Source organism: Oryza brachyantha, chromosome 1 (genome assembly GCF_000231095.2).
Source record: "Oryza brachyantha chromosome 1, ObraRS2, whole genome shotgun sequence".
Lineage (NCBI taxonomy): Eukaryota > Viridiplantae > Streptophyta > Magnoliopsida > Poales > Poaceae > Oryza > Oryza brachyantha.
Genome location: NC_023163.2, coordinates 22,343,577 through 22,413,117, shown reverse-complemented (window position 1 = coordinate 22,413,117; position 69,541 = coordinate 22,343,577). Strand labels below are relative to the sequence as shown.

At 41.3% G+C, this 69,541-nt stretch overlaps 9 protein-coding genes across 19 annotated transcripts in view; 6 read left to right on the top strand and 3 right to left on the bottom strand.

The window, feature by feature from the left end:
- LOC102716470 (alpha-amylase 3, chloroplastic) overlaps positions 1-1,291 on the bottom strand; it is an 8,000-nt gene extending 6,709 nt beyond the window's left edge. The window contains exons 1-2 of the mRNA XM_015834251.2: positions 975-1,291; positions 747-880 (exon numbers count right to left, since the gene is read on the bottom strand). Of these exons, the coding sequence (XP_015689737.2) occupies positions 747-880; positions 975-1,226 (386 nt within the window). The 5' untranslated portion in view covers positions 1,227-1,291. The remainder of the gene's footprint in view (positions 1-746; positions 881-974) is intronic.
- A 3,994-nt stretch (positions 1,292-5,285) lies between these two features.
- On the top strand, positions 5,286-8,374 carry LOC102716185 (branchpoint-bridging protein). The gene is made up of 8 exons (XM_040520092.1): positions 5,286-5,793; positions 5,876-5,937; positions 6,458-6,626; positions 6,751-6,839; positions 7,124-7,256; positions 7,406-7,498; positions 7,595-7,697; positions 7,833-8,374. The coding sequence occupies exons 1-8, from the start codon at positions 5,632-5,634 to the stop codon at positions 8,216-8,218; spliced, it is 1,197 nt and encodes a 398-aa protein (XP_040376026.1). The 5' UTR covers positions 5,286-5,631; the 3' UTR covers positions 8,219-8,374.
- Positions 8,375-10,149: 1,775 nt separating this feature from the next.
- Positions 10,150-14,627, top strand: LOC102711749 (ras-related protein Rab7). Its single transcript, XM_006644553.3, has 7 exons — positions 10,150-10,334; positions 10,506-10,532; positions 10,959-11,058; positions 11,150-11,296; positions 12,939-13,019; positions 13,094-13,239; positions 14,134-14,627. The coding sequence occupies exons 1-7, from the start codon at positions 10,279-10,281 to the stop codon at positions 14,198-14,200; spliced, it is 624 nt and encodes a 207-aa protein (XP_006644616.1). The 5' UTR covers positions 10,150-10,278; the 3' UTR covers positions 14,201-14,627.
- Positions 14,628-20,631: 6,004 nt separating this feature from the next.
- On the top strand, positions 20,632-22,941 carry LOC102715910 (probable WRKY transcription factor 50). Its single transcript, XM_015834241.2, has 3 exons — positions 20,632-20,687; positions 20,790-20,939; positions 22,470-22,941. Exons 1-3 carry the CDS (start codon positions 20,635-20,637, stop codon positions 22,666-22,668), a joined length of 402 nt encoding a protein of 133 aa, XP_015689727.2. The 5' UTR covers positions 20,632-20,634; the 3' UTR covers positions 22,669-22,941.
- A 7,828-nt stretch (positions 22,942-30,769) lies between these two features.
- Positions 30,770-39,408, bottom strand: LOC102711478. 7 transcript variants are annotated; one of them, XM_040521203.1, is made up of 6 exons: positions 38,714-39,408; positions 37,814-38,065; positions 37,450-37,709; positions 37,156-37,246; positions 34,149-34,311; positions 30,770-34,062 (listed from the first exon to the last, which is right to left on the bottom strand). In XM_040521203.1, the coding sequence occupies exon 6, from the start codon at positions 33,976-33,978 to the stop codon at positions 31,240-31,242; it is 2,739 nt and encodes a 912-aa protein (XP_040377137.1). In that variant the 5' UTR covers positions 33,979-34,062; positions 34,149-34,311; positions 37,156-37,246; positions 37,450-37,709; positions 37,814-38,065; positions 38,714-39,408; the 3' UTR covers positions 30,770-31,239. The 7 variants fall into 7 exon arrangements, with proteins under 7 accessions (XP_040377137.1, XP_040377133.1, XP_006644615.1 ...); XM_040521199.1 differs by having other exon boundaries at positions 37,488-37,709; XM_006644552.3 differs by having other exon boundaries at positions 37,506-37,709.
- On the top strand, positions 34,976-38,055 carry LOC102715636 (putative disease resistance protein RGA1). The gene is made up of 3 exons (XM_040527152.1): positions 34,976-35,648; positions 35,988-37,865; positions 37,949-38,055. The coding sequence occupies exons 1-3, from the start codon at positions 34,976-34,978 to the stop codon at positions 38,053-38,055; spliced, it is 2,658 nt and encodes an 885-aa protein (XP_040383086.1).
- Positions 39,409-45,699: 6,291 nt separating the features above from the next.
- On the bottom strand, positions 45,700-46,442 carry LOC102710920. Its single transcript, XM_006644550.2, has one exon. The coding sequence runs from the start codon at positions 46,440-46,442 to the stop codon at positions 45,921-45,923; it is 522 nt and encodes a 173-aa protein (XP_006644613.1). The 3' UTR covers positions 45,700-45,920.
- A 9,784-nt stretch (positions 46,443-56,226) lies between these two features.
- LOC102710635 (protein PLASTID MOVEMENT IMPAIRED 1-RELATED 1) lies at positions 56,227-60,623 on the top strand. The gene is made up of 2 exons (XM_040522887.1): positions 56,227-58,912; positions 58,998-60,623. Exons 1-2 carry the CDS (start codon positions 56,586-56,588, stop codon positions 60,130-60,132), a joined length of 3,462 nt encoding a protein of 1,153 aa, XP_040378821.1. The 5' UTR covers positions 56,227-56,585; the 3' UTR covers positions 60,133-60,623.
- A 3,636-nt stretch (positions 60,624-64,259) lies between these two features.
- LOC102710346 (myosin-17-like) overlaps positions 64,260-69,541 on the top strand; it is a 21,368-nt gene continuing 16,086 nt past the window's right edge. For 2 of the 5 annotated variants that reach the window (XM_040519978.1, XM_040519976.1), the window contains exons 1-12: positions 65,858-65,992; positions 66,552-66,695; positions 66,785-66,930; positions 67,038-67,194; positions 67,347-67,405; positions 68,100-68,259; positions 68,358-68,507; positions 68,606-68,742; positions 68,851-68,997; positions 69,083-69,184; positions 69,281-69,338; positions 69,421-69,522. In XM_040519978.1, the coding sequence (XP_040375912.1) occupies positions 65,858-65,992; positions 66,552-66,695; positions 66,785-66,930; positions 67,038-67,194; positions 67,347-67,405; positions 68,100-68,259; positions 68,358-68,507; positions 68,606-68,742; positions 68,851-68,997; positions 69,083-69,184; positions 69,281-69,338; positions 69,421-69,522 (1,497 nt within the window). Of the gene's footprint in view, positions 64,615-65,857; positions 65,993-66,551; positions 66,696-66,784; positions 66,931-67,030; positions 67,195-67,346; positions 67,406-68,099; positions 68,260-68,357; positions 68,508-68,605; positions 68,743-68,850; positions 68,998-69,082; positions 69,185-69,280; positions 69,339-69,420; positions 69,523-69,541 lie in introns of those variants that run through there. The other 3 variants (XM_040519977.1, XM_040519979.1, XM_040519981.1) reach the window with 3 other exon arrangements.

Below are 69,541 nucleotides of genomic sequence, written 5' to 3'. Positions count from 1 at the left end.
AAGATAAAATGGTCATTATTATTATTTTGCATCCAAGAAGGAAGGGCATGACAGAAACCGTTACAACTGAAAGACGACAATTAACAATTTTTTGCCTTTTTTCGGGAAAAGTATGTACGTTGAAGCTCGAAAACATACAAAACAAAGATACGCTGGATCATAATTCTAAAAATTCCTTGCAAAACCATCGTGTCTTTAAACAAGGAAAGAAGATTGGAATATCAAACAACTCTAAAGGAACCGAGGAGACATAACACCACTGATCAGCAATCAATATTTATGAATTTATCCTTTCTATTTTGTAGATTTATGCCACCTCTAATTGGCTCACGTTCAGTCCTGTTCCAAATTCTAAATAAAAAGAAAAACAGAATAAGAACCTACCAACATGATTACAACACTACCCCTATCAGCCAATAAAAATTATCTTTTTGCGCGCATTTTCCAAGGGTAGCACAAAAACAAGGGTACCCCCAAAACAATGATGCACATCTTGTAAGAATCTTCAAAATGAATTTGTTTACATGGCCAATAATTTCGCTATTACCCCGTTGCTTAACCTGGATAATTGAAGTTAGATGGATATCGAAAGCAGCCTACCAGTTGAGCATACCTGCCAGTCTGACCACATTTTTGATCCAACATGCGCTCTTAAGAATGCACAGATAACTCCCCGCGGGTGATCAACAGAAGGATGTACTCACAAAACACGCACATATATATAGAGAGAGAGAGTCAGCAAGTACCTTCCATGCTCACCGTCGTAGGATACACCCCAGTGCAGCACCCACTTCCCTTCTACATCGCACCCGATCACGACCTTGCACTTCCCTTCCCCATCCGGTTCCGCATCGACCCTCACCCACGCCTTCCCTTCCACCTGAACACCACAAACCAATCCCCAACCGGTTAGGAAAAAAAAACACGAGGCATAGCTTCCGCAGAAATCACACAGCAGAGCGGAACAAAGTTACAGTTTGGGATCGGCGCAAGGGGAACTTCTCGGAGAACAGCACCCCGGCCTCCCCGGAGCCAGCCACCGGCGTCTCCGCCGCACCGGCGCGGGCCACCAGAACGCCGCCGAGCCCCACTCTCCTAGGTGCGGTCGCTCGGCACCGCCACGCCAGCGGCCGCGCGGCCGTCAGGAAGGCGCCGCCGAGCAGAACACCCCTCGCTGGCGGGCCCGCCCGCGGGATCGCCGGAATGCTCCAGCTCGCCACCGCCATGCCGCCGACCCAGCTCCTCCCCTCTCCCTCCCTCCCTCCCTCTCCCTGTGTGCGCGCGAGCGGGCGTGGCTGCGTGTGTGTGTGTGTGTGTGTGTGTGTGTGTGTGAAGGAGCGTGAGCTGTGGGGGGAGGAGGGAAGGCAACGGAAGAAAAATGGGGGAGGGGGGTAACGCCGAAACGGAAGGGAAGGAAGGGGAAAAGCACAACGGGTTGAGTACAAAATAAAAATAAGAAAAGAAAAAAGACTAGGAAAAGTGGGAGATATCCCACGGGTCGGTTTACGTGGCAGGAAAGCGGAAAGGCCGGCCGGCTAGATTGTTTCCCGGGCCCACCCGTCATCGACGACAGGCAAGGCCGGTGACGCAGCGTGCGATGGATCGGGAAGCGGGGACAGTAAAAAGTTAATACCTATTTTGGGATCCCGAAGAGGACGCGGCTCCCGATTGGTGGTGGAAAGGTAATTAGTTAATTAATGGCGCGGGGGAAGCTTGGTTAAGACAAAAAGGACGCGCCCGGAAGCGTGGGGATGGAAGCATGGGGCCACATGTCTCCGGCTCGTCCTGAATAGGCGGGTTTGCACGGGCGTTGCCCGAATAATGATTGGGGAGGCGCTGTCTCCTCGTTTCTCCGGTTAAATGAGCGGTTAGCTTGTGTAGTTTGTGTAGCCCCACGACGAATGCGAAAATGGCCCACAGCGATCGTCGTACTCCCCGGTGAAGATCAACACGACGTAGCAATCAAACCCCTTCTCAAGGTGAACTGAAGGCCGCACCTGAAACTGACAAAATGTTGTGAAAAGAGCAAACGCAGCAATCACAAGGAACACATATAATGACATATACGAGCATCAGATGACCATGGCTGGTGGAGGCGTCCAGCGTCCTGTGCTGATATTCTTTTCATAAGATCACCATGGATCCATGATAGCACCTAGCGCTGACAGCCAATAGTAGATACACTTGGCGATCACATCCATAAATAAAGGAAAAGGTACGAATTACCTTCTGAACTATTGCGGTCGGCCGAATTACTCCTTGAACCCGAGAACCAGACATTCTTTGCCCTGAACTTTCAATACTGGGTAAATTACTCCCTCAACCCAATTCAAAGCGGTTTTGTCATACGTGACGTACACGTGGCAGCCCAGTCAGCATTTTCTCCTTTTTTAATGGCGAGGCCCCACATGTCATAACCCTCTCCCTCCCTCTCTCTCTCAGGCGAACAGGGCGAGGGCGGCGAGCGCTTGGTGGCTCAGCGCCGCGCGGGGACGGCCAGACGACGGGCGGGCGCGGGCGTGCGAGTGGACGGCAGCGCCGCAACGATGAGGTGGAGCAACAGGATGGCGGCGGCGGCGAAGCGAAGGAAGCCAGGCGAGCGACAGGCAGGCGGTCGGTGGGCGGACGGCCACGCCGCAACGACGAGGTGGCGAAGCGGAGGTGCCACCGTCCACCGTCCTCGGCCCCGCGCGCCCTGGTCCTCGTTCCCGCGTGCCAAGATCGATGGCGCCGCCCGCCACTGCCGTCCTCCACTTCACCGCCGCCGCCGGTGAGTCCTCCGCTTCGTCGCTGCTGGCATCCTTCGCCCGCTGTCCGGTCGTCCCCGCTTGTTTTGACCGCCTTCCCCCGCTCCGTCACCGCTGCCATCCTGCCGCTCATCGCGGCTCGAGCGTCTATCCGTCGGCCCGCCGTCCGGTCATCCCCACGCGGCCTAGCGCCCGCCGCCCTTGCGGCCTTGCCCTGTTCGCCCGAGGGAGAGGGAGAGGGAGAGAGAGGGGTTATGACATGTGGGCCCCACCATTAAAAAATAGAAAATGATGACTGGGCTGCCACGTGTACGTCACGTATGACAAAACTGCTTTGAATTGGGCCAGGGGGGTAATTTTCTCAGTATTGAAAGTTCAGGGTAAATGATGTCTAGTTTTTGGGTTTAGGGGGGTAATTCGGCCGACCGCGATAGTAAGGGGGTAATTCCTACTTTTTGCATAAATAAAATGCTACGAGGTAATCCGTAACTACGGAGAGATCCATACTAGGAATAATAGATTAAGAGTTAGGATTTAACGTGAAAAACTCCTTTAAGGTGGAGATAAAAAAATGCACAGGAGACAAATTCACTAATAACAATACATGTTTACTCTTTTGCAGTTTCTTTCAGACTTTGGTGTGTTGTCCTGTAGAATGTTTTTAGGCCCTTGCTATGTTTTGGCCTTGTTTTGTTGCAGCTTGTAAGCCGGTGTCCCCGACAAAATTACCCTTTTCCGCTTTAATGAAAAGTGGGGTTACGACCTTTTTTTTCTAAAAAAACAATATAGATTTACATGTACAAGGGTGACATATATCTATAGGCATTGTATAGGACTAGTACTAACGTTGTTTATTGTGATAGACATAGTGCTATTTGTTTGACAAAGAAAATGTATTTCATGCTAAGACCAAACATACCGGTATTAAACATCATTTTATTCGTGATACTGTTGCTCAAGGGCAAGTTACCGCGGAAAAGATCCACAGACAATCCTATAGATATGTTCTTAGCTACCCTTCGGGGTTTTAGAGATATTTTCTTCTAGTTCGTATTTATAAGGATTTTGATTTAAGAAGAGATTTGTTAGATTATGTCTTAAATATATTAGAAAAAATGAATAAAGTTGATGTCAGCACTACTATTCATTGAGGCCTATGTTTGGCCCAATATTATTAGTATAATGAGCAGTATAGCATTTTTACCTTTTCTTATTATGTTATAGTACGTGAATGAATTTTAAATATCAATTATGCTGTATATATGGTTTCACGTATCGTTTGATGAGCCGAAACCACGCACTAGCGATATAATGATTATCATGGTAATCATGCGAAAACTGCACAAATTTGAATTAATTTTTTGAATAAAATCGTCAGGGTTTCAGGGGTCAAATGGCGCAGCAGGAAGTGATTATCACGCGGTGGGCAATGATTATTGCCAAAGTTTTGGTGGGAACGATAATTGTCATATTTGGGACGATAATCATGATGGTTTTCGTGCTATCGATAATCATTATTTTTTTTTGAAAACCACATAATATGCTACGATTATCACAATATATGTCATGATATATCACCATGATTTTTTTTGGATTTTTCTTTTAAAATTTTATATTCTTGAAATATGTATCACACAAAGTTATGGTTTATCTTTATTGTGTCCTAGCAGTATGTCCGACGATAATCATTTTATGATTTTTTATTTATATTGTGCTTGAACTGAAGTTACCATTGTTTTTATAGCAAAACGTGTGAAACCGCACAGTTTTATCAATGAAGCCACGGAGTCTGCAAAAATCGAATTCAAAATTTTTCTGAACACATTTTTAGTAGTTTGTGGTGATAGCTTCGTCGGCGTTTTGGGAAACCCTGCAAAGTACCGTGGTTCCTCCAAGCCATGACGACCTAGCAAGAACGAGCACCACGACCATAAAATGAAAGATAATAGACCCAACACTCGGATGGCACGAATAAAAGCCCACCTCACTGCATCAGCTCCTAACGTTCGCTGTCTAGACGATATATCTGATGCGGTAAATGTGCACTGTATATGAGTGTCTATGATAATCCGTAAACTGTTAAAAAGATAGAGTTGTTAATTTTACTGGTGACCCCCTTATCACCATACTAGCGGGTATTTCATAAACATTCGTATAGCTACTTGTAAAATCGTTCCTATCTCCTCTGCTCATAAGAGAGAAACATTTTACAAGCAACCCCTTAAACTATCAATAGTGGGCCGGCCATGATAGTTAGCTGCCTGTTCAACGACCGCTAACAATATTTGCCACGTCGGTTATATCCCCAGCCAGGAGAAGTTTTATATGTATCACCCGCTAAATAAGCGTTGGTAGTATAGTTTTGTAATTGTTTTTACACCAAAATCTATTTTTAGTTATTAATAAAAATATTTCTATTATCACCCCTTTGTTATCCGTACTCCTCTCTCTCTCTCTCTCAGTCTCTCTCTCTTCTCCTCTCCTCCTTTTCAAAGCTTTCTTTTTCCTCCCTCCCGTGCTCTCTCTTATCTCTGTCATACGGGGGAGGAGGCGGCACTGCGGCAGGGCGCAGGCCGGGGCGGGCATCGGCAGGGGGTGCGGCCGGGGTAGGCGGTGACGGGACAGGGCGCGCCAGGCGGGCGAGCGACGCAGGGAGGTGCCGGGAGGGTGCGCGGTCAGGCGCACCGGGCGGCGGCAGCCGTGGGGGCCGGGCAGAGGGGGCGGCGCGGGGTTGGCCGGCGCCGGGGAAGGAAGGCGCCAGGTCGAGCTCCGCTGCTGTCTCATCCGGTTGCTGCATCTTTCCCGTTGATGTATATAAATATAAAAAACATTCTCAGCTCCTCTCCTTCCGCTCCACGACCACAAGCACGGCGCCGCGCTAAGGATGCTGCGCCTGCGACTTCCGTGCGCGGGTGGCCCCGCACCGGCCGCCGGCCGGTGGAGACCCCCGGGGCAGGCGCGGGGCCCGGCGCGGACGGCTCCACGGCTCGGCCGAGGGCACGCCGCCGCTTCCTCCGCCGACGGCAGCGGCGCTCCGAGCTCTCCGGTACGTATACCCTTCCGGCGATTCGTTCGCTTCGATGTTTCTGTCGCATTTCCAACCTCTTACTCTAGTGTTGCCGCCGCAGCCCCTCCACTACGATCCTTTGGCCGACCTCCTTGGACCAGACGTCGACCCAATCTCATCCGAGTACGGTTTTACGCATTTCGCACGCGCGGGTTTGTGTGTCTGGAACTGTTCGTATGCGTGTTGCGTGAGATGATCATCAGATAATTCGTGTCGTACATGAAGCACTGATTTGAGCTACTCTGCAATTTTATGCGTGTTGTGAAAAACCACTTGATTTCACAGCTACGAAATGGTGAATTGGGTAGAGTTGAGGTAGTTAAGTACGGCGGTCAGGCCTGTCTTAGAAAGTGTTCCTACTTGATCACTCCTTAGAATGTATTACTATGTAATAGATTAATTTGTGGAAAAACATCACACTTCGAATTAGCAGACGTGGTAAATTTCTATCCTCTTGAATGGTACTGCTAACTTGCCAAGGTATGGCGACTTTGGGAAATCAAAAAATTGTCCATAGCAAATAACATACTAATAGAGTTAAGCATTTCGTAGCCCATAACATTAAAGCTTCTGAGAATTGATGAGTGATGACTCTGGTTGTTTCTTGTTAATGTGTGTTGAAAGGGGTAACATTTTGGTGCAGGAATACTGCTCCAGTTGCAGAGAAGGGGAAGCTGAGGTCCTGGGTTGGTCCAAATGGGCAATACTATCGTGAGCTGCCTTGCCTGAGCTGTCGAGGTAGAGGGTACACTCCTTGCAAAGAATGCGGGATAGATAGATCCAGTTTGGACTGCCCTATGTGCAATGGCAAGGTGAGCCTGCCAGATATGCTATATAACCTTTAAGGCTGTAAGTCAGCATCAAGAGAATGATATTCCTAAATACATGAGTTTTATTTCACAATTTTAGCCATATATTGTTATGCATTTCTATCAGGGCATTAGGATGTGTGTGCAATGTGCTGGAGAGTGTGTTATATGGCAAGAATCTATTGATGAGCAACCATGGGAGAAAGTTCGTTCTAGGTAATTCCGGCATCTTTTACTTACTCTTATACCACCTTGCATGTTATTGGCTTATAGCCAGACCTTCTTTCCACAATAGTAACTGCAGAAAAAATGTTGTTGACAAACTTCTTTGAAGGCTCGTAAAATGGTCATTGTGACTTGAATTGTTTATGTCCAATCAGCATTTAATTGTACAAAAATTGTGACTAACGAAGTAATTATGCATGGCTCTTTAACATAGTTAGAGAAAAATCCGTTAGGATTCCTGTAAATAATGCTACCTGCCCTACTTCAATTTGCAGTTCTCCCTTGAAAGTAAAAGAGGATGATGAAGTCGACAAGCTGGAGATAAAGATCAACACACCAAAAAGGTCAAAGCGCACTTACGCATCTCCATCCCGCGAAGTTGCAATGAAGATTAGCCGATCTTTGAGAGTAAGTGATGATGCTTTCTTACATGCTGAACACTTGCTATAACCTTCTTAATACGACTCCCTGCCAAAAAAAAAAAAATCCTTCTGAATGTCATTGCAGACTACCAGACTATACTTACAACTTTTTAAAAAGCTTAATAATAATTGCAGAGTTTGAATGCTACAACAGGACTGTTCACTAAGCATATGAAGATTATACACCAAGACCCCAAATTGCATGCGCAAAGGGTCGCTGCAATCAAGGCAAGATTTATGAGAATTGTCTCAACCATGTGTTCTTGTTAAATATCATCTGGCTGACACTGATTATCTTCTTTTTCATTTGTACTGAACTTGAAGAAAACCAAAGGAACTGCTGCTGCAAGAAAGCATGCATCTGAAACTCAAAAGGCATTCTTCAGTAATCCTGAGAATCGTCTTAAGAGAAGCATTGCCATGAAAGGTAAATCTTGAGTTCAAGTGGTAGCATTAGAATTGGCATAGTGTTACTTCATTGTCCACTTTTTCCTGGACCATTATGCTTGTTACCGAAACGATACTTTTTATCTACTTGAACATTTGACACGATGCTTTGCAGGGGTGAAGTTTTTCTGCAGCAAATGTGGGCAAGAAGGTCATAGAAGCTTCTACTGCCCAACAGTGAGACAAAATTCAGGCAGAGTGAATTTCAGATGCCGGTTATGTGGGGGAAAGGGTCATAATAGCCGAACATGTGGAAAGCCAAAGTCAGAGAATGAGCATCAACGACAACCTCGGCACTGCAGCCAATGTGGTGAAAGGGGACACAACCGCCGTAACTGTCCCAGATCCACCACTATTGACGTTGGTGCTTCTGGCTATATAGTTAAACAAGTTAATGATCGTAATTCGGTTATGTATTCATGTAGTTTGTGCTCAGCAAAGGGGCATAATAGGCGGACATGCCCGAAAAGAAAGGCTAACATAGGACAAAAGAAAGAGTAAGGTATAATACACGTTTAGGTGTTTGCTGAGAAGTTCGTGATGGTTACTTTCATTTCCTTATATAATACACGTTGGTGCACGAAACCAAGTTGGTTTCTGTTGCATTTGTGTATTTTCCCCACTACCTTTGCATTGTATAGTTGCATAGTTGCATTACTGCTTGTTTGTATGGCGTCAGCTCTGGTAGATTAGTATACATAGCCAAAGGTTTCAGATTTTCAGTACATCACTGAGGCATGACACAGGATGGAATTCTGACGCGATGCTATTGTAAAGATTCACCTTCCTTCGTTTATTTCACTCCAAAAATCTGATAAAAATAAGGCACTCATGCGGTATATCAAGATTTACTCGGTAAGATCCTCTATAGTTTGGCCTTGATTAGTTACCAAAAATTTTCCCAAAAACATCATATCGAATATTTGGACATCTAAATAAAGCATTAAACATAGATGAACCAAAAAATAATTGCATAGTTATGTGAGAAATCGTGAGACAAATTTTTTGAGACTAATTAATCCATGATTAGCCATAAGTGCTACAGTAACTAATATGTGCTAATGATGGCATAATTAGGCTTAAAAGATTTATCTCGTGGTTTCCAGTCGAGCTATGAAATTTGTTTTTTCATCCGTGTCCGAAAACCCTTTTAACATCCGATCAAATATCCGATATGACATTCATGCCAAAAATTTTTGCCATCTAAACACCCTTTTTTGGACGCGAATGATTATACTGACTCCTGGAAGTGATCGCCACTTCTTCTACAATTCGTCCGTCAGAGAATGTCTTTTGTTTGTTCATGCTAAGAGCAAGTTCAATAGTATAGCTAACTACTAACTCCAATTTATCTATAGTCAATCTAATAGCCAATTCATACAATAGTTATCTACAAAACATCAATGCATGATCCCACATGTCATACACACATTTTATCTTAGAGGCCGTGTGTAGCTGGCTATAAATTAGTAGCCCATCTCTCTTCTCTTGTCTCTTTAAAATATATTTATAATTGGTTTATAGGCTGCTGTTGTAACCGCTCTAATGTCATAGCCCAATACCATGGATTGTTTCAGGCCTTCAGCTCAACCTGGAGAGGTCTCCTACTCCGAAGATTCCATTCCAACTCATCATTGCTCTCGAACTGTACCGAATAGGCTAGGCTGGCTGGACGGCTGGATCAGCAATGAGCGATGCTTTTCGATGTTGCTTTTGGACTTTTGGTTGCTGGCCGGGGATCTTGGGGCAGCGTATTGCGATGTCCGCCGGACTGGAGTGACAACCCATCCATCAGGAACGCAAGAATTTTTGCGAGATCTTTACATGAATCTTCTCAAAGCGACCTGGTTGTCACTGTGGGGCCGTGGCAGCGGCACACAGAGATGGGCCTACCGAGTCTCTCCGGCAAATCGCTCTCTTGTAGAATTTACATATTTTTAGAATTTATTAAGTTTTATACCAAAATATGAGTACTGCTAAACAATATATAAATATTTAATTTATATATTATATCTCCTATCTATCACTTTTATTTAAATTATTACTATTTTATCTTTCTCATCGTACCCTTATTCATTACTCATTATCATTATTAAAGAACAATACTCCCTCTTTTTCATAGTGTAAAACGTTTTAGCGATGTTTAGATTTATCTATTAATTAATATATATTGTTTATATATATATGTCTAGATTTATTGGCATCTATATGAATCTAGGAAACGCTAGAAAGTCTTATATTATGAAACGAATGTATTATTTTTTTATTTTTAATTCCTGCTAAATAATTTACAATTACATGAAACCTGCTACATACTAGTAATTTAGAATTACATGGGAGCAGCAATATTTTTCAGACACCACCCTGCCATGTTCAAATCGAAAGGCCGCACCGCACCCAGATCGCACGTCAAATCCTCCACCGCCGCCTCCCCACCCTTGCTCTTTTTAATTCTTTTTCTTCGCTCCCCTAAACTCCTCGTGCGCCTCGCGAGGAGGAGACGACGACGACGACAGGGCCCCGAGGAGATCGATCGCGATCGCCGCCTCCCGCCGTCATCCATGTCGACGTCGCGCAGGAGAACCCTCCTCAAGGTCATCGTCCTCGGCGACAGCGGGTCAGCGCCCATTCCCCTTCCTTAGTCCCCTCGAATCCGCTCGGCGACGGTGGATTCCGTGCTTTTTGTGTGTGTGTGTGTGTGTTAGTGGCTTGATTTGGATGCAAATAGTATAAGCTGTGAGTGACTCTGGTTGTGCTGCGTTGATTTGCTCCGGTTTGATCTGTGCAGGGTCGGGAAGACGTCGCTTATGAACCAGTATCCTTGGCTTGACCTCGTGGTGCACCGCATTTCAGCTTTCTCTCACTTATGCTGCGGGATTGACCCGTTTCCAAACCCATTGGCTAATTTGCTCGGAAAATAATGTGCTATACCTGATGGTGTTTGATTGGGGGAGTTTGATGTGTTTGATTGAGGTAGTTTGATGCGTTGCGCAGTTTAAAGCATTTGTGAGCGACCCCATTCTGGGATTTGGATTTCTCTATGCTGACTGTCAATCTGTGTTTAGATGCATTTCTACCATGCTAATATCATTTATTCCGGTGCACATTACACAGGATTTGTGTGTGCAATTAAGTATCTGGTGGCATTTTTAGGCAATGAGGAAAGTATATTAATGTGCCTGCTCTGAAATGCTAGATTCACGTCAGTACTTGGCGCTTTGATATGCTTGACTTTAGTTAGATATGTTCACAAGAAGTTCAGCCAGCAGTACAAAGCTACAATTGGTGCAGATTTCGTCACCAAGGAGGTCCTCATTGAAGACAGGCTCGTGACTCTGCAGGTGACTATCACCGTTACCTGCAGCTCTTTCGCAGTGAGAAAATACACTGACTGTTGTAATGTTGTCACTGTCATGTTTGCTTCAATTGTAGATCTGGGACACTGCAGGGCAGGAGAGATTCCAGAGTCTTGGTGTTGCGTTTTACAGAGGGGCAGATTGTTGTGTGCTCGTCTATGATGTTAATGCTAATAGGTCATTTGACACACTCAACACATGGCATGATGAGTTCCTCAACCAAGTAAGCTTTTTTCTGTTTTTCTTTATCTTGTGTCATTGTAATGGTTAACCATGGTTGTAGATAGTGACTGCATAGCTATTTATCATTCATTTTCCTGGCATGGCTTTCATTTGCTGACAGTTTGACTTGTGTAGTTGGCGAGAAAGATAACTTGATGTGATGTTGCCGCTAACTTTATGAGAGTCACTCATGCTTAGCCGCTTAACATCTATTTCCCCACTGTGTTTTTTCTGGCAAAACTTTACATGATAATCCTATTAGCCAAGATTATCTTATTTGTGGACAGTTTATGCTACAACAACATATTTGCATAGTTCTATTAGGTGTCAGGGTGCTGTTTAGCCCAAACGGCTAGCTAAACCGTACACTGCCCATGTGTCCCTGTGCTTTGTCGACCCCTCACTTGTAAATTAGCCATGAAAACAGTAAACAAATCCTGTGACAGTAAATGAATCGCCATACCCATAAATGGACCATTACGCCGAAATGTAACCAAACAACAGCAATGTAAACAAACCTCGTAAATCAAGACTATTGTTGCCCTGGAGGGGGTGGGCAGTTCATTTATCCACATTTAAAATCCCCATCCCTTGACCCCGCGTCCCTGCCCTGCCTTCTCCCTCTCAATGGCAATTTCTGTAAGTGACAGGAGATTCGGCTTCATAGTGTGCCTATGTGTTCTCTTCCTGGTTATATGTAGGTGCTTGGTGTAGTTGATGTGTGTCTTGGGGTGCTTAAACACCATGCTGGTCTTGTGGCATTGTATCTCTTCTTTCTCTTAATATAATGACAGGCAGCTCTACTACCAGTTCAATAAAAAAATATTAATTACTGTCAGCCTGTGCAACCTTAATGCACCACTACCAAATGTTTGAAGGTTCCAAAGTAGAAAACTACTGATATAGTTAGGTCCTTACCTCTACTTACCCTTTCATGGCATCATTGAACAGTAGTATTATATTGATAGTTATATGTTTGATGAATTCAAGCCCTGCATATTTCGTTTTAGATTTATATAGAAGGATTTGTTTATAAAAGGGCTGCTATGATGATACTGTAAGAACTTTTTGCTATCCAGTCAAACCTTATCAGTAAATGAATGGTATCAGTACAAAAACAACTACATTTGTCAGGAGATAATTATTTTGGATGGACTCCTTGCTTTCAGCTATGTATTTCTCTCAAATTATGTAACTGAATAAGTGTGCTTGTTGCCATTTGGAGGTGCAAACCTGTAGTTGCATGTCTCCATATGGAGGTATAAATGGGCTTGAGAGCTAAGAGTCTTCATAAATCATAGTTTCATAATTCTACAGTCCTTGCAGAGCTTATTGAGTCTGCAATCACTAATGTTTGACTGTGGAATGTGTATTACACTATGTAGCAACGGCATAGGTACTATCCATTATCCATACGATCTGGTTGTTACAAACTTCTGCTGGAATAATACTTTTTATCATTTTTGTTTTCAATGGAGATGTTGGTTAACAATATAGTAAATTGACTAATGCTTAATTATTTCTTTTGATCTGGATATCTAATTAGCTACAATATTGCAATATTATAACATTACCATTTCATTCAACGTCCTGTAAAATATTAACTAATTAAATTGCTATGGTGCTTTTCCATTTCCTTTTAGGCTAGCCCGTCAGATCCCAAAACTTTTCCATTCATCTTACTTGGGAACAAGATTGATGTAGATGGAGGGAAAAGCAGAGTGGTGAGTTTCTTTTGTACTATTAACTTTCAACTTTTGCCTCTGTATACACGATCTAATACTTACTGTTCACACAGGTTTCTGAGAAGAAAGCAATGGAGTGGTGTGCTTCCAAAGGCAATATTCCTTATTTTGAAACTTCTGCAAAAGAGGACCGCAATGTCGACAGTGCGTTCTTGTCTGTTGCTAAGCTTGCCTTAGAGCATGAGCGTGACCAGGACATGTGAGTAGAATCATCCTCCTTCGTTTTCTTTTTGAAAGAATTTACTTAGCAAGCTTATGTTGTGCATATATGAATTCCCTTGAATATTTTGTTAAAAAAATTTACTATAGTTGACTCTTAGATGCATTTCATTTATTTATATGTTTTCAACCAAGCATTAAGGCCCTTTCTTAATTAGAATGATTTTGCATATAATTGTTGACTTCAGTTTATTAGTTTTTACTGCTCATCCACCAACCGGCTACTATTTTATGGTGTAATGTTTGTTTTTAGCTGCTTGTGTAGATGTTCTTTATTAATATTTCTGGTGGTTTCAGTTCTTAAATATCATTGCATGTGCAGTTTGTTCACAGTTCCCCATCATTTCTAGTATTTTTTGTATGTCATATGTTCTTAAATTATTAAGGTTCTCTTTGTGTATGGCTGTTATTAAATGAAACAATATTTTGTTGGTACCCTTGTGTGTGTTTCTGTTGCTGTTGAACTTCTGTACAAAAAAATGCTGCTTAATTGAAAATAAGTAAAGAATGGTCTGTGTTAATATATGAGAATTAAGAGTGAATGCAGTCCACCATGTTGGTTGTGTTCTGTGTAGACAGCTTGACGTAGAGATATCTAGACTTCTATCAATTGATAAACTTCCGCAAGTTAATCCATTTCATGGCATTTCACATAACTCCATTGCTGGTTTGAATAATGAGATTTGTCAAATTCTGTTGTTGGTTTCAATAAAATGCTGGTTTGAATAATGAGATTTGTCAAATTCTGTTGTTGGTTTCAATAAAATGATATTGTCACCTATTGATGTTCTTTTCGTTCTTATTTCATTACATTGTTTCAACAGATTTAGCTTGATCTTTTTGGTTACTCACCATTATTTTTCCTGGCCTTCAGCTACTTCCAGACAGTTGTTGCAGATCCTGTTCCAGAGGCAGAACAGAGAAGTGGATGTGCATGCTAGCAGTTAGTCATTGCCGTTGCAGGTCTTGCTAACTGATTGTGATATTCTTTTGAAGTGATGATGTACACTAAGGTCCTACGCAGCCACTCAATTCGCTTTCGTAGCCATTGTATGATAGTTAGCTACTAAGTACTGTTTTGGCCCAAGAATACTGATGCAGAGTTTTTTTTTCTCCAATTGGGCAATAAAAATGTAGAGGCTGATAAATTGGGATAATGCCCCTATGTGCTGTCTATCACATGGCCTCAACTATGTCCTGGCCGTTATAACTTGTCCTCCGAGGCATTGAATTTTTGTTTGAGGCAGTCATATTTGATTTTCCCTGCCATTGTTTTGAGGGTGTTTTTTCTAGAGTCAGCGCATTGGATTGCTGTAATTCTGGTTGAAAAATTCAAACGTTACGAATCTTCTGATGACTTATTGTTAACTGTTCAGCTTTGTGTTATGACTCATTATGATGCCATGATTTGGCCTTTGCAATCCCAAGAATGCAACCTACCAGAGCACCTACAAGAGTATACTATAGGCTTACTAGGCCACCTCCGATGGATATGTATAAACTATGTATAAGATATACTATATAATTTTTTTAATAAAAGAAAGATAAAAACTATCTCTTAATTAAGAGATTAGTTTTTGCACATATTTTAATGTCAAGTGAGAATGAATTGTAGGGTCATTTGTACTATAAGTTATTTGCTAATAACTAGACTATTGAAGACATTGTCTTTTAGAATGCTTAGAGAGAGAGGTAGTCTTAAAGCAAGTTTAATAGTATAGCCAACTACTAGTTCTAATTTATCTGTAGTTAATCTAATAGTCAATTCATACAATAGTTACTTACAAAACAGTAATATATGGTTTCACATGTCATACACACACAACATCTTAGAGCACGTGTTAGCTACAAATTAGTAGCCCACTGCTCTTCTCTCTCGTCTTTTATCTTTTTAAAATATGTTTTTCGATGGCTTATAGTATACTATTGTACCTGCTCTTATATACATGAGGCAATAAAAAATAAAATGTGTTGGCTTTTTTATAAAGGCTAGCTCTACGCATGCTTAGATATAAATACATTAAATATATAAGTGGGAGAGGAAGAGATATGAGATAAAATATTATAGCCAACATTTTAGGTAACTTGTTGCACGTGTTAGCTCTAATATAAATTTATAGCTATTAGTTAGCTCTATTGTTAAATTTGTTCTTATATTTTGTTTCGCACCATTTTACGCTTTTTAGCTCTTACTGATGGTAGGTTTTTAAACACCTTAATTCTTAAGGGCACGTGCTCCAGCCATGAGAATCATCCTAATTATCATGAAATTTCTGAAAAAATATTTGACAACTACTTTTTCCCTATACATGTAGGGTAAATGCAAATCCGTGCTTGTTTCTTTGACATTCTAATGGTCCGTAAATACTAAACTAAATAGGAGGATGGCAAGAGAGAGAACTGCAGTATAGCAAGGTTTGCGATTGGTCGCCGTTTCGCTTGTTTGCGACTGGCTGGCTGTTGAAATCCTAGGACGGAACAAACTTTCTTGCTGACAAACCATGGCCTCTTCCAGAACACTTCGTGTTGCAACAAATCTCTGCAGTTATGTCTCTGAACATCTGTTTCGAGCAAACACCTTTGACGACGTGGATGGGCAGTGGCCACAAAACCCAAATGCTGTTTAATGTTTCTTCCGGGATTAGGAGCTTGGACGCTCGACCTTCTTCCCGGATCTTGTCCGGTCAGCGGTGAGAAAGTTCAAACAGGTTAGTGGCCGGCCAGAAAGGAAGGGTAATCTTTCCATGCGAATTTTCGTTTGTGATGAATCCATCTTGGGTCAACTTCAGCATGTTTCATGTTGTATTGTTCACTACGCAGTGGCTATTTGAATCCAAAGACTTTTTTTTCTTATCACATCGGATATTTAGATATTAATTAGGAGTATTAAATATAGACTGATAATAAAACTAATTGCATAAATAAATTCTATTTTATTAGATAATTTTTTAAGCCTAATTAAGTCATGATTATCAAATATTTACTGTAGCATCATGTTTGCTAATCATGGACTAATTAGACTCAATAAATTCGTCTCCCAAAATAGTTCAGAGGGTGAAGTGAATTTTATTAATAATCTATATTTAATACTTCTAATTAATATCCAAACATTCGATGTGAGAGAGACTATGGAAAAGTCCGTGTCATCCAGCAGGGTCTTAATCACGTACTCCAGAATAGTATGCCGGCATGCATCTTCATTATTTGCCACGTGTAACGAGTACGCAGCAGTGTAAGGATTTGTGGTATGTAGATAAAACAATCTACTCTTTATCCTTTGCTCGACGCTTTTGTGGCCACCAGATTACAATGTTACTAAATATATGTGGATAGGGACGGAAAAATATTTTCTGAAAGCTACTGATACATTGAGACACTAGCTGCAGGTTGAAAATACAATGTATTGAGCTGGAGTGTTGGCTAGCCCTCCCTCCCAAAACGCCCACGTGCTTGGATCACCACGAAAGACTATTCCTCGACAACGTTCATCCCACCTTTTTCAGATTATTCCAAGACCTTATTTTTATACTTACAAATCAAAATTTAAATTTTTAACTTTAAATTTAAAGTTGATTTTGGATTTTTTACTGAAGTTTATTTTTCAGCATTGACTTTTAGATTGTTAATAATACATATATAAAATTTTTATTTACAAATTATTTTTTATTTATAAATATGTCGTTTGGATTTTTTCTAAAACATCGAAACAATCACCCCTTGACCAGGAGATGGTTGCTATCTTATTTTTAGGTCTCAATGCTTAATAAATAAAGAATGATAGAAGTGAGGTAGGTGGAAATAACATGAAAATAATTTAAATGATAAGTAATTGATTTGACATATAGTTTTATAGATAGTACTAGAAATATTTATATTTTAGTATCAAATTTAAATATTTTAAATTTGGAACAAGGAGTAACTTGTAAACAAGATACAATATCAGATCAAGTGAAAGCGGTATCGTGCTCAATTGTATTCTAGAAACATGATCTGGCCGGTAGTTGCAAACAACATTACGCATGCACTGTGATTGCGAAATACAGGTATAGACAGGCACCTGCTAAACCTAGCAAACTCGTCGAAGCGAATCTTTGGGCCAGAGGAGCTTCTCCCAGCTGCAGCTTTTCGCAGAAGCTGCTTTTGTCAGAAGCTGCCTTAAACGGTCCACAGTTTCTGAGAATCTGTAGGTACAGATTCTGGAAAATAAACTAAGAATCCAGAATCTGGAGAAGCTGAGTTTAGAAGCTTTTCCAGATTCTCAGAAGCTGGCTACCAAGCAGCTGCTTCTCAGAATCTAAAGGTCCCAAACAGGCCCTTTGTTTGTCTTTTGTTTGTCTAGTCTGTGTTCCTGGCTGGTTCCAGGGGACAGTGATATTAACTTGTTTGGTTTTAAACCTACAATGAATGGTGGCTTTACTGCTCTCTACATGCTTTGTTAGTGTTTTTGTTTAACATCGTTAACTTTTAAATATGTTTGATCATGTGTCTTATTTATTATTTTAAATACATAAAAATATGTCCTTCTTAAAGCTCTTTTTAGCGGTTAATAAAATCATAACATAATAATTATATATTTTTAATAAGACAAATGATCAATGATAGACTTAAAAATCAACTAGGTCAAACAAAAAAGGTAGATATATAGCAGCATAGCGAACTAGACAAGGGGTCTGTTTGGAGGAGCTTCTCCCAGCTGTAGCTTTTTTCAGAAGCTACTTGTGCCAGAAGCTGCCCCAAACGGTCCACAGCTTCTGAGAATCTATAGTTACAGATTCTGAAAAATGAACTAAGAATCCAGAATCTGGAGAAGCTGTGTTTAGGAGCTTTTCCAATTTCTCAGAAGCTAGCTACCAAGCAGCTGCTTCTCATAATGTAAAGTTCCCCTAAACAGACCCAAGGACGGGACCTAAAGTGGCGCGTCACTTGAAGCCCTAGTGGCTACGTTCTTTTTATTATAGAAAGATAAAAAATTATTCATTTTTAATAGCTATTTTATTGAAAATAATAAATTTACTAGTAAAAGTTAAAATTTTATTTTAAAAATACGACATGATTAACTTGAAACTTTTGACCATAATATATCATTTAGCAATTTAAAAGATAAGTACACAAAAGGCAATAAATAATTTTACGACAACGACACTAAGAAGTCAGAACTGAAAAGGATGTGCTGATTCGGTGATTCCCACCGTTAAGTCGTGCGTGCATGCCTACCCAGTAACAACCGGTGAATAGTACACATCAAGTTTGTAGATAAACTCTTTTAACCCTCAAGAGGATATCTCTCATTTCAGGGACCTTTCCGGAAGATTGGAGACTAGCAAGCTGCGGACTGACACTCTATAATTTTTTTATACGACGCCGTTGACTTTTAGGTCCACGTCACGTTTGATTATTTGTCTTATTTAAAAAATTATATAATTATTAATTATTTTGTTATAATATGATTTAATATTATAGAAACTTTAATTATGCATTATAATTTTACATATTTGGATATAAATTTTAAATAAAATGAATGGTCAAACATGATTCTAAAAGTTAACGGTCTCATATATAAAATACATAAAATGGAGGGAGCAGCAGCCTAGCAGGTTGCCCTGGCGATCATATGGGCATCAGTTGTTTTTTGGACGAGCACGCGGGCAAAAGCTACGGAAGAGGCGGCATTGCCGGCCGACGGCGAGCTCTGCGCCGCCGCCCATGCGGCTAGCGCCTAGCGGAGCCGGAGTGTAGAGTACGGAATACTTGTCCTAGAGGATCACTATACGTTAGGTATCGTCGACATAAACATATGACGGCGACGTGTCCTGTGGCAAGTATGGGATCAGGAGCGGCTTAGCTGCAGGCAGGTCGGGATTTTTGATGCTCTGCCGACTGTCGATGCAACTACCAGGCTCGATCCAGCTAGCCGTGCTGCAAGAGGAACACAGTGAAGTGAGTGGTGTTAGGGATTGCAAAACCACATGGTAAGTGATCAGCCGACATTAGTGGTAAAACTGTCGTAGCTGTCCTAATTAAACAGAATTTAAAATATTTAGAACTTTGATCAAATTTAGTATTGTTTTACATTGTTTAACCACCGTGGTTAATCACACGGTTTTTAGGCATCGTACCTTTGTCACTGACATATAGTCCACATGTCACTCCACATGTTAGTGACTTGACAAAGTCACGTGACTTCGACGGTAGACGAACTTGATCTGTTTTTATATGTATTGCTAGTATGGTAACCGCTCCTCTATGGTTTTTTAAACATTGGTTAGGATAAGTTCTTCACTGTTTGAGCTACTAAAAACTTTATTTTTAGCTTCCCTCTGCTAGAAAGATTTTTATTTCTCGAACAATTATATTGTATTTGAGTTTAGTACGTAAGTGGGAGGACTAATGCATTGTAATTTGAAAAGATACGTGCAAAATGCATTAAAATTTTAAAAAAGTGAAGAGCATTCTATTTTTGAGACGTTAATGTAACAATAAATTAGAGAGATACAACGGAGTTTGAGCAGTTCCAAAGTTTAGAGAGCTCCACTCTCTAACACCCCCTCCCCGAGAAATTGGAGTTGTACCAAAAGAACACAGAATTACGTACACTCCTCATAGGATTTACTGCAACTTGATCGCTCCAGTGGCGGCTGAACAGCGCCTGAACGTAGACATCATGCACCGCTCTCCCCACGCCGGCCTCCCCCGGCAAAGTCCAAACATGCACCTTGCCACACGAGGGCAAATCAAAGAGGCACAAAAGGTGACGTCCACTAGTCCATTCCGCGACTCGTCCACGCAAACGGCAAACCCAACGCACCCGCCCAGTTGCTGTACATGTAAGCGACAGGCCAGACCGTGCGCGCGGGCGGCAACAAGTTTAAAGCAATTAGCTAGGCTACAATTCGGAACGAGGCGGCTCCCGCACGGTCGCTCTCGCGCGCCGAAGCTTCCATCCAACGACCCGATCGAGCCTGCACCTGCAGGAAGCTCGGTGCGAAGCCCACCGACGTCTCGTCACGTCGCGGCCGGCGCCGCTCGCTCTATAAAGTAGGCGACGCTTCGGCGCGTGTCACGTAGAGCTCGTCCACGCCCACGCAGCCAGCCCATGCACATGTACATGGCGGCGGCTGCGGGAGCCAGCACGCCGTTTGCTTTCCGTTGCCACGACCCGCGCGCGCACGCCGCCAGCAGCTGGATGGCGGCGCGCGCCCCCTGGCCGCACGGTGGCGCCTCCGCCTCCGCCTCCTTCGCTCCGCCTACCTTCGGCGCGGCCTTGAGGCAGCAGCACCTCGACCTCTTCGACTACCTGCCCGTCGGCGAGCAGGGCGTGCCGCCACCGCCAGCAGCCGTGCCAGGCGCGTCGTTCGTGCCGCCGCCGCAGCCGGCGATGGCGGCGGCTGCACCGGTCGTGCCGGATGTTGCTGCAACCGGCTATACAAGGTGCTCGATCTCGCCGTATTTATGAATCAAGACCGACCACATGCATGTGCTGTGCGGTGCGCATCTAAAATCTAAATTTTGATCCGAGGGTGAACATTTCAGGACGGCGGTCGCGGCGTTGGCCGACGAGGGTAGAGCGAGGACGACTGACAGGATCGCGTTCCGGACGAGGTCGGACGACGAGGTTCTCGACGACGGGTACAAGTGGAGGAAGTACGGCAAAAAGACCGTCAAGAACAGCCCTAATCCGAGGTACACATTACTGTCATCTTATCTTTTCGTTTCTGCGTATGCTTATAAACTAAAATTTAAAATTTTAACTTTAAATTTAGAGTTGATTTTATGATCTTTTTTTACCAAAGCTTATTTTTCAGCCTTAACTCTTGATTTTATGATCTTTTTTACCATAGCTTATTTTTCAGCCTTAACTCTTGAATCACTAAGAATATTATATAAAAATTTTATTCACGAATTATTTTTTTTATAAATATGCCGTCATCGCCTATCGTTATATTTACTGGCCGGTAGCTTATACGTGCATACATGTGCACGACAAGCCGATGATTTCACTTCAGTCTAGTGGTATTAGTAAGAGTGAAACAAATGATGATCGGTCCTTAAACTTCGACGAGAATATTATCTAAATCCAAACTTACAAAATTCACATTTAAATATCTAATCTTGATTTAAGATGTTCCCCAAAGTACATGTACATATCTCAAACACCAATATGTCTATCCACTATGACGGAGATTTTACATTAATTTATATACTACCTACATTCCAAGAAGATTTTATTTTTTTAGTCTTGTTTATCCCAAAAACTTCAATTTTAATTACTCATTTCATTGGAGCTCGGTAAAATAGGAGATAAAGACATCCTGATTTGAAAAGGCAGTAGCACCTTATCTTTTTGCTTCTGTTTCTGCTTATAAGTTAAAATTTAAATATTTGATTGTAAATTTGGAGTAGATGTTGAGATCTTTTCATCGAAGTTTATTTTTTCTGTTTTGTCTTTTACATCGCTAAGAATCCACATGTAAAAGAACGACATATTTACAAATGAAACATAATTCGTGAATAAAATTTTTTATATACGTATTCTTAGTGATCTAAAAACTAATGGTGAAAAAACAAACTTTGATGAAAAAGTCTAAAATCAACTCTAAATTTAGAGTTAAAAAATTCAAAAGTTAGCTTATAAGCATAAACATAAGCAAAAATATGGGGGTGAAAGCTAAATTAGGGAATACCGCTGCGTAAAGATCTAAATACAAAATTCCCACCATCTTGACAATCATGTCAGCGTCATAAGCTACATCATTTGTACTTTAGTTATCGGTTCATACATTAATCCAATATTAGAGACCTAGATGTATGTTTTGTCTATGGACCTAGATGATACTCCCTCCGTTTCATAACATAAGATGTTTGACGTTTTTGGTTGCAATGTTTGACTATTTGTTTTATTAAAAAATATAGAAATATCATTTGTTTTGCTTGTGACTTACTTTATTATCAAAAGAACTTTAAGCACGACTTATCATTTTCTATATTTATACTAAATTTTTAAATAAGATGAATGATCAAATGTTGCAACAAAAAAATCAAACATCTGATGTTATAAAATGGAGGTAGTATATAATTTAAGGATCAACTATGTATTTTTCACTCCATGCCTAATACTCTGCTGCTAAACTAAAAACGCAGCTCTAGGCAATGTGCATAATACTGATTAATTTTGTGGCGATTTGAATCGATTCGCGCGCGCGTGCCATGCAGGAACTACTACCGGTGCTCGACGGAGGGGTGCACCGTGAAGAAGAGGGTGGAGAGGGACAGGAACGACCCGCGGTACGTGGTGACGATGTACGAGGGGAGACACAGCCACGTGTGCCCCGGCACGGTGTACTACGCCGCGCAGGACGCCGCCTCCGGCCGCTTTTTCGTCGCCGGGATGCATCACCCGGACCTTAATTAAATTAATTAATTAGAGCATATGCATGCTTTGCTGGGCCAGCAGCTGGATAGCTAGCTTGATGTGCAGCTCTAGTTTGTTGTACGGGCTGTACCACTGTTCGATTCGAAGTGGGCTCTATGCTCCTAATGTTTGCCTACCAACTGATTTTGATTAATTTCTTAGAGTTGACTCAATTTGGATTAGAGGCTGATATTAGCTAGGTTTGTCATCAAACTTCAGACCTTTCTTTTGAGTGGGGATCTTCCAAAAGATTTTCTCGAGAACTGAAATGCTTATGCGGTAAATATTTTGTAAAATTCCTAACTTTCAAAGACAATGTACTCTTAGTAGAGTATACTCTCTGTCCCTACTCCCTAGCTAGTACGATGGTTGACAAAATCCCTAAACTATCTGATGCCAATTAGATGACCGTGTATTTTAATTTACATGCCAAAGTTCGCAAAGTTTCGTCGTAGGTAGGAACTAGGGAGAACTTAATTGGCATCTCACCAAACAACCGTGCATTTCTTCTTCTTGTGCTCTTGTTAACTGCATTTGAAGCATTTCTGATGCCAAAACATTGTGTGTGTTGCATTTTGAAACGGTCATACAGGTTACCAGCTGCAATTTCCTTCATAAGAAGTGCATGCTTCGTTTAGTTTCCGTCCATATGATGGAAGATGAACATATAGGTTCTTATTACTATTGGGGTCGGAACTCTCTTTGTACTACTGGGGTTAGCCCTTGGCAACGCCCATTGTTAGAGTAACTGGGCAGTCCTATAAAATTCAAGGGTTTTGTGCGAATCCAAATATCTTAAAATAGATATTTCAAGCTGAAAAATATCAGCGTTTACACTAGGTTAATTGTCCATTGGAATCATTGTCAACATTGAAACTTGTAATATCTATCTATCTATTATATATATAAAGTAACAGAAAAAGAAGGGTCCACGTTATCTCTAACGGGTTAGAAATTATGAGATTAATTGAAAAAATAAGAGAAAAAGAAAAGGAAAAGAACATATTTTTTAGTCGGACTACTACAAGAGAAAAAAAAGAAAATATCTTTTTTTTTGAGTCGGACACGACGTAATGTAGTGTAAAAAAAGAAAGAAGAAACGCGGTCGTAGGGCCATGGATGCCACCGGCCTATTAGGACTGTGATCTAATTGAAAAAAAAAAAGGAAAGAAAGGTTCGGACGTAGGTCTCATGGTGACCAAATTTTGAGGCCTACACATTGGACCTCCAAATTAAAGAAAAGAAAAAGGCCAACACAAAATTAAAGAAAAATCCAGACTCAATGTAAAATATATCCACATGAGCATTGATATATCTTTTCCACGTCAATGCATCGATAAAATCAGGCCATGATCCGTTCTTTTTTAGAGAATGATCCAAATAAAAATAATTTATGAATAAAATTTTTATATATGTTCTCTTAATGATCAAAAAGCCAAGGATACAAATAAACTATTATGAAAAATATCAATATCAACCAAAGCTAAACTCAAAATTTCAAATTTTGTCTTATAAGCAAAAATACGAGGGTGTCAATTTATACGAGGAGAATGTAACAACCGGCAACAAAGGTATTATTTATTTCAACTTTATGTTTGCCTTTGAGGCTTAGAATCTATTATATTTTATAACGTAGAAAACGAAGCCACTACGTATGCTTTCATGCCCTAAAAAATCCCACACTGAACTTAGGAAAACAGAACCGAATTAAATTAGAAATACATTTTTAAAAAGGAAAAGTAAAAAAAGATTTCATGTAGAAACAATTTAGAAACGTCTAAAATTCATATTTAAAATAAGTAATGTTAACAGAAAAAGCATCCGCGTGGAATTACAATTTAGAAGTATCTAAAGTTGGATTAAAAAATAAAGTTATGGATAAAAGAGCTTATGAAGGAGTACAATATAGAAATATTGTTAATATTATAAAAAAGTTCATGTGGAAATGTAATTTATAAATATCTTAAATTGAGGTTACAACTAATTATTAATGAGAAAGGAGTTTATGCATGAGTAAAGATTAGAAATATTTAAATCTAGATAAAAAGTATATTGACTGATGACTTTTTTAGGAGCCACATGTTAATCCAATAAGATAAAAATAAGTAGATATTCTCGGGGGCGGATCTAGCCCAAAAATCGAGTGGAGGCACCTTATTAGAATGGTTAGTGTGCTCAAACCTTTTTTACTTAATTACACATTAGTAATACACTAAGTATTAAATTTAAGTGGGGTCATAGGACCCCACTCAATATATTGTGCATCCGCCCTGGATGTTCTCACGTCAATTAAAAATTCTTAGAATTCTCACATTAAAAAAAGAAAAATAAAATAGCTAGATCCTCTTATCTACATAAAAGTTACAGCTAACGGATTAAATTAGATCCTCAAACCTATACTAATGTGATAAAAGAAATTCTAGGTAGGTGGAATAATAGCATTGACAATACTGAGGTAATACCACTAACTTAAAGATAAAAATAGAGACAAGAAGAGAAACAAATATACCATAAAATTTCTATATCTTTGACTTATTGTATTATTAAGAGAATACTAAAGCATCCACAATATGAATTACCATATTATATTTAGAATAGTATACGTATAAATTTGATCAATTTAGATCAGAGTTTAAAATACATTAATGTTTAATATTTTTCACAATAAAATATTAAATATGCTACGATGTAAAGTGATTTTATAATAACGCGAGCCGCGCAATCTGTGCGGGCTACCATGTTTTTAATAATATACAAAGGCATAGCTCCTTTTTTAGATTGAGTTAAATGTTCTATTCTTCCGCTTCTTATTGTTGGATGACAAACCCAATTTTCAGACTGGTTCATCAGGCATACTATTGTATATTTCACAGCCCAAGTCATAAATTTTAATCTGACTTATAGAAGACATAGCTTGGAAGTTTAAATACTAGACAAACCTATAAAAATATGCATACGAGATGCAAAGAACAAAACCTAATTTAATGTACATACTAGATAAACATATGCACCAAAATTGGGAAACATTAGGTCACAACCCAGGGCTTGGATCCCCTGTCATTATGTTACCATCATTATGATCACTTATATGCGGGCCATATCTTTCTATGAGCTCATCTGCTTATATATCAATCACTTGTACTTTGTCATAATGACAGAGGATGTGAATTTCACAACTCAGCCGTCACCGAAAGCGTGCAGGTATAACCACAATAATCTGTGTAGATAGTGCTGCGGTTATGGCTTTGCCGCTGTGTTGTTCCTCGATAGTCAGGGACCATTGGGCACCGTAAAGCACTAAAGGGCCAAGGCTGTTAGCGCCAGTGGTAGGGGCAGCAGTCGGTGGGTGGCATGGCAGGGCATCGTATGGAGCAGAAGGTGCTGGCGAGACAACGAGATTGGCAAGATGTGACGGAGCCAGGATAAAAATATGAGGGACACTTACATTCGAAGCGACATTGTTAGAGTTGGATGGGGCAACTTAACCAGGTGCTTAACATAAGTATGTGCTTGTGTAGTAGGTTTTATTAGGGTTGAAAATTGGACAGGAAAATCCTGTCCTGACCAGCACCATATATATCGTTTTGACATGAAAAACAGGAAACCAGTGAAAATACAGGAAAAACTGGAAGCGAAATCGATTGAGGTGGTTTCCTGACCATTTTAACGGTTCCTGCATTTTCCCAGGATAATTTTCATGGTCATTCCCGTACATGGGCTGCCCAAATTCCATTTCAGCCCAGCGCAACGCCGATCCCCACAGCCCACCTCACACCCTAGCAGTCGACAACTCCTAGACCTCTCCGCATCGACGCCCTAGCATAGTCGGCATTGGCGCATCGCATCCCCCACCTCTCCGCATCAAATCTAGTCGGCATCGGCGCGACGATGCCTCTTTTCCGCCTACTCAGCGCCGCCGCTTCGCCTGTAGGCCGCCAGCACCACCCGAAGCTCCCCCACCACCTGACCAAATCAGCATCGCCCCCTCTCCCTGCTCCACTCTACCTCTCCTCCGCCTCTAGGCCACTAGTGCCCAGCACCGCCACCCGCCATCGAAGCTGCCCCACCGCCTCCTCCCAAGCCTAGGCAACCTCACACCCTCACCGGCTCACGGCCCTTGTGTGTCGCGTGGCTGTGGCTGCGCCCAGGCAGTAGGGGCGCGCACCAACGAGTCAACGACCAAGGTGTAGGTAGTCAGGGCTTAAGGACAGCTGAAGATGAGTGGATGTGTCATGTGTTATGAGTCGTTGACACTTTGAACTCTAGCATGATCTTATGAGTATGTGTTGATCAACTAATTTATATGTTGTTGTATGTTTTCATCAATTGTTTTATGTATTGTGCTAGTATCACATTTGCACTAGTTTTGCTGCGTCAAATATTTGAAGTGGTTACATAGTTTGTTATTCCTGTTTTGAAATATTGATTCCCGATTGTTATCGGCATGTTCTTGATCAAAATGGATCGTTTTCGATATACCGTGTAACCGATTTTGTTTTTCCGACAAGCATTCCCTCTGCCGCTCCTATTCCCGAGACAACAATGTAGGAACAAAAGTGGTTAGGTAGTTTTCCCGACCGTTTTCAACCCTAGATTTTATGAAAAATGTTGGGCATGGCTAGGCCTCCACTTGTTCTCCCTTGTCTCCACATTCTCTCTGGCATGTGGGTCTAGGGGCCTTGGATTTTATTTTTTTTGGGGAGGGGGGTGGGGGGCTCATTTGCTGCACGCCCATATGGATGACCCTAACATTGGCATAGCGGTGTATGGTTTGTTCTTTATTTCTTTGCTGATTAAGTATTGTTTCCATTTCTAGTTTGTGATTGTACTATAAATATCTTTGGTACTTGTCCGGGTACATAGCCAGAAATCCTTATATTTATGGGTTGAAGTAGTAGTTATTATTAAGCTTGATTTCATACAGTTACATCAAAACAAAAGCCAAAAGGTGCCATGCTTGAATAGCTTTTAAGATATCATGTTTAAAATTGTTTAACCAACCAAAGAAAAAGCTTCCTGGTTATTTGGTATGATGGCTATGGATATGATAACAAAATTGAGGGTTTTGTAGTTAAGACTTGGGAGGGGTCATGTGTACTAGGTTGTTAATATGGATAAGGTCATATTTGTTTCCACTTAGAATTCTATAATCTAAATTATTGAGTCATATTACTACAAGCCGGATTATTATAAGCTGAAGTATGTAATGAATGACAAGGTGGGTAATTAGTTTAAAATACCCAGGGTAGTGGGTATTTAGCCACCCAACAATTTAAAAATCACCATGGAGGAGGTTACCATATTATTGTAATCATGCCTATAGATTATAATAAGTTATCACAACAATCTAATTGTTTGTTTTAGATTATTTCTATGATTCAGATACAATAATCCTAAACTGAAATAGACAGAGCCTAAAATAAATAGAAGTAATAATTGAATAAGACATCACTTGCCAATTCGTTTTTCCTAATCTTACTAAGTAGTTAGTGATGTGCCCATATTGAAAACTTCATCAGAAAAGGCATGTGTGTTTACTTATGTTTGTATAGTTAAAGTCCCAAAGAAGTTGCCTAGAAGGGATGAATAGGCATTCCTAAAAAATACCAAAAATAACAGTGGTTAAAAACTATAAGATGTCCGGTCAGGGAGGTCGGACCGTCCGGTTGGCTTCCTCGGGTGAACCCGAGCGAGCTGGTCGGACCGTCCGGTCTAGAACGTCAAACCGTCTAGTTTGGATCGAACGCTGGACCATCTATCTTTGAAAAAAAAGGATTCAAATAATCCTCTTTTCATGAGAAAGAACTGTGTAGGTGCAGAGAGGATATATGCAATAACAGAGTTAGGCCATGTTCATTTGGAGTGGTGTTGGGGTAAGTTATTCGGTGCGGAAAACACATCAATATATTAGTATATGATTAATTAATTATTAATTATAAAAAGTTTAAAAATAGATTAATATAATATTTTAAAGCAATTTTTCTATAATTTTTTTGAAAAAAATACACCGTTTAGCGGCTTAGGAAACGTGCGCACGGAAAATGAAGGAATCTAGATATCTAGCTGAGCTAGCCGAACGCGGCCTTAGTGCAAGCAAGAAACAGAGAAAAAATAGAATCACAAAAGGAGACACACGAATGTTTTCCCGAAGTTCGGATTCAAGAATCTCACTCTCCGTTGAGGAGCTCCTAAGAGCCAGATCCATTTCGAACCTCTTCCTCACATAGCTCTCAATCTAAAAGTCAAAAATGGTCTCCAAATCCACACTTCTAAATGATTGATTCTAAACCGACCACTAAGATCGAGGTCGAGGTCAAGCAATCAATCCAATCCCAAGTGTGATTTACTCTGCCCTGCAACTTCTTAGGAGAGAGCAAGCAATTCCACTATCACAAGGTTACCTCTTTTTCTTTCGGAGGCAAGGTGAAGCATTCACAAACTTCCTGAGTCAGCCACAACGAATTTGGAAACTACCAAGCGACGCCTAACCATATAAGAGGAGAACCTCCAAGAGTAATAATCTCCAAACATCAGCCCAATGGAATCCATAATTTGCTTAAGACCTTCCTAAGATTCACATGAAAAAGTCAACCCCAAAATCCCTAGATCCACTAAAGAATCACTTCTAGGTTTAAAGAATTAGGTGGAAGGAGCAAAAATGTCTTAGCAAAGCCCTAAAATAACTCTGGTTTGGAGTGAGTGGCCAACCAACAACTAGAGACAAAGATGTATTTAAGTAGATGTTGTCAGAGCAGCCCCAATGTATAAGCTAAAAAGGTGCATAGATAAGAGAGAAATGTATGAGATGGAGGCTATACATTGGAGAAAGAGTGTTAAGCTAAATTTTCTAAGTACCCATTGCTTATTTATGCAACTAGTGCTAAGATTAAAAAAATATTTTAGCTAAATATTTAATGTTGCATGGTGGATAAAGGTGAGAAGAATAATATCTTTTTATCTTAGTGGGTCCTACCTTAGTCTAAGCTATATGAGTCTAAACATTGGAGCATACTTAACCAAGCTAACACCTCGTGACATATCCATCCTTAGCACTTGCTAAGAAAATATACACTAAAAATGCCCTCATACGTCCATTGAAAGCCACGACATCCGAACGGTCTGCCCAGGTCAGCCAGATTTTCCAGTCAGCACTTAGTGCCTCCGGAGACATATTACCAAACTGTCCGACCAGCGCTTGGTGCCTCCTGGGACATAGGATGTTTTATTTAATATGAAGGCTGTATTAGGGAGGGGGACCATCTCCTAGCGACATGCAAAGCAGATTGCCGCATGATCAATTAAGTACTTCATCCATTTCATGCTATATGATTTTTTTGTTCTATCTAGATTTATGTATGGATCAACTAGATTTGTGTGGATCAATGTATATGTTATATATATAAATCTAGATTCATTACCATCCATATGAATCCAAGTAGGGTTAGAAAAATATTATGTACTCATATAACTCAAAAATGTACTCATATAACTTTTTAAGTAACTTTTCTATATTTATTTTGTAAAAAATGTTTAGCAGTTTGAGAACATACACAAGGAAAATATAGAAGTATAAGTTATGAGAAGTGACAATCAAACGCAACCTTTAAGTCATGAATTTTTTTATTTTTAATTTTATTTAATAAATAATTTATAAAAATATATTTTTGTTTCTAAATTTACAAATCTTACCTCCTGCAGCCCTCCTAGAGAGTGAAAAGATGACGTGACAGACGACCGGGAGGGAGCCGGGGACGGACGATGACGACACGGTGGCAAATTTACAGTTTGGCCTCTTGCCGCTCTCTGTATGGGCGGTAAGGGGGCAAATGCAAAATTGCCGCGTGCGCCCGAGAACTTTTCGACTAAACCGCGGTTTGATACATATATGTATAACATATGTAATCGTTTAATCACAAGTATTATCTTGGCTTAGTGGTCATTGTTCCTCCCTTCTATCCTGGAGACCAAAGGTCATTGGAGCATATTGAGAGTTGTGGTGACCACTAAACCAAGCCAATGTAATACTTATGATTAAATAATTACATATATTATACATATATGTATCAAACCGTGCCAACCAAAAAGCCCAAACAAAAATATATGGTAAAGTGGGAAAGTCTTAAATTGAGAATAGAGAAAGTACATTATACGAGTGAGATTTATATAGCCAGTTACAAGAAAGAAAAGAGGATTTGTCAGTGTGCCTGATACACTCCCACGCATGATTGCATTACAGGAACACCTTTTCTTTACCATGATTTATTAATATAATGGGTAGTTCTCGTGTCTGTTATTAGAGTAAGGGCTGCTGGGATTTCTCGCAAAAGAAGAAACAACATCAAGCTGTATTAAACTCCGGGCAAAAAACTAGCATGTTGCCCAATAAGTAGGATTTGTGCTTAGATATGTAGCATGATTACAAGTTTATATCTTTATATATGCTGCAGGACAATTTCCATCTTACCAGACAATGATCGCCGAGGTCTTCAGATATACTTCTGATGAAATATATCCTTCAATCTTCGTATTTTCAGCCAGCAATTCGATACCCAACTGGACCAGATCCATATTTCAGGTCAACACAGATGCAATCGTTCCATTCGGTTCTTTCTTCCATAATCCTTTTTCACAAGGCCAGTGCTGTAGATTTTCACACTCATATACCTCCAAAACATCGAGTTTCCTGAATGAGTCATGCAGGGCAGTCCATGAATAGTTTATATGTTTGAGGAACCTTAGCCGAAGTACGGTCACCTCCCAGCACTTCAAATCGCCCAGGCCACTGATATTACCCCCCCTGATGTAGAGCCTCTTCAATTTTGTCAACTTTTGAGGACTAACCCAACGAGGAAATTCTACAAGGGGATGACAACAGAGCTCCAGCTTCTCAAGACCTAAGGGGAGAACACAAGGCATCGCGTGAGCAGCAGCATGACTTGGAGAGCTCCCATGTATAGGTATTGAGGGTGCCCCCCAGGTAAGTGTAAGTGACTGGAGAGCACAGAACTCAACAAAGTTCGCAAACTGACCGCTATCTACGCTATAACCAATTCTAATGCTCAGCTTTCGTAACTTTTTCAGCATGACAAGTTCGTTGAGATGGCACGGATCTTTGCTTTTGGTGTTTGATAGGACAAATCCCTTCAGAACTTCAAGTTGAGCAAGCTTACCTAGTCCTTTAGGCATGCCTGAGAGCAAGTAGCAATCAGAAACGTCCAGGTACTCCAGATTCACTAGTTTTATCATTTCCTTAGGTAGATCCTCTAGATTATGGCACGCTTTGAGATCAAGGATGACAAGTTTTGAGAGCTTTCCGATTGAGTTTGGAAGAGCCTCAATTCTTGATATGCCTCTCAAACTCAGGTACTTCAACTGCTTGCAGGAGTTGAGCTGCTTTAGGAACTTAGCACTGTTGATCTCAATGTGATGAGCCCGAGGGTCATAATTTGCATCCTGCCATTGTCCTAACTGCAAAGTGCTCAAACAGTTCTTCTCGGAAAACCATGCCTTGTCTAACTCTACATACTGTTGCTTGATATTGTAAATCGTCAAAACATTAGGATGGAAGTTGGTTAGGATCTTTCCAGCATGCAAGCATGCACGCCGGGTCCTGGTAAAGTCATTCTTGGAGCTTCCATCAGAACTGAGCTCAACAAATGCTTTGCTCTTTGCAGCTTCAATCAATAGCCCACGGATCCAAGGTTGCACCTTGCATCGGTGGACTTTGTCACAGTGGCGTTTCTTTACTGGCTTAATGAACCCATTGGAGAGCAGCAATTCATCAAAGAAATTCTTGCCTTCAGAAACTGAAGATACAAAACTTTCTCCAATCCACCAGTGAATTAGCAGTCTCTTCTTGATGATGGCATCCTCTGGGAACACAGCAAGGCATAAAAGGCATTGTCTCAGTCTTGTCTCTAGTCCATCAATCATAACTTTGAGCTGCAACATATGCTTGCTTTCCATGGTAATGCAGGTGTCTGATGCTGACGACTGATGCGAAGATGAAGCTTCATGTGATGCAGCCATGACACGGGGTGCGACCTGGACCTTGAAAGAGTCATTCACATTTCCCCTTGTATTTGTGATCTCTTCATGAATCAACTGGAGCTTGTCTCGCAGACCACCCATGTGGTTAAGTTTTAAGGAACCTTCAACATTCATATGTCCATCATAAATATCATCAATATGTTCTTCAATTGCATCAAAATTGCTGTATATCCCATTCTCTTTCTCTTGAACCATCTGAAGTACGTCTTTTAGCTGTGACAATTCATCTCTGATCCTTTCCAACAGAATTAAAGCATCTGATTTATCTTCATGAGCTAAGGCTTCCAACGAGATGCGCCTGAAGGTGCGCAGGCATGTCAACAATGGTGAGAAGGCCGCTGTGACAATGTGGAAATTATCATTTCCATCCTGCTGCTTCTGCTCAATCTTGTCAAGTACACCTTCCAAGTTGTTCACTCCATGTTTGACTGCATCTAGGAAGCTCAAAGATTCTGATTGATCGTTGTATATGGCCTTAAGACATGTCAATAATGGTAATATGAGATCTTCTATTAATCTGAAGTTCTCATCAACCTCATCCATATTTCTATCAATCAAATCTAGTGCACCTTGTAAGCAGTTGACTTCATCGTCAATCTTGACAAGGATCTTATAGTTCCCAGACTTGTTGTTGCGGGCAATAGCTTCTGATACTAGACGATCGATCGTTTTCAAAAGTTTCAGTAGCGGGGAGAAGACATGTTCCACAACGCACCAGCTGCTGTTGTCTGCTTCCTTTCTTGATCGAATGGTGATTAACACATTCTTTATGCATTGCATCCCACTCTTGATACTTTCCAGTAGATGAGCTTCTGAACCACCTCGTGCAGTCTTAAGAAATCTAAGTGATTCAAAAAGCTCATGTTCATCAAAATCCAATACCTCATCATTGGCTCCTATTCTATTATCTTCAACCCACATCTCATGATGCTCCACTGCCCATTTCATTCCCTCAAAAGGAGGAGGAGCTCTAGATGCATTTAGGTATGCTGTTTTCAATCTTCTTTGCCACTCGGAGATTGCCAGGCTAACAGACTTAAAATCCTCATAGACCTCCTCCTTGTCTTCCTTGATGCCCTCAAACAATTCTTCAAGGTGTTGAACTTCCCATTTGATCTTCTCTGAAAATCCATGAACTGTAGAATCCTTTTCACCAGTTTCCGATGAACCGATTGTCCCAAAAAAGCGTTGCCCAATTTCAGAAATACGCCCCACAAGTGGCTCAAAGACATCTTTCTCTATGTTTCTATGGACAAGCATACTGAACAACGACACAAACACCGAATATCTAAATATGGATCAAGCCAATATGACAGAGAAATAAGAGTCCACCTGAAAACCTTTCTGTTTGAAAATTAAAACTGTTTAGTGACATAACGATTATGTATATTGGAAACTGATGAACACTGAAACCTTAAATCTTACAGTACCTCTGTTATTTTTCAGCGCTCCAGACCGTTCAGGTTTATTGTTCTCCAAACCATATAGAAGCTGAGCATGCAGTGCCATCTGTTCCTAAAGAACAAGCTAGCCGGTCATACTGAATTTGCATGAGGGGAAGTTCCCTGCAAGTTACGATAACCTCAAAATGACCTGCCAATAATACAACGCGTTTTTAGCTCCGTATTGTGAGATGTGACAGGTGGCCCTGTTTAGTTCCTAAAAATTTTCCCAAAAAACATTATATTCAATCTTTGGACACCTCAATGGAGCATTAAACACAGATGAAACAAAAAACTAATTACACAATTATGAGAGGAAAAATGAGATGAATCTTTTGAGTCTAATTAGTTCATGATTAGCCATAAGTGCTACAGAAATCCATATGTGCTAATGACGGATTAATTTGGCTTAAAAGAACCGTCTTGGTTTCCAGGTAAGCTGTAAAATTTGTTTTTTCATTATGTCCAAAACCTCATTTTCAACATATGGCCAAATGTCCGATGTGACACAAAAAAATTTCTTTTCCCCAACTAAACATTCTCCAGGAAAGTGTGATACAATTGTGAAGGAAGAAAAGTCACAGCACACCCCTCGGACTTTTTCTTCACTAAGAAGTTTCCTATGTAATGTAATGCACCTAATCAAGGCAAAGACAACAGTTTGGCAGATAGAAAACCAAGTCCGCGTGAAGGGAAACTAGATGAAGTTCCCAACAAATGATGTTCTTCATTCTTCAACATGAATAAAACCCCCTTCAAGTCTAGGTATAATCCATGGTGATTATATTTCTCAAAGGAAAAGGAAGAAAAAACCCATGGCGGTGGAACATCAACTGCAAGCAATAGTGGAAAAGTTGTATAGTGAATCTGTGCAGGAGCAGGGTAAGCTGCTTGGCATTGGAAACCTGCTTCAAGACCTGCATACGCATTTTAGGATGGTCCATGGGAGGATCTGTGGCATCAACAACAGTGCAATTCTCATGATCAATGCCAACGACGAGCAACACCACCAGCTTGTTCAGAAGCTCTGGTCTCTCACACTTGACATTGATGACATGCTCAACAAGGTCTCTTGCTATCTAACAAAAACAAGGGTCCTCCCAATTCAGGTACACAGATTGTTCATCCTTAAACGTCTCCCTTTTCGACGCCTCATTGTCCGTAAGATCGAACAATCAATAGTTGCGTTGCAAGAATGCTATGCACAGACATATAGAATACGACTCCCAGCTAGGCATAGAGACACCAGCGCACCTATGGCTTGCCAACGAGCACATAGCATAGGACCAGAGGGCATCCTAGGAAGGGAAAAGGAAGTGAGTGATGTTCTAAGAATGATGCAAGCTGATCACGGCGAAGCTGGCCTGTCAGTGATTCCCATAACTGGAATGGCTGGAATTGGGAAGACAGCCCTTGCTCAGTTAGTGTTCTCACATCCATGGGTTATCAAGACATTTGGTGATGACCGAATTTGGGTTTTGGTATCGAGTAGTTTTGATGCTATGATGATATTGAGCAGAATAGCACAAATCACTAGGCAACATAACACAGAGGACTCTAAGAGCCTCGAGTGCCTTGTCAAGGAGAAATTAAGTGGGCGGAGGTTTCTTATTGTCTTGGATGATGTTTGGGATCAGAACCTGCAGAAATGGAAGCTATTGATTGAGGTCCTTGAGAGTGCCGGAAAGCCAGGAAGCAAGATGATTGTCACTAGTCGTGTTCCAGATGCCATAACAATGACCAACTTTCTCAGACCATACACTTTGAAGCCTCTCTCACCAATTGAATCTTCGAAGCTTCTCACAAAATGGATGCAGAATTCTGCAGAGTTGCCACCACGGCTAGTTCCAATCAGAAAGATGATCGCTGACGCATGTTGTGGCGTGCCCTCGCTACTACTCAGTGCATCAAACAAGCTCAAGAGCATACGGAAGACTGAAGTTGCTTGGCAGCATGTCCTGAGCAGATTTGACCTAGTCTTCTACAAAGATGCACTTCTGTTGGATGCAACTTTCGTCAGTTATCAACAAGTACCTTCCAATATCCAGCAATGCTTTCTTTATTGTTCATTGTTCCCAATTCATAGCTTTACTCCTGAACAGTTGACTGAAATGTTTGTTGCTGATGACCTCACTAAACTTTCAAGAAGCAAATCTGACCTGCATATGTACTTCTCCAAGATAATGATAGAACACTACTATATTGTAGTGCAGAAACCTCGACAAAGAGAAAACGCTATTTATAAGATGCACCCTGGGATACAACTTCTTGCGCAAAGGATTAGCAGGGGATTTCACTCTGCAATAGATGCACGGAAGGAATTAGTTTGGCCTGCGGAAAATGCAGGCAATGCTCGGTGCCTCTCCTTACTTGTTGACTCCAAGACAAGCAAGCTTCCAACAGAATTGTTTGAAATGGGAAATTTGAGGACACTAATCTTGCTCGGAGATGAAAATATGCTTTTGTCTGACAATAAATGCTCAATCACAGACATCCCAGAAGAATTCTGCAAATGTCTGACAGCTATGCGTGTACTGCATATGCAATCTTGCAGGATCAAGAGAGTACCTAAGGCAATTGATATGCTTAAAAAATTAACTTATCTTAATCTCTCTCACAGTGAAATTGAGACAATACCAGATTCGATTTGCAACCTTCAGCTTTTGACGCACTTCAACCTTGCACGCACTGAGATTGCTGAAATGCCAGAATCAGTTGGAAAGATGCAAACTTTGCAGGTGTTGGATCTATCTCATTGTGAAAAACTACTTAGTTTGCCCGAATCTATAAGCAAACTTGTGAATCTTCAAATTCTAAACCTTGAAGGCTGTCATTACCTCACTATTTTACCAAGAAGCATGAAAAACTTGGGAAGTCTTGCCTACCTAAACGTTCTTGAATGCCCTTTACTAACTCAAATGCCCTGTCAGATGAACCAACTCACAAACCTCAAGATATTGCCAAGGTACATTGCAGTGGAAAATCACGAGCATACCATCTCAGAGTTGTGCCCCTTAGCTGGTTTGAAGGAACTCGGTATATGCAACATGGAAAATGCTTCTTATGGTGATGCAAGGAATGTAATCCTGCATAATAAACACAAGCTCGAGTCATTGACATTAAGTTGGACCAGAAGCTGTGGAGATCATACGACTAGTTCAAAAGCACAGCAAATACTTGAACTTCTCAAGCCAAACTGTGGTTTGAAAGTGCTATGCATTTTCTCATATCCAGCAAAGAAGCTTCCATCATGGATAACAAACATGCGACCGTACTTAAAATCACTTACTGAGATCAAGCTAGTTAATTTGGCATGTGAATGCCTACCTCCATTGGGGCAATTACCTCTTCTCAAGATTGTTGAATTATGTGGAATAGATGCTGTCACGTGTGTAGGTGACGAATTCTATGGGGATGATGGCACATTCACCTCACTTGAGAAACTCTCATTCATTCACATGCACAACCTAGAAGTATGGCTTCCATCAGAGAGAGAAGCACTTTTCCCAAACCTTCAAGAAATTACTATCACCCAATGCCCAAAATTCACTGCAGTACATGTGAAATTCCCAGTTGTCAAAAGCTTAATCTTGTTGATGAACAATGAGAAATTGATTGGATCTAGAGGAGCACTAGAAGGTTTCTCTCAGAACCTGAAATATCTGTCGGTTTCCCTATATGACGGGTTATCAGAGTGTTCAGAATGTGAAGGGCTGCGAGAACTTCATATTGAGGAACTTCATATTTCAAGGTGCACTGAACTGATCTCTTTACCCCATGGTATGCAGCATTTGTCATTCCTCCGAACCTTGACAATAACAGCATGCAGAAATTTGGAAACTTTGCCAGAATGGCTGAAGAATATCACCTCTCTCAGATTCTTGTGCATATCTGATTATCCAAAGCTGTGCATACACAAGAGTTTGAATAATTTGTCAAATATCCAAATTAGTCTAGAGTGAAGACCCTAAGTTCAACTTTGGGACAAAAATGCTTATGCAACAAAAGTAGAAAAATGTATACACATTGAATAAATGAAACTTTCGCTACTAGTCATCATTTCGGTATTTTTGCAGATAAGTTTCATCGAGGTATCATGATTCTGTCTGGTTCTAATCGATCGTGTTCCTAATTTATGGGATGTGTCCAAATATGTCCATATCTATACACCTCATTACATTCCAAGCAAAACAAAGTGTGTTCCTCCCTCCATATGCCTGAGGCCCTAATAAGAACCTATCTTTACTTTACACACACAAATGCATGCATTTAATATAGCCCTTGGATCTTTTTAGATTTTTTTTCTTAAGCAAAATATAGATTTTCTAGTATATAATAATTAGGGGATAATGTAATCATCTTCAACGCTTCCTTGTCCTATTTACAGCTAAAACAGACTTAGAGTTTAGATGGAGAGTGGTTTTTCAGATATTAGAATCGCATGATACCTCATACTTAAAAGGATTTTTTTAAGTCAATTTAGTAAGTAAGAACGAAGGAGAAAGTGGTACAAACAAAATGCAATCAGAACTTCTAAACAAAAAACATATAACCTGCTGGGTGTATATACAAACATACAGAGCACTAATGTACTCCCAGTCCCAGGCTCCCAGCTGAACGCCACTCATAGAGTTCTTCCAGGATAATTTTGCACACTCTAGACAAAGGAGAGGATAGAATCAGCAATAGCCTGTAACGAAAGAAAAGCCAGCCCCCTCTCTCGGTTCTGTCTTTAGGCGTAAAATCAAAGAGTAGAACTTCAAGGTAATTCTGCTATAAATTAAAAAAAAAAGTAATTCTGCTATGGCCGTTGGAGTTACTGACATACTAACCGCAAAATTTAGGCTTTGCAAGTCTGAAAGAGATTACGAGGTCAGTTAGGTACTTAGCTTGGGGAAACTTTAGTCTTCATCAGATCTATAGCGCGGGCATTTCCTCAAACGCCAAGCGCGCGTGGCGAATTGCCCCCCGTGCTCGAGACAACTCACCTCGTACGCTCTCACACTGTCGTACACAGAAGTCACAAAAGGGGCACGCATCCTCATCCGCCGTCTTGCCCGGATCAGTTGCCGTCTCGCCATTTCACCACCGCATGAAGGAGAGAGAGAGAGGTGTTATGGGACAGTGGTAGTGATATGCCATGGACGCTCTCGGCTCTAGTGCACCTCGCGGAAATTTGGATCTTCAAGACATGGCAGGGGTTGCCAGCGCCGGCGTCGGAGCCGGCCGGGCTCTCTCTTCTCTTTTCCATTTGTGTACTGTCTCTCTACTTGATCTGTCGACAAAGGGTATTTTAGGCCATATTTAGTTTCAAAATTTTTTCCAAAAAACATCACATCGAATCTTTGAACATTTAAATAAAGCATTAAATATATATGAACATTAAAATTAATTACGCGGTTATAGAGAAAATTACGAGACGAATCTTTTGAGCCTAATTAGGACGTGATTAGCCATAAATGATACAGTAACCAACATAACCAACATATGCTAATAACAAATTAATTAGACTCAAAAGATTTGTCTCGCGGTTTTCAGACGGAATCTGAAATTTGTTTTGTAATTAGACTACGTTTAATACTTCAAATATATGTTCAAAAGTTTGATGTGATATTTTTGCAAAAAGATTTTGCAAACTAAACTAGGCCTTAGTTATTCTACAAGGCAGTTAGATGCAAAACTAATAAAATAATACTTGATGGTATTTTGGTAAGAAGTTAAACTAATAGGTGGTATTTTTTAGTTGTAGTGTATTGGGTGACATTTTGTTAAAGCCATACGTATTGAGTGATATATAGTTAATTTTCTCATGCCATGTAGATGAAAATATTTCTAAAAATGTTCCTTCTCTAGTGCAGGCCATTTTAAACGGACCCATCTAAATTTATATTTCAGCCCCCACCGTCCACTCTCCCACCCTATCCGCCCTCTCTCCTCACCCTGTCGGTCGCGCCCGCGCCTCTCCCATCCTCCTCTATCGGCAGCCGGCAACGTCCCCTCCCATGCTCGACAGAGGCGGCGGCGCTTCGGGGCGGCAGCGGGCGGGGCGCCGCGGATCGACTTCAGGCCAGCGCGGATCGATGACGCGGTGGCCGACGGCAGTCAGGGCGATGCAGGTTGACGACGTGGCAGTTGTTAACGGTTGACGGCGCTCCACGGTAGTCAGTGCCGCTCGGGAACGGCAAAGGGGCTGAGGCTAGGGGGGCACCACACGAGCGTTGCTTGAGTCGTGCCTCTGACGAGAAATGTGCTTTTCACATGTCGCGAGCGGCTTCGGAGGGACAATATGTATAAATTAAGAATCAAGGTACATGTTTTATAAATTAAGGTAAATCATAATAAATTTACTAATAATTAAGCATTTGTTTTCTTGTATAATATGCTACCAAAAGTTTTTTTTACCCTTATTAAGTGGTAAGTGATCTCATCTTACTTGTTACATGGTAAGAGTCATACTAACCATTTGATCTTCTAAAATGGATGATCTATAATTACTTGGGAGTACTTTAAAAAGGCCTATAAGTGATAGGTATTTTGAATTTCTTCAACCTTTATTATCAACATGGCCACATGAGTAATTTTATCATAGTAACTTCCATATTGAAAGGAGTGATATAATATTTGTATGTTTCTTCGGGACCTACTATAGATCCCTTAGCTTTAACATTCTAGTTTAGTTTTCTACCATTCAACTTCACAGATCACATGTTTTTCTGGTTCAAATAGTGCACTTAATTTCTATGGCTTTTCTATTCCAAAGTTTCAAATATCTGTTTTTCAGTTCATAACTGTATATAGGCAGATCACATGTTTGGGGTTTTGGAACTTATTGAGGGCAGGGCCACTTATGGTTCTTAGGAGAAGCTTGTGGAAAATATTGAATTAGAAGAAATCCTATGATCTATTATGTATTTATGTCTCTCGTAGGTGTACATATATCGTACATAAGAGATAGATGCTTGGAGTACAAATCAAATATTATATTTTATCTATCTAGAATGCTATTTTTGTGTCTAGATATTCTATTGGGCTATGTTATCTCAAGCTATAGATATATTATCTTTACCATTCCCTATCAGTCATAATGGAAGTAAAGCGAACGATTATAGCTGAATTTGAAATATTGTGTTTTCATCATCTTTTCTTCTATGTTTTGTCATCATCAACTACATCTATGATGGATAATCATTCATCTTAGCGACTGAGTCTTCTTCTTCTTCTGTGTTGTCCTGAACTATACATACACACCTGTTTGGATTCCTCGGACGTGTCCTAGATGTATGGTACGTCCATATTATGAGAACTATATATACAACTGCTTTATGGTTTTAGTTTGCAATTAATAGCTACTACTCTTCAGGTTTGGTCCATGTTTAGATATTTGTTTTGCTTGTCTTTAAGGGGCCCTTTCATGTTAGGTGAACGAGAAAATACCGTAGAGAGTTCATCCTTGCTTCTTGGGAATGGAATAAGGGGTTACAAGGGAATGAAAACCGAGTCTCCAAATCCATTCTTCGGGTCAATCAAATATGTAGACACCTAAAGGGTTTCACTTACGGTGCGAGCCGCCAAAACCGTAGCGCCGCACAGCCGCGGATCCCCACGGTAACCGTGAACACCGCGAAAACCACAATAAATTTGAAAACAAAAAATTTTAATTTAAAACCATGCGGTAAACGTGGTTACCGCGTGGTTTCGCGCGGTAACCACGGTAACTACTTGCTAGAACAGCGTATGAGAACGACGGAAACCGTGGTTTCTCGCACGATTTTTGCGGCCGAAACCACGGTTACCGCGACGAAACCGCGGTTGCCGCGAGGAGACCGCGGGTGTGATGTAAAATGCAAAAAAACTTTAAAAAATCTAAAAATATGCATGAAAAATAGGAAAATATTTTGTGAATATTTGGGACATAGGAAAAATAGGACAGGTTATAGGGAAAACAAGAAAATTTTCACATGACCTTTTCTAAATTCTTAATATTGCAACATACAAACATACACTATCATATCACCCTTCGTCAAATAATTCACACCAATAAGTAACAACAACTTCATTTTGATTGTTGCGTCACAACTATACCTACTACCCATTATTACTAACATGACATATAATTTTTCTCCATACCTATTTTTCATATATCTATCATGTATTTGTATTTCAACATTATGTACCCTAGTGTCTAGTGCAAATTAATAATGTCTCAACAACAAAATATTCTTATCCATCTTCCTATGAAATATTATTTGCAATAGGCTATTTTTTAATTTTGTTTTCCGAAATTCTTGTTTATGATTTTTAATTACGCCGGAAAATACACTTTTCATGAATTTCTTTGACAAAACTACGCTACATATCAACCTATAGAACATATATTTTTTCATTAAATTTCCTGAAATTTCAAAAACGATGAATGGTCTAAATGAGAAGGTACTAACAGGCTAAAAGTCATCGTGGAGGGGTAATTTCGTGTTCGAGGTAGTTACTCGATCGTCTCTGTCTGCAAGTCACACCCAAACATTCGATCGATCTCCTTCGACTGTCACCTCTTTCTCATCCGCAGCGTGCTGCCGTGTCTCGTTGATCATCCCCGTCGTGCCCTACCTCGTCCGCCTCCTATCAATTTTCTTGGCATGCTTCTAATGTCAGCCCATCTCACGTATTTGATTTGGAAAGCTTCGATATTGCAATTAACAACCTGAGTAAAAATGTCAGCAACCTGCAAACAACGCATTTAGGTGCACGGCAGACAAGTTGCAGCAACCCTGCAATAGAAGAGAACGCGTTGTTCTGGTTGGGATGCCTTTTGTTTTCATTGCCGTCGTTGCTCTTGCGATCGAGTCGGCGAGGGGCGGCGTTGGTGGAGGAATCACATATTTTACAAACGAAATGTAATTTATGAATAAAATTTTTATTCTCAGCGAGTGAAAAATAAATTATAACTAGAAAACTCCAAAATTCAGACTCATGAAAACTTACTTCTGCTCTATGTGGCTAGCACACAGAGAGAGCGTTGTCTCACCACTCACAACCTAGTGAAAAGGTGTTGGCAAAACCAGTGACCCTGCCCTCGTGCTCCGTCGAGCCGGAGGCCTGTCGGAATCTCTTTGTCACATATTGTTACACCTCTACGGTGTGGAGAATGATCAAGTTCTGGGTGGGGCTAAGAGCAAGGCTATAAGGGCACGTATAATGATGCCTATTAGCTGACTCTCTCAATCGCCACGTAAATAAATTTGGTGATGGGTAGGAAGAGAGGAAAGGAAAGAGAAAAGCTGTTGTCATGCATGGCAACGGCTTAGAGTCGACTCTTAGCATTTATTAAAGGAAACTTTCTTGCATGAGAATGTATAAAAAGGAAACTAGCTTAATAAAAAATATTTTATTGCACTAATGAAGAGACCACACCTGACTTTACCTTTGTATATATCATTTTAAAATAGATTCTTGTTGCTGACGTGGCTTGAGATAGAGCCCACAATAGGCTCTACTGTTGAACATGCTCTAAGCTGGCTAAATGCTTATGTGGAGGAGAGAGGGGATGAGAGAGATGTAAGCAGGTTGTAAGCTTGCTGCCAGCTCAAGCACAAGAACCAAGAAACTCTACGAGAGTGGTACGTGGATCCTACATTAATGATGAAGAGCTAACTAGTATATGGGTGGGCTAAGAGCTGGCTATAAGAAGTCTTGGCTATATTATTAGCCTTGCTCTAAGCTTTAGCTTAACTTCGGAAGCATGGAAGGCACTTGGCGAGTGGTGGACTAACGAGAGGTTGCTTTGACGAACGCGCTACAGGGACAACTTTGATTGTCTGGTTTAGCTAGTGTGTTGGTTGCTGCCAAGAAGAGGAATGGTCGTGTTTTCAACCAGTCCAGTCGCCCTGCAGCTCAACTAGTCCAAGATATGGTTTTTTGAACTGTTGCCACAACGAACGCCCATGTCGCCCAAGCCCTAGGGCAACCCAGGTAGCAAAACAGGTTGGCTGCCGCCACCACCCCTCCCTCCTCTTGCCTCGTCGCCGCCTTAGCGGCTCGCCGACCAAATCGTGTGGCAGCAAGGACGGCAGCGGCGGGGCCTCCCTAGTGAGGCTGCGACCCCTAAGGACAGGGGAGGCACGGAAGGAGGTCAGGGGGTCAGCCGGGGTTATTGGCGGCATACACATCCTACAAGCCAGCGAAGAGCACACAACAACTTGGTTGGTGGCAACGGGCTTTATGGAGCTATGTAGATGACTGACGAATCCATTGTTTATACGAGTTGGTACCAGAAGGGTGAAAGGGTAATTGTGGGTGAAAACCTAGCCTGGCCGTTGGCTGGCTGATGACGACGATGTTGTGAGCGCCATTACCCTTTTTGGAGGCGTCATTATAGTTTTGGTTCCCTTCTAACCATACCAAATGTCTGGGTGAAAGCCTTGTTCTATTTTGGAACAAGCGGTGGTGGTGTTTCATGTCATGCCCCCCTAGAGGCACCATTTCGAATAACCTTCTCGTGCAACTATGATCGCTAGTGGTCTTCTATTTCACCTCAGTTGTTGTGTTAGCTTAGTAGTTTTGACGAGGCTTGTCTCCTTGGCTTCCAGTGTCCTGTTAGCGATCGAGTAGTTCTCTTTGTCTATTTTTGCTTCATGGAGTCGAAGTTGCTTCGTTGTTAGAGGTGCGATGACGCTCAACAATGATGACGCACTGCAGTCTCTGGCTTAGTTTGCTAGCATCGGCCGTGTGCAGATTGTGGTGATTTGGTGGATTTGGCTGAGGCCCACCTGATGTAGTCGGAGTTGGCTATCCATCATGGCGGTAGGATTGGTAACATTTGCGTTTGTAGTGAAATCGAAGCTGCTGCGTTGTTTTGGACGACAAGCTTGGCAACACTTTCACAATTGAGCTATTTTTGCTGCTTCGTGGAGAGTTTAACTTAGTCACCTTTGTTGGGCTCCGTTGATTTGCGAGACTTCTCTCGTCAAGAGTTGTTCGTTGTTTTTTAATCTTGTCTGGATTTTTTTCTCCTATTTACGTGAAATAAAATTAGCAGTTCTCCCGCCGGTTTTGGTTAAAAAAAAAAAAAACTGGTCCAAGATACCAGAGATGAGGTGTCGGCCTGGAGCATCGCGGGAGTGCTGCATCGATACCGCGAGTAATCCCCCGTGATAGCTTGAGGGCTTCTTCAATATTTGTTTGGTAGTTTGAGGGCATCTTCACGACAACTTCTTGTCGTGAATGTTCTACCTTTATATGTAAATCTGTAAATTCTTTCTCCTTAACGAAATACGGTCGGCCATCTTTTGGCTGAACCGGCAAAAAATTGAAAAAGAAAACTTACTTCTGCTAGTATCTTACTAGTGATAAGATGACACTAGTGTAGTTCCTCTCCGGTTAGAACTAATATTAGCATTGATTAAAAATGGTATTTTTACTTTATTAATTAATCGATTAGTAGTATTTTGTAATTTTTTAACAAAGATCATAATAAAAATAACGATATTACACCTTTAAATTTTTATTACACATAATATTGTTGGTAGTATAATTTAATCACGGATAAAAATAAATAATGGTGTCGATTAAATTCTAGAATGCACCGGAGAACACCTCAGAGAACAAACACATACGTACTCAGCAGGTAAGGATTTTGTCTATTTAACAAATCCACGAGTATAAAAAAATAGATCATATATAACTCATAATAAAATAAAAATTCATTAGGTTCAAAATCGTGGGGCCATTGCCATCTCTGTACGGGCCCCGGGTGCACCGGGCGATCTAAGCTATGTCGGACTCGGACACTTTTGGCGGAATTTCCTCCGCCACCGTCTCGACCTCGCCGCGGCAAACGAAGAGCATACAGAATCCCGCGACAATCGTGGAGCCGGCCAGGCCCCATATCACGGCGGCGACCGGGAAAGGCATAAGCGCAGCTACTCTATGTGAGAACATGACTGTGAGCGCCGTGGAAACGGCCCAAACGCCGGCTTTGATACGCCTCCCGCTGGAGGAGCCCGGGGGCAGGCTCTCGAACACCCGGAGCAAGCAGAGGAGCGAGAGGAGCATGACGGAGGCGGCCAGCACGAAGGCGACTGACCAGGGATCGCGCCGCGAGTGGTAGATGGCCGTGCCGCAGTTGACGGCGACGATGGTGAAGGCGAAGGCCGACGTGCACCGGCTGTCTTTCCTGCAGGGAGCCGAGGCGCACAGTGATTCGGCGGCGCCTTCGCCGGGGGCGTCGGCCAGTCGCTCGTAGTCGCAGACCGGTGAAGCTTTGGTGCTCACGGGGAGGCTTGCCATTGTCGGATGCGTCAGCCTTCGGCGTAGAGGAAGGGATTATCGAGCTTTCTGATGTTTGGGGTTCAGCAGGTACCCACCGGGCATCCTTCCTCCATATATAATGCTGTGCTGTGCTGTGCGTCGTGCAGCGTACAGTGTATATATGACTTTTACTCGGGTGCTTCATTTTTCTTCTCTGAATACGCGTTGGACCGGAGACCCGGATATATTACTCTCTGCACGTCTTCACCATTTATTATATATGTATATATATGTGTCATGTGTGTGTTTGGAGGGGAAGGGAGACATGACACACTTTTAACGGTTTGACAGCATGAGCTCCGGGAACCGAAGCACGATATATCGCGAAGTCAGTGACGCGGAAATCCGACGGGCAGTCGCACAGAGGAGGCGCCAATGCGCCATGTCTGACTGTGCTTCGGCCTCCAGGGGAATGATGCTACAGTGGTGGAATTCGCTTTGCCGGGGCGTGTTTGGACGGGAACTTCCACGGAGATGGAGGATAGGAGATCCAGTTTTTTTTTATGCCGGTGTCTTCTGTGCTGGGGCAGCTTGCTGCCTGTTCGATTTGATCCAGCTGGATTCACGCTTCAGCCTTGCAGAAAGGATGCGGAGCAGCGGAGGCCCATACGGCCATATCATCTCATATTCTCATGCGTGAGAAACCAGGTGAGTGATCGGTTATCATGGTTTATAAGTATTTGCTGCCGCAGCATTAGCTCAGTTGGTCAGAGGTATGTTAAATCGAGAGCCAACGATCTGAAAACTACTTGCTATTTAGGGTTTACCGTCAGCGTCAGCATTTACATTAATTAGTCTACTCATATCTGTGTGACCGTTTACCGTGATGATAACTGTTTACGAAATTTTCTTCGAAAGTTAACACGAAACAAAGCTAGCAAGGAAAGGAAAGGACTGAGCAGTTTCCTCGAGTGTTACGGTCACGTCACGGCGGCCTTACGGTTGGAACAGAAGACTTAAAAGGAAATATCTTGATCTTTTCTGCTAAAGTCGCCGTTTGTTTCTTCCGTGAAAGTGCATCGCTGTAGACCGTAGTTATGCTGGTACCCCCATCGCTTTCACATAAGTCTTTGATATTTTATGTTTCAGTTTATCTATTTCTTAATTTATTATGTGGAAGCCCAGTATTTTACATGGAGCACCATAAAAATCTGGAGTAAAAATCTGGAGTAGGGCTCTGTTTCCTTCAGCTTGGAATTATTATAATTTAGATTATTAGAAGTAAACTGAAAGAAACAGACGAAGTAGCTTATTATAATCTGGAACCCAGCTTATTATAATCTGATAAGCTCATTTATGTGAGTTTTTTCTAGCTTATTAGGTGAAAAATTACCCGTCATGTCATCCCACTCCCTCTTTAGACTTGCAAACCCAATAATCTAGGTTATAATAATATAGAAAAGAAACAACTCACAACTTATTCTACTACAGATTATAACAATCTAACTTATAATAATCTGACTCAATAATCTAGATTATAATAATCTTAAGCTGAAAAAAAAGGGCCTTAATTAGTCTACCAAAATAACCTGCATCAATTATTCTTCATTAGGATCTAATCCAAACCAATACAACTTTAATTTTAGCCCTACCTGCACCAAACCATTTGGTTAAAATGGATCCAATCCACTCTAACAGAATGGATGTACCCATTAAGTATATATAAAACTCGGATCTAAAATTTTAAAACTCACGTTCACACTATAAAAGTTTATCAAATTTGACTAAAATTTGGTGCGATGATTTATTATGTATAAGTGCAAATTTTGATCTATTTCTACATGTGGGTCCTACATATCTCTATTCTCTTATCCACTGGCTACCCAATTAAAGGATCCATTTGCCCTCCATGGATCAAATCATTTAAAACCTGAAATTACATAACTAAATTTAGACTATATCAATCCATTTGTCTTAATTTATAACCCAATCTAATCCAAATCATTTGAAGTAACAATCCATTTGCATTCAACCAAAGACAATTCAAATTAAAGCCCAAGTCATCTAATCTATTTCCATTTAATCTATTAGCAAGCCTAAACACCGCCACCCACTACCCTCACCCTTCCCACTCCAACCTAGCCAGCCACGCCTCCCCTCCCCTCTATAATGCTATGTTCTCCATTCGCTAGTGTTAATACCAAATCTATTGATTTGATGTGTTGAGTACACATGAAGGCCTGCGAGATATGTTTAGCTCTTGCAGGTCTTAGATATTGATGAGATGCGAGCACGTTAGTCGGTTTAATCCTATAACTAATAAGATGACGATGTAATACCGATTAGCCAATAGGTTGAACAATCTACTGTTAGAGAATTGGATCAGTTAGAAGCTCGATACAAATAGGCTCGAATAGTTAGATAAACAATAGAGTTTTTGCTACAGTAAGCTAAAATCAACTTGTATATATTTATAAGTTGATGCAATACTTAAATAACTCAACGACTGAAACTCCGATGAAACAATGATTGATGCCTACTGACTTAAATAAATCTAACTTACAACCACAACTCAACATATCGAACCTAACCGATACGATATAAGGTTGATAAGTGTCTGATAGATATAAGCAAGCTAATATAACATCAGTGGTCATGCATTAAATTTAAACATAGTAGTAAAACCGTCAATTTGATATTTAACACATCAAATAAGAGCGGCTAACCCTTCGATAAAACATTAGCACAAATATATTGTTTTAACAAGATTCAGATTATCAACAACAATCCAGTAGATTGAACCTAACCAGTGCAACATGAGATTATAATTTGATCTGATTGAGTTAATAGATATGTCTAATGTAATGAATATAACACATCTGTCAAAAGCATCATTGTGATTGTAGAAACATATAGACTAAGACAGAAGATCAGCTCTAACCGAACATTTCTAAATAAACTGATACATCTCTAAACACAATGACATTAAAGATATAATTGAAATATCAGGTATGCAAATATACCAATCAAGCCAAAGTAATATAAGAGATCGAAACGATGCAGTTAAACCATACCAATACAGCCTTAAATAAGCCTCAGTGGACGCGGCTCCTGTGCGGCGCTCACCTATCACTGCAGACAATCCTCTTCCCAGTGCACATATGCAATGCCTCGGTGGCTCGGTGCAGCTCAGAGGCCCTGTTTGTCCCCGAAGCACTTGGCTGGAAACATCACAAGAGTACAGGTACAGCATTGCCTCACGATATGTACAAGTACAACCAACACTCCGAGAGTCGAATTCGAACTGGCCGCTGCGCAGCCACTGGCCTCGTCTTTGGAGTGTGTTCCATTCCTATAAACTGTAAAGAAAGTATCTCGTCTAAAGAAACCTCTCTAAGAAAACGAAGAAAAGCAATCAAGGGATTGTTTTGAGTTTTTTTTATTAAAAGGTCGAACGACATATTTTAAAAAATAATTTATAAATAAGAGTTATATATACATATTCTTAATGATTTTAAAAGCTGATTCTGAAAAATAAACTTCGCTAAATAAACTTTAAAATCAACTATAAATTTAAGATTAAAAATTCAAATTTTAGCTTATAAACATAAGCCTAAACGAAAAGGAAGATTGTGTTAAGCTTTTCGAAAACAAAGTCGGAACACAACTGAGAATTGCACAACTAATTACTTTCACCTCCAAACTTTACCACTAGCTTTGAAGACACTCAAAAAGCAATATACCCCTCTATTTAAAAAGTAATTCTTAGCTATGCGTCATATAAATCTGGATACAATGTTTGTGTTTTTCTCAGGTTGAGACACTACTACAAAAACCGTTTTTGCAAACGGGCCAGAGTGATTTTCGCATCGTCTGCGAAAATGCAGATCTTTGCATGCGGACAGGGCACAGCATGCAAAGAGAAAAAATCACGAAAAAAAATAAAATTCCAAAAAAAAACCGAAAAAAACCTAGCGCCGCCGCCCGCCCGAGCTCGTCGCAGCCGCTGCTTCCGATCCCGTCGTCAGCCGCCCGAGACCGCCGCCGCCACCGCCCGAGACCGCCACTGCAGCCGCCGCCCCAGACCACCACCGCCGCCGCCACCCGAGACCGACGCTGCCACCGCCGCTCCCAGATCCGCCGCCGAGCACCGAGCTCTACCGTAGGGCGGCGGATCCGGCCCTCCCGTGGACGGCGTCGCCGGATCCGTCGCCCCCCAGATCCGCCACCGCCGTCCGTCACCGTAGGAGGCGATCGTGATGCCGACGCAGACGTCGAAGAAGTTGGCGAACTGCAGCACGCTGCAGAGCCTCACATTGAACCCGCCGAGGCTGGCGCGGACGACGTCCATGTAGGTCCGGTTGTGTGGGCCGGTGGCTGGGTCGCCGGACCGGTAGCACTCGACGGGGAGCACGGAGCAGCGGTAGATGACGCCACCGAACAGCACCATCACGGCGGGGCCGCCCAGGCGCCCACCCATCCCAGCTGTGCCACCCCCACACCAGCGACAGCACCCCGGACCCGATCACCGCCCTCACCGCCATCACCGCCCTTTGCCCACTGTCGACAAGAAGAGAGGAGAGGAGAGGAGAAAAAGAGAGAGAGGGAGAGAGAACATAAAAGAGAGACAAATAAATAGGTGTTTGAAAAATTTCGAAATAGTGAGGAGGGAAAGAGAGAGAACGATCAAAAAAAATATCGGTATTTTTATATGCGGTCACCTAACCGTCCGTATACGAAAATAGATTTTTACATGCAGCTATTTAAGAGGACCGCATGCAAAAATAATTATTAAAAATATCAATTTAGTATCAAATAATTTTTCGGGTAGTAAATGATTTAAAATAAAAAAATTGTCAAAACAAAGTTGTATAACTTATAAAGAACTACAACTTTTGTATTCGTTATTTTTGTATATGACTTTGATTGAGCAGTTTGAATATGAATTTCAAATTATGAGAACTTCAAACAACCTTTTCAAATGCTAAATGATTTCAACTGAAAAAGGCATCAACAACAAAGTTATATAACTCATCAAGATCTATAACTTCTATTTTGATCATTTCTTCATCCGATAAAGTAATTTACAAGATTATTCACAAAATGTATATCTCTTATATAGTTTAAAACTATACAAACTATACAAGAGAATATAAGAGATATATATTTTGCGAACAATCTTACGAATCACTTTATCGGATGAAGAAATGATCAAAATAGAAGTTATAGATCTTGATGAGTTATATAACTTTGTTACAGTTTTTTAAGTGGCCCGTATAGAAAAATCGATTTTTTTCATGTGGACACTTAAGTGAGCCGCATGGAAAAATGAGCTTATTTTTGCATGCGGCCCTCTTAAGAGGCCCGTATGAGAAAATCGATTTTTCCATACGGACCACTTAAGCAGCCGTATGGAAAAATGATCATCGAATTTTGCAGACGCCACTAGTTATGATCCACATGGAAAAATGAGGGGATCTCGTACATAAAAATCACTTTTGTAGTAGTGAGACGAGAGATAAAATATTATCTATTTTTTATTATAGCTATTTAATAGTATAAACGATCAAATTAACTATTAAAAAGTTAAACATCTATAAAAAAATTACTAACACCCACACACATATATATAGCAAAGCTAATATGTGTACCCCGTAGAATAAGCCATAAGGCCCAAACCCACCTCCCACGTCCTTCTAAGGGCCCAAAATCTCTCTCATGGCCTGGTCAAACCTCTCCCACGTCGGTTAAATCCGTCCTTTAACCTTTCTCCACACATCACATTTGTTCAGTCCCGTCTGTCTAGTAATACGAAGACAAAAAACAATAACATGCCTTATAAAATACAGTAACAACATCATGACGGACCATGGTAGTGAAAACGATTTTATAAAATAATATAAGACACATGAGATATTGTTCTCTAAAGATTAGAAATACAACCTTTTAGCTCTCCCACATGTATTAATTGTATTGGAGTAATAGTATGCAATCACACCTATGTTACTGCCCTTCGATCATGATATTATTATACTTATGTCACGACGTTACTGTAATTGTGCAGTAACAGCACACATGCTACTGCACTTATACCGATATGTTACTGCATAATTACAGTAACAATACTCATATTTTATAGTAACATAGTGTTATTGTTACATAGAATGTATAGCATTACTGTAGCTATTGTCATAACATTAGTGTATACTAATATAAATCCTATAGATATTTCTTAAGATTTTAAACTTTAAACAATTTTATCTCTTACCTCATATATTATTTTTTAAAAACGTTTCTACCGAATTGTTAGAAAAAATGCTTTAAAAAAGTAGATCCCTCATGGGTATGTTTCGACGTTGTTACTGTGAATTAGTTGACGTGTTACTGTATTTTTTTCTTCGTGTTACTGCAGAATTACTAGGAGACGAGAGGTGCTTAGATAGACAAGAGAGGAAGCCCATAAGGGGTTGACCCACGTGGGAAACTCTTTGACCAGCCTTTAATTGAGGTGAGGATGATTTTTGAGCCTTGGAAAGAGGGGTGGGAGGTAGAATGAGCCTTGGGAGGTCTTGGAAGTGAGGGGGTGTAGAATAATTTATACTAATGGGTGCGCGTATTAGTCTTATATATATATATATACACACACAACACACACATACGCACATTAGCCATAGTATGTATTAAAAATATATTGTTTAATTGTTCGGAAAACATGAAAAAAAAACCTAAAAAAAAAGAACACAGCCATAGTATGTTCATATTTCTAGCTAAGAATTAGTTCCTTATGGACGGGGAATGCACATGTTTTAGAATAACAATGCCATAATAAATAAGCGATTTTAATAAATTGTTTATTTACACTATATGCATTCGTTTTCTTTCCAAAACATGATATATTATATTAAATAATTAATATTAAATAAAAGAAAAGATTACAACCTCGTTGCTTGCCCAACATCTTGGAATGCCAAGAGAGATGTAAGCAAATGAGTGTAGCCATAACGCGTTACTCAACTTTGTCACGCGCCAGTGCGCCACCATCTTCATTCCTTATATAGAACAGCAACCCAACGCCACCAAACAAATTTTATTATTTTTATTCTTATAAAACAAAATTTTATTTTTTATTTCTTAAATTTAAGTTGATTTTGATTTTTTATTATAGTTTATTTTATTATTTTTTCTTTTAGATCACTAAGAATATACATACAAAAATTTTACCTATAACTTATTTTTAATTTATTAATAAGTCGTTTCACTTTGCGTAAATAAGCCTAAAGATAGGTTGAATCCAATACATTGTGTATTGGCTGCGCTCGTTTGACATATTATTTTCAGTATTTTACTTAGCTTTTGTATATATGGTCCTTAGACTGTTAAGCAATGTGTTTTTTGCAAAAAAAAGTTTTTATAAATAAGTTTATCGTATCATATTTTTAAAGTAGATTTTAAATTTTATAATAGCTAATTTTATTATTATAAATTAAAAATTAAAAATTAGATAATAAACACCTCCTTTGTCATCATCGACACCCGGCAGGCAAGTCTTTCAAAGTCTTCATCAAGTATCTCATGAACAAAGTAGCCACTAATAAAGAGATGGAAATGGTAAAAGACTGCAAACAAGTGTAACGACATGAACAGCAATAAAGAAAAGTTTAGAGTGCCTAACAGAAATGATATGCAATGTGCTTCGGATTCTATACCGCTATGAATCTCCTTAAATCTGTACCAATGTTAGAGCATCTATAAGAAAAATGACTAAATTTTGACTTAAAAAATTTAGCCATCCATTTTAGTTTTTTTAACTTGAATTCTTAGGGCACCCCCAATACCAAGTTCTTAGAAAGGTGCTTAAAAACAGCGTTAGCTCAGCGCTATACTTAAAAACATATTTAAGCACATCTGTTTAGCACCACATTGGAGGTGTCCTTAGAGCATCTCCAAGAGACTATCCATCTCCACTCTCCAAATCCTGGCAAGAGGAGGATGACAAGAGGGTCCCACCCACATGGGACTCATGGATAGCAATTGTGCTAGTGGGGGAATGTATTCTAGATTTGACCATTGATGACTCAAGTTTAGCCATTCAAATAACATGACAAATCAAATAGTTATTCTCTTGGAGGATTTTTTTTATGCAAAATTACCAAATTTAAGTATGGCGAGTGAGATGGTCATTCTCCTAGAGATGCTCTTATAGCACGAGGGGAAAAAAAAAGGTGGAGCAAGCCAGCTGCCAGCATGGTCCATCTGAGGGGCTGTTTAGTTCTAAACAATTTTCACATAAAAACATCATATCAAAACTTTGGATACTTAAATAGAGTATTAAACATAGATAAAACGAAAAACTAATGACACAGTTACGTGAGAAATCGTGAGACGAATCTTTTAAGCCTAATTAGTACGTGATTAGCCATAAATGCTACAGTACCCCACATACGCTAATGACGGACTAATTAGGCTCAAAAGATTCGTCTCGCGGTTTCCACGCCAGCCATAAAATTCGTTTTTTCATTCGTGTCTGAAAACCCTTTCCGATATCCGATAACGTCCGATGTGACATGTAAAAAAAAAATTTATGTGACCAACTAAACACCCTTGAGCTTCTTGTATACCGAATATTTGTCGAATGACGTGGGAACAGAAGCCCATAGAATTTCCTTGACCCCGTTACAAACTTCTCCACTGATCTGCACCTTGAAATTCACGAGAATGTCGTGTGTTCATTTCGACGTTAATTTCGTGGGAGGTGGGCCGGTGGTACCAACTCCTCCCTGACACCGACCTACTCCTAACGACGTCCGTCGAAAACGACACTGTGTACTACAATGCGTGAGTACGAGTTTCGGGAGAAAAGTTTTTATACATCGTAAGATACGTAACGCTAAAAGTTAGTGAGGGATTCACATACATCATAAGATACTCCCATATTTTTTTTTTGATGTTGGCTAGTTTAATTTTAAACTAACTCACGTTAAACATTTACACCTAGAGGGAATACTAATGTTAGGACTATTCAAACCACATCCAAATGCTAAGATTGACGAGAGCACGATTCACTTAATATAAAATATTATGGACATACTATAGCGATGACTCTTTATCCATAGGCTAAGATTGATGAAGGCGCGATTCAATAAATACAAAACATTATATACATATTGTAGCGATAACTCTGAAACACTTAGTCTACATCATTCTTGGAAAAAAATGATAAGATTTCATACTGTCATTTACTTGAGTCGTAGACTCGTAGTTACCATGTCAATCCTACGCTCTTAGGCAAAATATCCATCTTTTGGTTTATTGGAGGAATAAGTGAAACAACATATTTACAATCGAAAAATAATTACAAATAAAAATTTTATATACGTATCATTAACTATTTAAAAGTTAAGATTAGAAAATAAATTACTATAAAAAACTCTAAAATTAACTGTAGGTTAAAATTCTAGCATAAACATGAAGCAAAAGATAAGAACAAAAAACGAAACTACAGTTTACAAATCACTTGCACGGTAAATCGCCGTATTTGGAATTCGCTTGATGTACTTCCACTTATACTCTGATGTCTTCTTATCCAGGTGTATACGCCATTAAATATTTTCCTAGTACACCCAAACATAGGATCACAGGAAGCCTGTCATTTCGAAATTTGAAAATTTCCAAATCGCTGAATTCAATCCACTTCCTATACAATGCACAATTTTTCGACAAGTACAACAGCTTCGTACCCCAATTTGTCTGGTTATGTAAGGTACCAATCGCATGAACAACCCAGATCATACTAGTAAAACACGATCACACCAAACGATCTTTCCCCTTCCCCAACTTCCAAACCTTCAATACGACCCCCAACAGCCACCAAACCTTCCCCTCCGCGAGCTCCACGACGACTTCTCCGGCGGGCTTCTTCCACCGCACCACAAGACAGGAAATCCAGCCTCGAGAGATCCCAAATCCAGCTCACTAGACAAAGCCAAAGCGCCGAGCCCGCCGCACAGTAGGCTGCAGCAACGGGACGCAGGAGACCAGCGGGGCAACCAACAAGCCAAGCAAGGCATCCGCTCCGCCGCTCCGCTCCGCTTGCCTTGCCCCACACCACCTCTCTCGCCGGCCGCGCCTCCCCAACCCAAAATCCCCACCCCAAAAATCCAAAACTCAAACCCTCTCCCGTCCATGTCGTCCCGCTTCCTCGTGCCGCCGCCGGGGGCCGCCGACCGGGCGGGGGGCGACGCCGGGGACGCGGCGCTCGCGCGCGACATCGTGACGCTCCACAAGGCGCTCTCCCTTGACCCCAATTCTTCCTCCTCCTCCTCCCGCCGCCGCCGCTCGCTCCCGCTCCCGCTCACAGCCCCGTCCGTCGCCGACCAGGCCCGGCAGAAGCCCAGGCTGAAGCCTTCCTCCTCCGCGCGCAGGCTCTTGCCGTCTGCTTCGTCGTCGTCGGGCGCAGCGGCCTCGACATCCTCGAGCTCGTCCTTCTGGAAGAAGTCTCTGACGGCCATCTCGCACCTCGGCCGCCGCCGCCTTGATTGCGCGTTCACCCTGCACGTGCACTCGGTGGACGGCCTCCCCGCCGCGCTCGATGGCTCCCCGATCTCCGTCCACTTCCGCCGGATGTCCCTGAGCGCGTCCACCCGCCCCGTCGCGGCGGCCCTCGGCGCCGCCTCGTTTGAGGAGGTGTTGACGCAACGCTCGCCCGTCTACTTCTCCCGCAGCGCCAAGGCCGCGGTCAAGTACGAGCCTCGGGCGTTCATCGTCGTCGCCTCCACCTCGGCGCTCGAGCTCGGCAAGCACGAGGTTGACCTCACTCGCCTGCTCCCGCTCTCCTTCGACGATCTCGAAGAGGGTGGCGGCTCTGGGTTCGGGAAGTGGAGCACGAGCTTCCGGCTGTCCGGCCCAGCCCGCGGCGCGCGGCTCAATGTCACCTTCTCGTGTGCGCTTGTAGGCGCCGGTGCGGAGCAGCACAAGGGAGGGGAGGTGGCGGGGCTGAGGCGTGGTTCCATGGCGCGGCAGGTGTCAGTGCAGACACCTACACCAGTTCCGGCGCGGAGCCGGGATGTGAGAGTGCTACACGAGGTGTTGCCAAGCGGGAGGACTGTAAAGGCTTTGCCATTTTTTGGTGATGCAGGTCTCGATTCGAGGAAGGAGGAGGTGTCAACAGTAGAGTCTGAGGAGAACGAGTCGCCACAATCAAAGCATTGCACATCTGTGGAGGTGAAAAAGGCGGACGTGGCACATCCAGAGGGTGACTGTGATGGTGCGGAGTTCAGTGTGGTCGAACAGGGAGTCGAGATTGCTCTTGAGGATCCAGAACAGCTCAAATCTGTGGGGACTGATAATGTAGCTGATGGAAAGGAGGACTTTAGGGATGGAGTTGGAGAAAAAGGAGAGCCCAAGGCTATGTCAGTAGGTGTTGCGCGCCCTGAAGAAGGTAGTGTTGGAGTGAAGCCGGAAGAGGGGGCCAGTGATGTTGCTTTTGATAGTGAAGATGCTGGAGAGGTCTCAATGGTCAAAGCGGTTTCATTATCTACTGCAGAATTGGATGGCGATGATCAGTTGGATGCAGATTTGGATGATCTGGGGTGTCTAATCAATGATCTCTCAATTGTTGAGCCAGAACAATTTGACTCACCTACCGTAGAAGATAAACATTCTAGGCGATTGAGCTATGTGGGTGTGACAGACAGCTCTAATTCCGCTAGTAGGATGATCAGATCACGCAGCATGGATGCTTCATCTGATTTTGTTGCTAATGAGTTTTTGGATATGCTTGGGATAGAGCATAGTCCATTTGGAGCAACCTCAGGTAGTGATTCAGAGTCACCAAGAGAGCGTCTTTGGAAGCAGTTTGAAAAGGAAACTCTAGCATCTGGGAATGGTATTCTTGGTTTGGACTTTGAAGATGAAGCGGAAGAACCTAGTAATGAAGATGATATGGAAGAAACCATAGAAACCAGTTGTGAAGCACATGATTTTGATCTCTCTACAATCATACGTGAGGCCGAACTTGAGCTTCAGAATGCAGTTCAGCCCATAGAGACCAGATTTCGAGCCAAGTCGCTGGAAGATGAAGAAACTGAAGCCTTGATGCGGCAATTTGGACTAAATGAGAAGTCTTTCCAATCTTCTCCACCCGGAAGTAGAAGTGGCTTTGGTAGTCCCATTGACCTTCCACCTGAGTCACCCCTTGAGCTACCACCTTTGGCTGATGGCTTGGGTCCATTTGTTCAGACAAAAGATGGAGGGTTTCTGCGTTCGATGAATCCAGTCCTATTCAAAAATGCGAAAAATAATTGCAGCTTGGTCATGCAGGCTTCTTCACCAATTGTACTACCAGCAGAGATGGGCTCTGGTATTATGGAGATACTGCATGGTCTGGCCTCAGTGGGAATCGAAAAGTTATCAATGCAAGCAAACAAACTTATGCCCTTAGAAGATGTCAATGGCAAAATGATGCAGCAGATTGCTTGGGAGGCTTCTCCAGCTCTAGAGTCTGCTGAAAGGTCAGCCTTTCTTGCCATATATTTTCTGCCATTTATCTACATCATCTTGTGTTGATTAAAGGTTTTTCCTTTTTTACCAATGCAGATATGACCTATTGGATGATCATAGCATGGATGCTTTAGCTGGAGGGATTGGCAATACTACCTTTGGAAAGAATAAGAAGGGGAAGTGTACTGATCTGTCATCATCATTAGGTAGGGAAAGTACTTCAGAATATGTTTCACTGGAGGATCTTGCACCATTAGCCATGGAAAAGATTGAAGCCCTTTCCATCGAGGGTCTCAGGATACAATCTGGCATGTCAGAAGAGGATGCACCCTCCAATATCAGTGCCCAGTCTATTGGGGAATTTTCATCTCTGCAAGGAAAATGTTCAGGGAATACCCTCTCCCTTGGTTTAGAAGGAACTGCAGGGTTGCAGCTCCTAGATGTCAAACAAAGCGGCGGTGATGTTGATGGACTTATGGGTTTGTCAATCACTCTTGATGAGTGGATGAGGCTCGATTCTGGTGTAGTGGATGAAGATGACCAGTTCACTGACCGGACATCGAAGATACTTGCTGCTCACCATGCTAAATCAATGGAATTAGTTGCTGAAAACTGGAATACAGATAAAAAGAACAGGAGGTCTGGTAGAAGATGGGGTTTGTTAGGGAACAACTTCACTGTTGCTCTCATGGTTCAACTGCGTGACCCACTACGGAACTATGAGCCAGTTGGCACGCCGATGCTTGCTTTAATTCAAGTGGAAAGGGTCTTTGTTCCCCCAAAGCCTAAGATATACAGTACTGTCACAGATAGAGGTAACAGTGAGCATGATGATGAGGAGCCCAAGGGTGAACAGGTTCTAGAAAAAGCATTGGTCAAGGAAGAAAAGATTGAGGAAGAACACGATTCTATTCCGCAATTCAAAGTCACAGAAGTGCATGTAGCTGGTTTCAAGAGCGAGCCTGAGAAGACAAAACCGTGGGGTAGTCAAACGCAGCAACAATCAGGATCAAGATGGCTGCTTGCAGCTGGCATGAGTAAGGGCAATAAGCATCCCCTGATGAAATCCAAAGCTATCACAAAGCCAAGTAAAGAGGCAGCTGGTCAGTCAGGAGACACCCTTTGGAGCATTTCTTCACGCGTACATGGAGCAGGAACCAGATGGGGTGAGCTAGCAGGGCCTAAGAGGAACCCGAATATCCTCCTTCAAAAGGAAAAACGATTTCGGTGATGGTTCAGAAGTTCTCAGTAATTTGAACATGGGATTTGCTGGTTTGGATTTATCTGTTCAGGAAGGAGCCTATTTGTCTGGATCCTGTTCTCACTGAAATATTTCTAGTGGACTGTCAAGTCATGCTAATCTAGTTCCTATATACATCTTTGAACCATCCAGGCTCAGTCCATTTACATCTAATCGGTTGTGCTCCTCTTGAACTCGCCTGTACTTGGCACTTTGGCAGTACTGAGAAACTAGTGTTTCTCCTCTCTTCATACAATTGAAATAGTGGCTTCTGCATGTGAAGTTGCCATAGCAATACTGCCTTCTCATATATGTAGTTTTTCACTATTGGTGTAGCATCCATTTGGCCACAATCTGTTCCTGATCTTACATCCATTTCTGTCATGTTTTGCTGTCAAAACATTGGTTGTGCAGTTCTATTTTCAGATAACTACAGTGATGCATTCACTGTAATCCCAGTTTGCTCATGCCAAAACGCTCAATTGTATGGCAATATGTTCCGTAAGTTCCAGGTGATTAGTGCTCGTTATTTTGTGAGCTCGTCAATTAAACATGCTATGTATAGAGATGGATGCACTAAACACCCTTTAACTGAGGAATGCAAAAATCATCTCCCTTGTGCCGATGGAATGATGGCAGAGCTTCCGCAATTTGATTTTTGAGCAGGTAAGGGGTGGTAAGACCCTCCCTGTGGATGTAATGATTCGCTCAGGGCGTCCATGATGTCCAAATCTCGGTCTGTTACTATGGGCATCGCTTTGTTTAATGAACTTATACACCCAGTTGAGTTGGGGAAAGGGAAAGCCAGAAGGGGTCTCTGTTTGATTGTCTCAGGAGACAACGCATCAGTCATCGCACATCTGCACATGGGGGAAGCCAGGAAGAGCAGCAGCAACCATGGAATCTCATCCTGTGAACGCTTGGTCATTGGCCGTCCAAGCTAATGTAAGCATGCATTAGCGATGATGGAATGGACCCCTCCTCCGAACTTGGGTTAGCAGCAAGGAAAAAAGGCTTTCCTGACCGGCCGTAGATCAGTATCAAGTATCGACCTTTTTTTTCTTCGCTTATGCTTATATTTAAAATTTGAATTTTTGATCTTAAATGTGAAGTTAATTTTGAGATTTTCTTATTACAGTTTATTTTTCAGTCTTGTCTTTTAGATCATCGTGAACACGTATATAAAAGTTTTATTCGTAAAGTATTTTCTGTTTGTAAGTATGTTGTTTGCTTTTTTTTCCCCTTCAAAATGTAAAAACATGACCCTATGGCTTGTACTGGGTAGTCCTTATGGTCAATCTACTGTCATTTTGAAAATGGTATTTGACTAAGGGGTGCTTGGATTGAGAAAATTTTTGGAAGAAGTGTCACGTCAAATGTTTGACCGGATATCAGAAGGGGTTTTCGGACACGAATGAAAAAACGAATTTCACGGCTAGCCTGGAAACCGCGAGACGAATCTTTTGAGCCCAATTAATCCATCATTAGCACATGTTGGTTACGGTAGCACTTATGGCTAATCATTGACTAATTAGGTTCAAAAGATTCGTCTCAATATTTCTTTCATAACTGTGCAATTAGTTTTTTGATTCATCTATGTTTAATACTTTATTTAGGTATTCAAAAATTCGATGCGATGTTTTTGAAAAAAAAAATGGGAACTAAACGAGGCCCAACACGTACTGGTAGTTTTCAGGCTTTCAGCTAGATGTTTTTACAGGTTCTGATTTTCTGGAACCATGAAGTGGAACGCGCCTAAGAACATTTCTTCAGGTCGAGTCCTTGATAAAATCACAGCTGCGACTTTCCGAATCCTGAAGATGTCAAGAAAATTATTTGTTTTGAGAGTCTTCTTGAGAACTTCAGATTGTGTTCTGTTTTTACGATTTCAGAGAACAAAAGTATATTGTTTTTTCTTATATAATCCTTGTAGGTTGAAATGGACGGCACGCCACATTACCGCGGTGGTTGCACATCGCGGCCATCATTCGTCGGGGTGGTTAATTTTCTTACCTTCTGCATCCACATCTTTTTTTTTTCCAGCTGCTCGTACTAACCAGTAGCTAGAGAAATGTGAAATAAGCTCTAATAGCAGTAGCAGCAAGTACGAATCCACGAGCAGATAGATTTGAACGAACAAGATACAAGTTTCTGTAACCTGTTCCTTACCCGTGACAAATCTCTATTATCTGTTACTGAAACAGTACACGTTTCTGCCTGTTTTATACTCCAAAGAAAGTCGTTGCATGCGTGCGTCCGTGGGCGCACGTTCTGGTAATAAACATGTCGCTGCTGACCTGCTGTGCTGTTGTTGTACATGGGGATTGTTGCAGGAATGGCATAACAGGCGCATATAATCAGGATATCGATCCTAAAATATAAATATTTATAATATATAAATCTTGTTTTAAAATATAATTATTTTAGCATTATTCACAATAATATTTATTGCATCGATCACTTCTTGTTCATAACTTTTTCTATTTTATCTCAACGCATACCCCCACACCCTTATTCATTTCACATATTAAAGAAAACTATAATATTTTTTAATTTTAATCTCTACTAAATAATCTAAATATACTTATATTTTTTTAGGATCTAGTATCTTTTTAGATTTGAGAGTTCAGAGTTCAACATAGGGAATGTGTTGATGGTCATGATGCCGTTTCAGGATTTCCTTAGCTGGCAAGGCGTACGTACAAGCACGATTGATCTCACCAAACTGTCTGTGCGAGCTGGAAATCATTACTGCTAACGAGTCTGCGAATAATAACAGATAATTAAGAATCTGAATCGATGACTCGTTGTACAGTTATGTGCAATTGATCGTGCTTTCCTCACGTTGGGGCATCCATGGCAATTGGAACACTGTCGCTAGCTACAGTTGATCAATGCTTGATCTTGCATGCGTTACGTCTGATAGGATAGCTCTTCCAGTTGTTGCAAGCAACGGGCTGGACGGTCATAGTCATACACCTTTTCCATCGAAGAGTTCTCAGTTTTTGTTTTTGAATAGACCATGATGGTTTGGGCCAGCTCAACCAATTTCGTCGGATATTGGTAAACAGATTTCCCTCCTTATATTTTAATTTGTTTCAGAGACACGGTGCACAAATAACAAAATTAAATAAGTGGATCGATCTGCTGTATCTTCGCATGTTGCCCAAGAGAACAACCGCTCGCCCCCGGCTGGTCACCCAGGCGTCAGCTATGCTGTAATTTTCGCTTGGATCAGGGGTGTGAAACTGGCTAAAAAAAATGTTGCTGTCATGGGACTTAACTATCACGCAGGTGTAGCATCACAGAATTCTACACAAAGCTACCTCACCTGCATCTGAATAAGTTGGTAGTAGTTGGTACTAGGAGTATCTCTGTACGAGGATGAAACTATGAACCGAAGAAAAAGCACCAGATGAATACTGCTACCACTACTCTATATCGATTGATGTCTGCATCGCTGTTGCATGCACGGCGTACGTACGTATACCGGTACACGTAACACCGATACTGAAGTACATTGAGCATTTGAGCTGGTAGTAGTGCCACGCACATTGCCGCTGTGTCCAGTGTGCGTGCTTCGCCGAAAGCTATCGAGTTGTTTTTTTCTCTTTCTATGGATCGCCCAAATGACGACACGCTGCCTAACTGTCGGCCAGGTGGCTCCCACGCGCATGTCAGCCTTGCTAACCACCTGCCAAATCCGCCCTCTCGTGTAAAAGGCGGAAGAGAAAAACAAGATCAAAATCGAGGGTTTACCTGCGCTAACCCAAACTCTGATTTCGCATCCCGTCGATTATTATTCCGGAATCCGCTGCCGCCACCTTTCCCCCACCCCCGCCCCATCGCCGTCGCGCGCCCCCCCTCGGCTTTTAGACCCTCGCCGTCCTCACCGGCCGCCACCTTCCTCGACCCTCAGCCTCGCCTTTCGCCCACCGGCCCTTTTGGAAATGTCGCACCACGCGGGCGGCGCGCTGGTGGTGGTGAGGTGGTGACCCGACCGCACGTTGGTGGTGGCCCGGCGGGCGGGCGGGCGGGGCGGACGAACGGAACAGTTCCGCCTCGCGTCGCGCACCGAGATTGATTGATTATTCGCCATTTCTTTTCTCTCTCTGGGGGAGTCGAGCCTGGTTGGCTTCCCAGCACCACCACCACCTCCTCTCCTCTTCTCTCCTGTCGAGCCGCTGTGCCCTGTGCTCTCCTCTCCCGTCGCGTCGCGTCGCGTCGCCCTCGACGGTTCCACCACCCGCGGGGAGCCGCGGACCCCGCCGCCGCCGCCGCCGCCGTGCGCGGATCGCGCCGACGCGAGGCGATCGGCGAGCGGGCCCCGGCGGGGGGAGGAGATCGCCCGTCGGCGCCCCAGGCCCCGCCGAGCCGCGTCTCCTCCCGTCCGATCGCGGGGCGCTTTCCGGGGCTTCAGTGTGCGCCAGTTCTCTCGAGAAGAGCGGGCGCGATTGCGGCATATGAGACATGGTTGGTGTCTGCTCCTATCCCCTTACTTGTTGACGCTTGCTGTTTTTATTTTGTTCTGTTCCCGCAGCGATGCGATGTGCTGCGCGTGTCGGCGTGCGGTTTGTTGTCTACTTCTATCGCGCTTTTGTTTTTGGCTGGGTTTGGGGTGGAGAGAATTCGTGTGGTTTTGGAGCTCGTGTTTGGGGCACAGGGAAAGTTAACTGGATTATAATGGATTTGTTGGCCTTTTGCGGAATTTTGGATATTCCATTTTCGGTGCGTACGAATTCATCGTGTTCTTTTAGGAAACATGGATAAACTAAATCCTAGGAGCTAAACCGTAGCAACAAGAAGCTCCTTTCTGGTTATTATACTTTGCAGGAATTACGAGCGATAAGTATGCCTGGAGCCCTGGATACGCTCTAGCTTAACATTTAGCCATTTCACTTGTACCCAACTCAGTTGAACTTGTGTGCTCGATACGAGGCATACGGATTGGAGTTCAGTCTTCCATGGGAGATTAGCTGAATTTTGGAGGGAACTTTTTTGCTTCTGGCATAGTTTAATTGAATGAAGGCAGATGGGATGAAGTACTACAGATCGTATAAACTACTATGTGTGAATTCATCAGTTGATCATATGTCAAAGAATCCATACTGGAAACTAGAATCATATCATTCTCTTACGAACTATATGGGATAATTCTAAATGTATGCAAAACTAGTGAAGCTGAGACAAAATTTACGCAATGCAAAAACTGAACTAAATGCTATAATCCTCTTCTGGCAGTACATTATTCTAATGCCAACGTATAGCCAGATGTTAAATTTCAAGTCACACTATTCTCCAGCTTCTTTAGTTCATTTTTTTAATTTCAAGTATACCTTTTATCTCCATTACAGAGAATACCATGCCTGCTCTGGTTTCCTTCAAAGCAAACAAAACCAGTGACCTTTTGAATTTCTTCTATAGATACTTTCCAACTTCAATGAGTTTTGGTATTACACTATAGTAGTATCCGAGTAAGGTTATACAATTTCATTCTATTTCCTCAACATTGTTAATGACTCAGTTCTTAGATTTGCTTTAGGCATATCGATTTAGGAATCAGTCTTGTAGATACCCACTGCTGTTTGGTGTCTATTGGAGTGCTAAGTTTAGGTAAAATTGATCACGTATGATACTCTTATAGTCTTGTTAATCCATTTTGCAATTTGCATGCCATTTCAGTTTGTTTGAACTCTGATTTATTTGCTTGGCACAAATGCAGGCTTCCATGTTAAACATAGTTATAGGCTCTCATGTCTGGGTGGAAGATAAAGATTCAGCTTGGATTGATGGTGAGGTCTTCCGGATTGAGGGTAAAAATGCCCATGTTCGCACGACCAAGGGAAAAACGGTATGTGTTGAGTTGTAATTTTATATTACATTCTAGTTTTGAGTGTCCATGGCTTTTGGTCCAAAGTACGCAACTTAAATTTTCTGCATGTGTCACCTCTAGTTTTTACCTAAGCAAGTATCTTTTTTTTTTTGACATAGAACTAAGCAAGTATTTACCGCTGTGTTTATTTAGAGGAAAATAGTTGTAGGAAACTTGCAGCCACAAGGTAATAAGTTGTATCAAGAAGGCTGATGAAGTGTTGAACCATTTGACAATCTGTTTACATTTACGACTTGTAATATCCTTTCTAAAATCATCCAAAGTGGTTGATGTCTAACTCTATCCCATTGCACATTTTGTAGCTTCTCGGAGCAGAAAAATGCATTAGCTACCATTGTTTAATTTGTGACTTTTTAGCTCTACCTTTGTATAAATGATTCAAGAACATGAATACAACGAGGAGTGTATATTGATGTGCTTGATAAGACTTTTATCAGTATGACATTACCTATGGTGCTCAGTTTGTATAGATGCTGTTTTTTGTACGTAAATGGTAATTGTTGTTTTTGCCCTCTAGGTTATTGCAAATGTATCTGACATACATCCTAAAGACACAGAAGCACCACCGGATGGAGTTGATGACATGACAAGGTTATCATACTTGCATGAACCTGGTGTTTTAGATAATCTGGCTGTCAGATATGCAAGAAATCTAATTTATGTGAGTGATCATTTAATCCTGATGTCAAGAGAAATACTGTTAGCACAAGTCCATTGTTTTTCCCATAATGATATTCTCTTGATTTCCAGACCTACACCGGCAATATACTGATTGCCATAAATCCATTCCAAAGATTGCCTAATCTTGTTGATGTTCGAACTATGGAAAAATACAAAGGTGCAAATCTTGGGGATCTAGATCCTCATGTATTTGCAATAGCTGATGTCTCTTACAGGTGAATGTCTATACTACTAACATTGCATGTTATTGCTAACCTACAGTTTGGAAGTGCTCCTTCTATATTGATGGAACCATTTTGTGTTCATCTGAATAAGGAAACAGGCAAATGATGAATGAAGGGAGGAACAATTCCATTTTGGTCAGTGGCGAAAGTGGAGCTGGTAAGACTGAAACAACGAAACTGCTCATGCGATATCTTGCATTTTTGGGTGGACGATCTGGAACCGGAGGAAGGACGGTTGAACAGCAAGTTTTAGAAGTAAGTTGGAAAGATTCTGTACCTCTTTAATACATCTTTCTGATAGCACTGGAGTTCCATTAGTTCAAATATATAAAGTGTTTCCAATGTATCAATTTCAGTTTCTTTTTTCTTTTTTGTCGTTTGCTTTCTCACTTCTGTTTTGGATTCAGTCTAACCCAGTCCTTGAAGCTTTTGGGAATGCGAAAACTGTTCGGAACAATAATTCAAGGTACGCCTATCATAATATGGAAACCAAGTGGTACTATGATATGTGTTGTATACATCATAATCAGAAGTGTGAAAGAGCGACAGAGTTTATTACAGTATTAATCACGAATAACTGTGTATTGCTACAGATAAACATGCTGCAAAAGCAACAATAACTATTTTCTGAACATATTCTGATTATTACTGCTTGATCTTGTATAGATTATTTCAGGGAGATCTTACAATATGGAACGCTTTTGTTTCGAAATAAACTCTCGATAAAATACTTGGACTCAGTTGGTCATATGGTATTGCCATTATGTACCAAGTAAATACTTATGCTAGAACCTAGAACTGTTTTGAAAAAAAAAACAAAAGTTCGATGGCCGTCGATGTTAATTTTTTGCAAAATCTTTGAAGTGGTCCCACCTGCCAGTATTCAAAGCAACAGTTTTTTCCTAGAAGAATACCAAAGAAAAACCTGTTTTGGCACTGGTCTCATTTGAGTCAGCAGGCATCAAGGATAAACATATAACTATTCAGGCTCTCATTGTGTATATCAGAATTAACTGATTCTATTTTTTATTCACAACTTTGATCTCACCACAGACAGTAAATAATGAACTATTAACTTTATTAGTTTATCCCTGCGGTCTTGTTCATACTATGGTTATGTGATACTCACAGAAATGTTAATTTTTCTTAACATACTGAAGTCGATTTGGTAAGTTCGTTGAAATCCAATTTGACACAAGTGGGAAGATATCTGGCGCTGCTATTAGAACTTACTTGCTTGAGAGATCTCGAGTCTGCCAAATCAACAGTCCAGAGAGGAATTACCATTGCTTTTACTTCCTCTGTGCTGCACCACCAGAGGTATTTTTTTTTCTGTTTGTGGTCTCAGTCTGCTACATTGAATCTTCTTTTCAAAACGGCTACATGTGCTACTTTTTATGCCATAATTGTGGTTGCAGGATATAAAAAGGTATAAGCTGGGGGACCCATCTTCATTTCACTACCTCAATCAGTCGTCTTGCATTAGAGTTGATGGTATCAATGATGCTGAGGAGTATCTTATAACTAGAAATGCTATGGATACAGTTGGCATCACTGAACATGAACAGGTTTTAAAATCCTTCTCCTTTCAGCAATGAATGGTCTCCTTTCAGCAATGAATTGTTCTACGGGGGATGCATTTTTTTCAAATGACATTTTTTTACAGGAAGCTATATTCCGGGTTGTTGCTGCTGTGCTGCATCTCGGAAATATTAATTTCGCGAAGGGGAGAGAGGTAGATTCATCTGTTATAAAGGATGACAAATCTAGATTCCATCTTAATACAGCCGCAGAGCTCTTGATGTATGCCTGATGTTTTAAGCTCTTCACTTCTTTTTGTAATTTTAGTGCCATCTTTTACAGTATTTAAGTATCTACAATCTACAATACATTGTGGAATGCTCATTACAGGTGTGACTGTAAGAAGTTGGAGAATGCCTTGATAAAAAGGGAAATAAATACACCAGAAGGAGTGATTACTACTACAGTTGGTCCTAGTTCTGCTACGGTTAGCAGGGATGGCTTAGCAAAACAAATATACTCTCGATTATTTGACTGGTAATAGACTTGACTAGGGACAACTCATTCCATACTTCAGCTTTGTACCTATCCTTTCTAACTATGTACATTTGCATTATTGCAGGCTTGTTAACAGAATTAATGCATCGATAGGGCAAGACCCAAATTCGGACAAATTGATTGGGGTACTTGACATATATGGCTTTGAAAGTTTTAAAACTAACAGGTAAGTAGCTAGTTCCAGTAATAATAGTTCATTTATACTATTGAAGGCATTGTATGAATTTGCTAAGTCCTTTTCTTGTATACTGCTGCTTTGCAGTTTTGAACAATTGTGCATCAATTTCACAAATGAAAAACTTCAGCAACATTTTAACCAGGTACCTGTATAACTCATCGTTTTAGTAGACTGTTCTTCTGTTTCTTCCTGTGCCAAGCAACGACTGGTGCTTGTTTTTGCAGAATGTATTCAAAATGGAGCAGGAGGAGTATACAAGGGAGCAGATTAACTGGAGTTACATAGAGTTTGTAGATAACCAAGACGTACTTGATTTGATTGAGAAGGTATTGGTTAACCATAGGA

Excerpts from the sequence above, each read along its gene's own strand:
- LOC102710920 (XM_006644550.2), bottom strand. The coding sequence starts at position 46,442 with ATGGCAAGCCTCCCCGTGAGCACCAAAGCTTCACCGGTCTGCGACTAC.
- LOC102710635 (XM_040522887.1), top strand. The coding sequence starts at position 56,586 with ATGTCGTCCCGCTTCCTCGTGCCGCCGCCGGGGGCCGCCGACCGGGCG. Across the intron at positions 58,913-58,997 it reads GCTCTAGAGTCTGCTGAAAG|ATATGACCTATTGGATGATC; the intron begins GTCAGCCTTTCT and ends TTACCAATGCAG.
- LOC102716185 (XM_040520092.1), top strand. The coding sequence starts at position 5,632 with ATGCTGCGCCTGCGACTTCCGTGCGCGGGTGGCCCCGCACCGGCCGCC. Across the intron at positions 5,794-5,875 it reads GCGGCGCTCCGAGCTCTCCG|CCCCTCCACTACGATCCTTT; the intron begins GTACGTATACCC and ends TTGCCGCCGCAG. Across the intron at positions 5,938-6,457 it reads GTCGACCCAATCTCATCCGA|GAATACTGCTCCAGTTGCAG; the intron begins GTACGGTTTTAC and ends ATTTTGGTGCAG.
- LOC102711749 (XM_006644553.3), top strand. The coding sequence starts at position 10,279 with ATGTCGACGTCGCGCAGGAGAACCCTCCTCAAGGTCATCGTCCTCGGC. Across the intron at positions 10,533-10,958 it reads AAGACGTCGCTTATGAACCA|ATATGTTCACAAGAAGTTCA; the intron begins GTATCCTTGGCT and ends GACTTTAGTTAG. Across the intron at positions 11,297-12,938 it reads ATGATGAGTTCCTCAACCAA|GCTAGCCCGTCAGATCCCAA; the intron begins GTAAGCTTTTTT and ends ATTTCCTTTTAG.
- LOC102715636 (XM_040527152.1), top strand. The coding sequence starts at position 34,976 with ATGGCGGTGGAACATCAACTGCAAGCAATAGTGGAAAAGTTGTATAGT. Across the intron at positions 35,649-35,987 it reads AATTTGGGTTTTGGTATCGA|AGTTGCCACCACGGCTAGTT; the intron begins GTAGTTTTGATG and ends AGAATTCTGCAG. Across the intron at positions 37,866-37,948 it reads GTTATCAGAGTGTTCAGAAT|CATTTGTCATTCCTCCGAAC; the intron begins GTGAAGGGCTGC and ends CATGGTATGCAG.
- LOC102715910 (XM_015834241.2), top strand. The coding sequence starts at position 20,635 with ATGGCGGCGGCTGCACCGGTCGTGCCGGATGTTGCTGCAACCGGCTAT. Across the intron at positions 20,688-20,789 it reads GCTGCAACCGGCTATACAAG|GACGGCGGTCGCGGCGTTGG; the intron begins GTGCTCGATCTC and ends TGAACATTTCAG. Across the intron at positions 20,940-22,469 it reads AAGAACAGCCCTAATCCGAG|GAACTACTACCGGTGCTCGA; the intron begins GTACACATTACT and ends CGTGCCATGCAG.
- LOC102711478 (XM_040521188.1), bottom strand. The coding sequence starts at position 33,978 with ATGCTTGTCCATAGAAACATAGAGAAAGATGTCTTTGAGCCACTTGTG.